At 33.6% G+C, this 63444-nt stretch overlaps 2 protein-coding genes, 2 long non-coding RNA genes and 1 other non-coding gene across 5 annotated transcripts; 1 reads left to right on the top strand and 4 right to left on the bottom strand.

The window, feature by feature from the left end:
* Nucleotides 1–31396: 31396 nt before the first annotated feature.
* LOC120068040 (uncharacterized) lies at nucleotides 31397–34259 on the bottom strand. Its single transcript, XR_005479074.2, has 2 exons — nucleotides 31708–34259; nucleotides 31397–31577 (listed from the first exon to the last, which is right to left on the bottom strand). It is a non-coding gene; the product is annotated as an uncharacterized LOC120068040 (long non-coding RNA).
* A 3801-nt stretch (nucleotides 34260–38060) lies between these two features.
* LOC120070451 (small nucleolar RNA R71) lies at nucleotides 38061–38167 on the bottom strand. Its single transcript, XR_005479947.1, has one exon. It is a non-coding gene; the product is annotated as a small nucleolar RNA R71 (small nucleolar RNA).
* Nucleotides 38168–40148: 1981 nt separating this feature from the next.
* On the bottom strand, nucleotides 40149–44605 carry LOC150038474 (uncharacterized). Its single transcript, XR_016532421.1, has 2 exons — nucleotides 44452–44605; nucleotides 40149–40594 (listed from the first exon to the last, which is right to left on the bottom strand). It is a non-coding gene; the product is annotated as an uncharacterized LOC150038474 (long non-coding RNA).
* Nucleotides 44606–54285: 9680 nt separating this feature from the next.
* Nucleotides 54286–58892, top strand: LOC120084126 (protein trichome birefringence-like 19). The gene is made up of 2 exons (XM_039040027.2): nucleotides 54286–55027; nucleotides 57904–58892. Exons 1-2 carry the CDS (start codon nucleotides 54491–54493, stop codon nucleotides 58711–58713), a joined length of 1347 nt encoding a protein of 448 aa, XP_038895955.1. The 5' UTR covers nucleotides 54286–54490; the 3' UTR covers nucleotides 58714–58892.
* Nucleotides 58893–58902: 10 nt separating this feature from the next.
* LOC120084134 (golgin family A protein) lies at nucleotides 58903–61677 on the bottom strand. The gene is made up of 6 exons (XM_039040036.2): nucleotides 61241–61677; nucleotides 60398–60520; nucleotides 59762–59947; nucleotides 59573–59654; nucleotides 59430–59494; nucleotides 58903–59345 (listed from the first exon to the last, which is right to left on the bottom strand). The coding sequence occupies exons 1-6, from the start codon at nucleotides 61535–61537 to the stop codon at nucleotides 59046–59048; spliced, it is 1053 nt and encodes a 350-aa protein (XP_038895964.1). The 5' UTR covers nucleotides 61538–61677; the 3' UTR covers nucleotides 58903–59045.
* Nucleotides 61678–63444: the final 1767 nt, after the last annotated feature.

Genomic DNA, 63444 nt, shown 5'->3' with positions numbered 1-63444 from the left:
ACGGGGTTGGTGATCGGAGTTGGTCACCAAAGGTGATCATCGAAGTTGGCCGTTGGAGTGGTAGTCGTGTAGAGATGATTGTCAGAGGTGGTCATCGTCGGAGGTGATTACATAGTTTAAAATGTGTCTTTTGTATGTCCATGATAATACATGTAGACATGTGGTGGGGTTTGGGGCATTGACTTGGGTTGACTTAAGTTGAGTTTTTAACCTAACTCAATGTTTAGTCCACCAACTTCATAAGTTAAATGTTAAATAATTCAACTTCATTAACTTCAACAATATTAGCTATTGATGTTTGCACATTTATCGAAGAATTCCATTTTCCTCTCTCTCCAATCTTTCCAATAATTTTACCCATCAACCATCACCCATGGCCAAATCCAGCTACAATTATCATCCACAACCAACTCCGGTGACCACCTCTGAAGCCCAATATCGACAACAACCATTGACGACTAATGTTACCTCATTTTGATTACATGTCTTGGCAACCACCTCAGATGGACAAACTCTGGAACCACCTCTTATAGTCATAGATGGACATAGGGCGGAGCAAGGATGGGAACCATCCCCTTCCTTATCCTATTTTGGTCTCCATCCCGGTCAAATGTCCTATCTAATTTCTAGAGAACTTAGCAATGATTTCTCGTGGGGAATAGGGATTCTCATTCTTTTAGGAATTTTTCTTCTACTTTCAACCAAAAAAATATATAATTCTTTAAATGAAACATTTTCAATACAATTTCTATTTTAATAAAACATTATAAAGTTTCCTAATATATATATTAGGGTTTTATAGACACAAAAAATTAGATGAAGGCAGAGGCGTCATTCTCATTACTGGGTTTTTATTTTTTATTTTTTCTAAATCATATATATAATTAAAAAATATGTGTATGGATGTTTGTAATATACACAAAAATGAGAGGAAGCCAGAGGCCCTATTCTCATTATTGGGTTTTTAATTCTCTCTCACATACATACGTTTATAGATATATATATAATTGGTTGGGGAGGGTGGGGAATTGGGACGAGATTGAGATGGGGAATATAATCCTTGCCCTCATCCCGTTTGGTTGATAAGGAAAAAATTCTCTAGACTCTCAGTTTCATTTTCTGCCTAATTGGAGTTTTCTGACCCCATTTAGGGTATATATATATATATATATATATATATATATTTGAAGGACGAGTTTGAGGAATATAATCTTTGTTCTTATCCTCGTTTAGTTAAAGGAAAGAATTCTCCTCGATTATCCCACTTCCTTGTCCACGTAGTATGGACACCGGTATATTCAAAGGCAAAGATAAAGTAGGCAAGCAAGTATATGATTATATGTGTGTTGCTTGTGTCACTCTTTCTACAAGCTGCTTATTTTTTACTTCACACATATAACAAATATCAAGTTAATTAGTATATTTAAATCTTAAAAACAAAAGTATTCCATAATACTCACCTAAAAATCTTTTGATGAAACCTTAACTACAAAACTCAATGACCTTTTTCAATACAAGAATATGATGGTGGTGCCTTTTTCGATATAAGAATATGATGGTGGTGACTATTTCAACCGTGTTAGGTATCTTTGTATGGAGAATATGTCTATTCTTCAGACAATTCTTGAACTGTCGGAATGAAATTTCAACAAATAATCATAATATCTTTCTTAGATTTCGGATTTATCATTAAATGATTTCTATAAAATTACAAAATGATATAAGAACTCGTGTCAATCCAACCGCATCATTAATTTATTGAATTAAGCAATACATTAAGATTCATTATCTCAATGCAAATAAATTTTTTTCTTTCAGTTTGGATGGAACATGTTTCCTCGAACCATACGTAATTGGGATGTAGTTTTGAACGCGTCTTGATGTAGCTCACCGTTATAGTAGCATGTATACTAACCCATTGATCACGGGCATTGTACTCTATAATTTTTTAGTATGCATCTATCTAATTTGTGTCAGCTCAACCATTGAATCATAGGTAGATTGTTGACTAGATGATGTCCCTTGAACATCTTCCATCCCTAGTCACCATCACTACCAAGCAAAATATGGTCGTGACTATCAGCCATGTCTCACTTGATTTAATAATTGGCTCAGGATTTTAGTAATGATAATCACGTCTCATTTAGTGGTGATGGTAATGTAGGGATGATAGATGTTTTAGAGACACCATCGAGTTAGCGATTTACTTGTGGTCCTACCATAATGATTGTGTTGACAAATTAGTCGAAAGATTATCTAGTACGATGCACATGGTCGATATGTCAATAAATACGCCACTAAAATGGTGAGCTACGTTGAGACACATGTTTGAAAGTACGTCTCGATTACATTAGGTTCATAGAAACACGTTCCATCTGAACTAAAAGAAAAACTTTTCGTTTGCATTGAGGTAACATGTCTTAATTTATTATTTAATTCAATAAGATATGATGAGGTTGGATTACCACATGTTCTTATATTTGTTATTTTTGTAATTTTTAGAAATTATTTATGATTAATCCAAAATCTAATAAGGATATTCTGATTAAAGTTGAAATTTCATTAGGATAGTTCAAGAATTGTTTGAGGAATAAATATATTCAAATACATGCCAAAATGCTTGAAATTTTCACCGCGATCGTATTCTTATATTGAACAAGTTCATTGGGATGCTTTTGTAATTGAGATTTTATTAGAAGTGTGTATTATAGAGCATCTTCGTTTTTAAGAGTTAAATATACTAACCAATTTGATGTGTTATTTATGTGATGTAAATACTAAACAGCTTGCAGAAAGTACGTTGCATGAAACACATGTACAATCATAGAGTTGCTCGCCCACCTCATTTCAAATATGTAGTCTTTAAACAATGTCAATAAAAACATATGACGGTAGTACATGTCAACAAAATATTGTTTTGTTGACAGCAAAAAAGTATATAGTTGACAAATTTTAGAAATAGTAGATGGGTAAAAATGTCGATTGGCAATAAAAAAAAATGTTAACATTACCAGGTTGACAATTTTCCATAGAGTTGGGCCAAAAAATGTCAACATATCATTTGTTGATAGCCAAGAATCGTCATCAAATACTTTTTGTTGACATTTTTTAGTCGTCAATCAAACTTTTTTCTGTTGAGGTTTTTAAATAATTGACAACGGTTCAATTGACTTTTCTATCAGTTAAATAGAGTCTATGTGGACATCTTTCAAGCATCAAGAAAGGTCAAAATTGTAGCAATGACCAATTATTTAATAGGCCAATTAAGTAAGAAGTAATTTTCCTAATTAAACACCATGATGGGGAGGTATTTATATAAAATAAAATTCTAGGAATTGGTCCTCTCTATGTCTCATTAAGTAGTATTTCTCTCCTTCAAGAAGATTTAATTAAGTTTAAAGGAAGACCACGAGAGAAACACAATTCTTTTACTAGATCAATATCATGGATCAAGATTTCCTGTTCTATCTTATGTTATTGTGAAAATCATCTAGTTCAAAGATCTCGACTTTTATTATTTGATTCACTATTAAGGGTTTATTATATAATCACGCACATTAAAATCTTCTATGAGAGTTTCACATTTATCTTCTTCTCAAATTCCCTCTAGATACTCGTCTTTAGTTGCTACGTGTGGTTTTCAACCGTTGAAAATTGCATCTCCATAAGAAATGCTTCGAGTATGAAGATCATTTCTTGAAACATCTGGGGACTTAACGTGAAAAGAAAAGGGGTTGTCTAGGAAGACCTTTCGTTAGTACAGACCATTGTTTTTTTTCCTCCTTGGCAAATAATTTTGGAAGATGCTCTCTAAATAGGAAAGTGGAAAAGTTAGGTGTTTCATGAAATTCAAAGAGGAATGGTCAGTCCTTATGCCTTGGTTGAATGGGAAGTAGACTTCAATTTCCAAACTCCCAATTAAATTTTCGATAAAGATCCATCTCCAATTTTTACTAAACTCCAGAAGGTTATCCAAGATGTAGTGAAATTAGTTGTGTGAATCGATTGCTATTCTTAAGAGTTCGAGGACGGGTTGGTTTTATTATAGTGTAAAGTCTTGGTTTGCTGTTTTTGAGAATGAAAGGAAGTGAAAAGTGGGAAGAAGTATTTGAAATACTTGGATAATATCTATCGTGTTTGGTTAAAGTTGAAATTTATCTCTCTTTGATCTTGGCTGAGACTTTTAAGTGTTGAAGGTTTGATAGAATTCAACGCATTTTTAAGACGCGTCACTTCTTTGGTGAGGCTTTTTCGAGATGATTCTAGTCAATTCCTTCCCTCGGTGCTCTCTTTTCGCTCTTTTATAGACTATTCAATTCAAGTCATGTTAAAGATGTAGTGCTTTGTTTGTTCTTTGTCTTTAGTTAGCTTGTATTCTATTGCTAAGTGTTTGCATTGTATTTGATTTCATCTTTGGTTGGTTACTTCTTTTTTGTCTCCATTATTATATTTTGAGCATTAGTCTCATTTCTTTATTTCAACAAAGAGACTTGTTTTTGTTAAAAAAAATTCTTCTTCCTTAATAAAACAAGGAGGAAAAAGTGTGGTTAAAGAGAGATTCTTGTGATGTTGACTAAGAAATTATTGATCAATCAAAGTAAAAGCACGAGAGAACTTGTTATGGAGAGATATTTAGATAATATCACCTATGGAGGTGATATCATTAAGGTAAAAGTAATTTAAAATTTTTAGGTAAAAAATATTAATTTCTCATAGTGATCTGAGATTAATAGAAATACTTTAAAGTATAGCAAATTAAACAAATTTATTTATAAAAATACTTGCAAGAAAAACGTGGAGTTCTTATTGTAAATAGATTTGATAAAAAATGTTTCAATGAAATTGACTTTTTTTTTTTTTTTTTGGGAAATTCAAACATGTGCTAATTCAAGTTTTGTTTTCTTTTAAAAAAATAACTTTGTTAAAAAAATTAATTGGTATGTTATGCAAATCTTTTTTTTTCTATTTGCAAAATATGATATTTAACATACCTCTACTTAAAAAATAAGAAAAAAAGGAAAAAAAAAAGTCATTATATCTCTTCCCTCTAAAAGTTTGGAAAACGTATTAACGTTAGGTTTCTTGAATGGAAGTTATTTAGACTCGTTCGATAATTATTATGTTTTTTAAAATTAAGTCTATGGATATTATTTCAGTCTCAAATTTCTTCCTTTGCTATCTAATTTTCACCAATAGTTTAAAAAACTAAGCCAAATTTTAAAAACTAAAAAAAGTAGCTTTCAAAAAGTTGTTTTTGTTTTTGGAATTTGACTAAGGATTTAACCATTGTGCTTAAGAAAGATACGAATCATTGTAAGAAATGTAGATGACACAGGCTTAATTTTCAAAAACAAAAACTAAAAATCAAATAGTTACTAAACGGGTTCTTAATTTTTTCTTGTTAGTTCGAATAAAAAATGACTAAGGATGGGGTTCAATGTTATTAAGATCAAGTACTTTGATCTCTTAGGGGGGTGTTTGGTTCACCAACTTCACAAGTAGATGGTAAACAACTCAACTCCACCAAGTTCAACAATGTTAACTATTAGAGTTTTGGGAGGAACTCCATCTTCCTCTTTTTCTGTCTCTCTCTCCAGTATTTTCAATAACTCCATTCACTGGCCGCGGTTGCCAACGGCCATTTTTTACTACCATACCATATATGCTCAACTCCAACAACCAATGTCACACGACTATTGCCGTCTCACATCAATGGCATGCTTAGACGATCACCTCCAACAACCAAACCCTGATGGTGACCACCTCCGTCAACTACCTATGGTGAAGATTGCTTCTGACAATTATCTCCAATAACCACTTCTGACATCTAGCTATGCATAACTACTACCTCTAGCGATCAACTTTTACGATCACCTTCAGTGACCAACTAAGTCGATCATAGACAAAAAAAACAAAAACTTGCCGGCAAATGTGTTCTTTTAATACAAAATTGAAACTATTAGTTCATAGAGATTAATAGTTGACTTATATAGTTGTTTAACATTAATAGAAATAGTTTGGGCATAATAGTCAAACCAAACAAATTTGTGTATAAAAACACTCTTGAGAAAAGCATTTGCATTTTTATTTTAAATAATTTTTATAAAAAGTGTTTAAATGCAAATGAGTCTTGAAAAACATTTTTTTCCCTATGCAATTCAAACAAACTTTAGTTGTCTTGATCATTCCCTTATGTAGCAAATATGAGAATCGATCGTATTCTTAAGACTAACATATATGCTTAATGTATCCTAACCTAAAATTTGACATAAGATGTCATATAAAGCCTTAAACCCTTGATGATCTACATTTTTTTAATAGTTTGCATATTACACTCATACATTTCATTAATTTGAAAGTAAATTGTGATTTTGTTGTTGGTATGAAGCATGAGTATTTGTGTACTTTTAAGTACAATAGGTACACGTAAAAATTGTAAAATATATGTGGAGGTATGAAGCTGCCATCTAAAGTGGGTTGTAAAAATTTGGGAAAATATTTGTGCAAATGAAAGATTAAACAAAAAGTTAAGCAAACAAAAACCACCACAAAAAAAATCATATTTTGTTAGATGAATAAAAAACTGTACCAGATATGCTCGACTTAATTACTCAATTCACCCCAAACACAAACTTTCTAACTCCAAATTAAAGAATTTTGCATCCCAAATACAAATTTCCTAACTCCACAAACATATTAACTCTAAACTTCAGAATCCAACTCAGCGTCACAAATAGTCCCTTAGTTCTTAAACTTGATACTTTAAATACTTAAGGGATGTTTGACGCATAGAGTTGGTTATATTTAGGATTATAATAATCTGTAGAGTTATAATAGTTTGTAGAGTTGAATAGTTTGTGTTTTGGGTGCAAGTTATTTTAGTATAAGTTTAGATAGTTTGTGTTTGGAGTGTAAAATATTTTAGTTTGGGTTTAGAAAGTGTGTGTTTGCGATGCAGATTATTTTAATTTGAATTTAGAGAATTTATGTTTGAGTTGCATATTATTTTAGCCCAAGTTTAGAGCTTTATGTGTTTGGTCGTTGAATTGTCTAAAATAGAGTTCTTTATGGGTTTAAGGTTTAGAGTCATTTTTTTTTTTTTTGGGTATTGTATAGTATTATATTGTATTATACACATGGTGGAAAATTTACATTGGAATTTCAGTAAGAGGGAAATTTCACATTTCAAGGAAATTTTGAGAAAATTTCAAGATTTTTTTTTTTAAATTTTGTTATCCCTGCATTTTGATGAAATTTTGATAAATCTCGATAATATGAGAAAATTTTAATTTTTCTAATTAGTTACGTTAGCTCAGTTCAAGTTTTTTATTTTTTTTATTAAAATAATATATTTTTTAATATATAATGATAAAAATAGGGTAAGATGGAAACTTTTTCTAAGAACAGGTGTTTGGGGGAAACTATTGACAAAATTGGGGTAGTGAAATCGTGTACGGGGTACACGATTGCCATGTGGCAAACTCGTATACCCAGTACATGAGTACTATTTAATCCAGTCAGCACCACGTCGACTGACTGGTTGACCGGTCAGATGCAAATTCGTGGACCCGATCTACGATTTGATTTTCTTTTTCTTTTTTCTTTTTTTAAAAGTAGTGGGGTGGTTGGTTCCGATTCGACAAGAGTCGAATACCTGGTCGAAGGTCCAGTACAGTAGGTAGCAGGCGTTTTCGTTTTGGCTCCCGAGCGAGAACGAGAAATAGGCGATGCACCATCCTTGCTGCTACGTACGTTGACCTTGACTTAACAGATTCATCCAATTGAACCCACACTAAAAGGAGGACCACAAGCTCGGGGCTCGACGAAACGGAAAGTATCAGCATGTTGAAACTTCTTGGGGTTAGCAGTGAAAGAAAGAGCCCGACATTCATTTCTTCATTCATATTCATAGCTTAGTCTACTAAAATCAAAGGGGGACCAGCCTCATCGTGGTAATTAGAGGACATCTTTGATCGTTCACCTCTAATGTGACACGTTCCCTCCCAGTTATATGATCAACGGGATCAGTCGTCCCTCGAGCGGGGCTCTTTTTCTTCCGGGGAGGCAAAGTCGTCCCCTCTACTGATCGAACCCCCTTTCTCTAATAAGTCGGAGGTCTTCGTAAACATATTAAAGGGCTCCCGTCTTCGGCGGGACGTTGACTATTTTTTTTTTTAAATTGTAGATGTACTTTAGAAATGGGTCCACAAATTCCTTCATTATTAAACTTAATTATATATTTAATCTACAATCAAAACATCTTACACTGATATTAAAAAAAAATGTCATGATATTAAAGAAAATTTACAATTAGTCATTTAATTTACAATTTGAAAATGAAAGTTTACATGAAATTTAAAAATGAACCCTCTAACCCTTACCCCTCATGCGGGTTATCTTTGTATCCCTCTAAATTAGGTTCACCTGTTGTCGCTGTCGTCATATGACGAATACGTCTTCGATCGGTGTCAGCAACATTGAGTCGTCTTGTTTGTTGAATAATACCTTCTACGTTGACCAATGTTTGTTGACACATTGAACCCAAGTCTGGTAAGTTGTTCTACACTGAATACTATTGAACATCGTCGATAAAATTATTCTGTACAATAAAAAAATAAATATTAAACAATATTCATATCATATATATGGAAAATGTCTGATTTTAAATCTTTTACCATTTAGTAATAGTAAGTGCTGTCAGGTGTAATAAATCGCCTTGTGATTGAATTATACCAGGAAAAGTAATCGTCTGATACAGCTAGCCCATTTGTTAATTCTCCCTGTGCACAACGATCATGTAGTCCATGCCAGTAGGATAAATATTTCGCATGGATTCGACGCTAGTCTTGGTCGTGCTTACCTCTCAAATCGATCTGGTGTAATGTTGGGAGTGTATAGGACAACGAAGGTATCATTTTTCGCAGACCGAACTGTCACAACACACGATCTAGATGATGCCACTCTACTATATGGAAGTATATAAGAGAGCTAACGGTCAACCAGATGTCTTCACCATTACGACAATAATCATGTAACGATAACCAAATCTGTTGTGTGTATAACGTCCAAATAATCTGACAAAAAATAATAATAATAAATATACATCTAAAATGTTTTAAATATTTATTTATATATACATTTTCTACCTGATTGTGCATCAGCATGCCAAATATTTTTCTATACATGAGCAGCATATTTGCTAACTGTTCAGAGACAGCTAATACACCACTCCATCTAAAATTATAAAAAAAATACAATTAATTTATATTCTTACATAAAATGGTAACGAAATAAATATATAAATGAAATAATATCTGACACTAAGTGGACGATGATCTGGGGCCTATAGTTGGACTTGTGGTGCTATAATTGGAAATTTGTCATAAGCTCATACTTGTAGTAGTATCAGTGGCCCCACTATTTCCAACGCTTGTGCACTGGAAGCCCGACAAAGTTCTCTATACAACCATGCAAGACATGCACCACCCCACGAGTACGTACCAACGTATCAGACAATAGTGGGAGGAACATGAGATGCACTAGAGTATTTGACTTGTCAGAAAACAAAAATCCTCCAATAAGCTGCATGATATATGCTCGTGCATACTTACGTACGCTGATGATGTCGGCATTGGGAAGTAATTCTAGAAACTGGGATGCCAACCAGGGGATACTCAATCTTGATCCTTTTAGATCCTCTGGTAGAACGCCTAAGAGCTCTTCACAAACGTTCTTCCAATCATAGTGTAGTGAACCCGTCAATGGTTGCCCGTCCACTCGTAACCCAAATTGTATGGCAACATCCTGCAATGTAATCGAATATTTCCCACAAGGCAGGTGAAATGTGTGGGTTTCTAGTCTCCAACACACAACTAGAGCAGTAGTAAGATGCCAATCAAGCTGGATAAAACAAATTTGTGCAACCCAAGAAAACCTGCATGGTGAACATAGGGAATAATGCGGTGATCAAATGGGATAGTATGTTGTGCAGTCGGCTCCCTTCTCCGACAACTCAACACTATAGTGGAAGAACTATCCATACTGATTGTGAACGATGCGTATTTTATTGGTCTAATTGTACAGGATTAGAAGGACCAGACTCCATTACCTAAGAAGTTCAAATTACATTACATAATAAAATCCATGAAATAAAAGTTATATAAAAAGTACATAAAAAGATACAATTACATAAAATAAATTCATTACATAAAAAATACAAGTACATAAAATATACAATTACATAAAATGAAACAATTACATAAAAAGTATAAGTACATAAAAGATACAATTACATGAAAAATATAAGTATGTAAAATATACAATTACATGAAAAATATAAGTACATAAAAAATACAAGTACATAAAATATACAATTACATAAAAAATACAAGTAAAAAAAAATACGCCTAATGACCCGAAGACGGAGCACCTAATATATGTTGTGGACAAGTGCGTCTGTTATGTCCTTCTCTCTTGCAAATTATACATCGCACTTTTTGGCTTGCCTCTCTCCAATCCATTTTATTATGAATGTGCGTACTTTTTGGTCGACCTTGTTCTCTTAGTAAGTCCGCATTTGAACGAACTTCTGTAAATGATAATTCTGGCCAATAATCTGGGTGTTGAATTGGATGGAAGCGGCCTTCATAACAACGCTTGAAATTGGACAATTTGTAGCATTCATCAATAAGTGATATGTATGTCATACGCATGTAATTACAAACTGCAATTACATTAGAGCATGGAATCTTGAATGACTGCCACTTATTGCAAGAACATGTTACTTCTTTCAAGCTCAAAATTTGGGTGTGTTGTCCTTTATAGGAGAAATCATATTTATGCCAGTTTGTATTTTGAAAGTGTATCGGGTACACGATTTAAAAACCTATTTTTGACAATACTTTCACTTCTGCCCTATTTTTGTCATTATATATTAAAAAAATATCATTTTTTTAAAAAAAATCAGTTTTATGATTCTAATTAAATAAAATTGTATAATTTCATACACAAATGTCATTTCCGATGAAAGATGAATATTTTTCAATGTGCCACTTTTTCTAATTTCCAACTTTTCTCAATTTTCAACTTTATTTTCAATCCAAAACTTTCATTTTTAAAGAAATCAAATTTGAAAAACCAACAAAAAGAACCTATATTTATTTTTAACCTCATTCAAACTTTTTCCATTCACATAATTTCACTTCAAAATTGAATTCACGCGAGTTTTTTTCCCCTTTACTATCCAAAACTTTCATTTTCACATTTCACCTCAAAATATTCCAAAAAATTATACTTTTTTTTAATTATTTTTCATTGATTTTTATAAATTTATGTATTCGTGTCGATATTTACATCGACATTTATAATATATATCTAAATGATGTCTTACTTTGTAGAAATGATGATTAAAAATGGTTAATTATAGACTAATTAAGCCACGATCAAAGTTTCATTAATTAATTATAATAGTTTCCATCATTTTCATAAAGTTCTCCAAATTCTTCATCGATATTTCCATAAAATCGAGGATATTTCCATTGACATCGATATTTCAAATTTTGATCATACAAGTATTAGTACCTTCAATATTATATTTTGTAAAGAAAAAACTTCAAGTGTACAAAAGCAACCAATTTTTTGTATGTGTATATCTAAGCGTGATAGTTGTCATATATAGGCCGCCACCACGATGATACAAAAAAATTGTCAACTTATATACATGATTAAAAAAAATGATACTAAGATATCATTCAAAAGTAGTTCAAGAAGAATGGTTAATCAAAAGTGTTTTTTTGAAGAGGAGTGATGCAATACTAAAATAGTTTATTATATTATAAGAATGAATGGAGTGTGCAATACTAAAATAGTTTATTATATTATATGGATGAATTAAAATGTATAAATCATTTTAAAAGATTTCTGGGAGGATTTTTTAATCTTATTTTCTAGTTTAATTTTTATGAATGACTTATTTTTTCATATATACAAGTTTTTTTGCTTTAAACTTTGATGAGGCGCATGAAATAAGTTATATCTTAGGACATGTTTGGATTGACTAGAAAAATATATTATTCTTTATAAAAATTGTTTAAAATAAAAATAGTTATGCCTTTGATTACATTTTTAAGTGCTTTATAAACAAGTTTGTTTGGTTTGTTATTTTCAAAGTGTTTCTATTAAAGTTAAATTACTACAAAATAAGACTATTAAACACTATAAATTGATTGCTGGAATGATCATTGAAGTTAGTCGGTTGTCGCTGGAGGTGGATGTCAACGAAATTGAGTGTCGAAAGTGTTCTTTATTAGAGTTGGCTACCTGAGGTAGTTGTTGGAGTTGGTCGTCGATGAGGCGGGTCATTGGAAACATTAGAGAGAAGGAGAGCTAGTTATTTTAACCACTGAACTATAAATAGTGCTACTGCATCAAAACGAGTGTTAAAATAACTTTAATCCCTCATTTTTTTTAACATATGCCCCGAATAGTGAGTTGTATATTTTACCCAACTCAATTCATTCCAAATTGGAACTGCAAACATGTGCTTAGTTTTTATTTTAGTAGTAGTTTCATTCTTGCCATAAGATTTTTATTAATTACTAAAAAATAAAAAACTAATCTGACACCCTTTTTTATAGAAAAAAATATATTTAAAATTTTGTTCAAATAAAAAAAAAATACTTTTAATTATTCCTTTTTTCTTTTTCTCTTTCCCCTTCCTCCCATCCTTTTTCCTCTTCTATCCATGGTTATAATCGCAATGGCTGTCTTTTCTCTTTCTTCTTTCCTTCTTCTCATTCTTTCCTCCTCTTTTCTTTTCAATTCCTCTTTTCTCAACATCTCTCGTTTAAGATCTAAAACATGGGAGGAACTCTCTTCGTAAAAAGAAAAAAAATCAGGAGAAAGCGACGGGCAAAGAAAGAAAGAGGAAATAAGGAGAGGAGAAGGAAAAAAAAAAGGTAGATGGCATCGAGTGACATTGGTAATAGGTGGTGGTTGCAGGCATGGTATTAAATTTTTGTGGATACATCGATATTTTCATCTATATTTTCACGGATTCGTTATGGACATGAACGGTAAATCGATATTTCTATTATTTCATTAATTCTTTTATTTCAAAATAGAAGTTCACATGAAACTAAAAGTTTGAATTACAAGTCACTCAACTTTCCACATGGTGGTTGTCTTTGTGTTCCTCTAGATTAGTTTCACCTTGTTGTCGTTGTTGTCTACGAAGAATACGTCTTCGATTAGTGTCAACAACATTGAGACGTCTTGTCTGCTAAATAATATTTTCTACATTTACTAAGTTTTGGTTACACATTGAACTCAACTTTGGTAAATTGTGTTGTACTAAATACTGGTGTACATCTTGAACAAAATTATTCTATATAATGAAAACAATTAATACTAAATAATGTCCATATCATACATTTGGAAAAAAAAACATAAGATAATAAAACTCTTACCATGCAGTAATAGTTAGCACCATCAGATGTGATAAATCGTCTCGTGTTTGAATCGTACTAGGAAAAGTAGTCATTTGATACAGCTGGCTCATTTGTTATTTCTTTTGTGCACAACGATCATGATGTGCATGCCAGAACGATAGATATTCTGCATGAGCTGGGCGCCAATCTTGGTTGTGCTTACCTCTCAAATCAATCTGGTGTAATGCTGGAAGTGTTTGACACAATGATGGTACCGTTTTTCGTAGACTAAATTGTCTCAACACGAGATCTAATTGATGTCACTCTACGATATGGAAGCATATAAGAAGGCTAATGGTCAACCAAATGTCTTGACCATCACGATAATAATCAAACAGTAATTACCAAATATCTTGCATGTATGACATCCAATTAATATGAAAAAAAAAAAGAATAATTAGACACCCAAAAAAGTATATAATTTTCATTTGTATATTCATTTGTTACTTAATTGTGCATCAATCGATCAAATATTAGTCTGTATACTAGCAACATATTTACTAATTGTTCGCTAAGACTGTAATACCCTCACTTTTATAGGGTTTCTTAAGAGGTAAAGAACAGCTTAAAGTACAAGCTTTAGAAGAAGAAGTTTTGCTAAGTCTCTAAACTATGCTTTAGAAGAAGAAAATTTCGAAGTGTTGGAAGTATAGTAGGTTAAGAGCCCAAAAATTGGCTAAGTATGGAAATAGGCATGGATGAGGTTAGTCTCTAAACTCACTCAGGATTAAGATCGTGTCATCTATGGTCATCCTAGTGAAATGTAAGTCTCAATTATGAATGGTGTTATATAAAGAGACTAATCATTTCGTGGTCCGGTCTTATACAAACTCTCTGTATAGCATACCCTCGCTCGTATGTCTCATCTATATGAATGGTCAGGATCAGATCATTTGTAGCACTTTAGAACACTTGTAACATCTACAAAGTAGGTCGTATCCGTAGTGTCACCAGGATAAGGTATCCCTCCTTTATCCTTATACTACAAACCATTTAGGTTATTACTTAAGGCATGATCCACTTGTATGTCTCCACATACATGCAAGTTACATAAAATAACCTCGGATCTTAGCTGATTGGATTGAGTAAATGCTTAAAATAACACTTATTTTATTAATAACAATATGTTCACAAAGTGTTTATAAACTACTAGACCACCAGGAGAATTAGAACACCAATCCCAATAAGGTGATGGTGACAGCCTTAAGCAAGGTGGGTGAGCCTAGACATGCACTAGTCTAGAGGCATGCGGCCAGGTGAGGCACTGGCGGATGCGCACGAGCAGACCAGTTGACGTAAGGTGTTGCGTAAAGGTGAACGCGTGGTTGCACGAGTATGAGCACAAGGCGTTGGGTGTGCGTTGAGGCATGCGGCTGTGAGATATGCGATGACGAGATCATGCGATTCCAAGACCATGCGATGTCGAGGCTGGTGAGCTATGCGATGCCAAGGTTGTTGGGGTAAACTTTAGGGTTTGCTATAAGGTAGTAGAGTGAGCTATGCATGGATTCTATACGATGCCGAAAGGCAAAAGCCATGAAAAAGGGGGTTAGATGTTGGCTTTAAACTAAGCGATGGGCAAGGGGGAAGCATGAGGGAAAGTGTGACATATGGGGTGGATGTTGAAGAAACCATGCACTCAACCCAAGACATATGGGTTGATCTTGAGCATTATTGGGTATTAAGGAACAAAATGACAGCAAGATAAGTTAGGTGGCTTAACCAAATGAAATCTTGGCCAAACCAAGTAGGAGGTGGATGCATACATGTATAGGATAAAGAAGGAGAATACACCTCAAAGTAGAAGGTGGTATGGAAGTAGGTGGTGGCACATTGAGATGAAGACACTCCAAAAAGTTTACAAGAAGGAGGTGTCATACATTGGGGGTAGTAGATGATGACAAGGATGATTTGGAGAGCCTATAAATACCCGAGGGACCTTCATTCCATGATGCAACTCAGAAATTCTCTAAAAAAGGCTTAAGGGAGAGGAGGGAGACAAACTAGGCATATAGAAAGGTCCACTAGGCGTTGACAAATGTCCCCTAGGCATCCAAAATGTTGTCTGTAAAAGGAAGTGTCTCAAAATAAGGTCGGGAATAATAAGTAATCTAAGCTTCAAATTGAATCTAAAAATTAGGGTTCGAAGAGGGAGCTAGGAGAAACCAGAGAACTTGCAAGGAAAAGAGGGTTCCTACAAACAAACTGTGAGTGGTATTCTTTTAAGGTCTTGAGCATATCTTTAGATTCTATGTTTATATTGTGAATGAGTAGCCATAACGAGAATGAGAATATATGGTCGGGACTGTCACGGGGTCAATAAACCTAGTTCCTAAGCCCGAGGCAGAATCTCACTAGATTGTCAAGGGACCATTAGGCCTAGTTCCTGAGCCTATGAGAGGAATCTCATATGGGATGGTCAGAGGTTTGACGAGCCTAGCTTCTGAGCCCATAAGAGAAGGATCTATGTGCACATAGGAGATAGAGCGGATATGATGAGTACTAGCTTTAACTATCTACCGTGTGTGTAGGTAGGATAGAGAATTGACTCATTTGAGGTTGAGGTTTGAGTATTAACCTCGTAATGTGATATGTTTTTATTATATGAGTTGAAAGAGACTCTATATGTTGCTTACCACGCACTGGACTTCTTAAACCTCATTCTTTTATTTTATGTTTTTCTTTCTAGGTAGCGAATGATGAAGAGTTCCAAGGTGCTGCTAAGGTCAAGGTCTGCCACACTACAGCCACACTTCCGGATTTAAGTTATTGTTGTAAACATTTGTAGTTAAAAGCCTGTAATTGTTGGGTTAAGTCTGGAGATTGTATAAATGTTATATCAATTGTAATAAAATAAGTTAAGCCATAGGCTGTTATTTATTTACTTAGCTTGAAGTTTAATGAGTGAAATAGGTTCAGATCAGTATCACAAAAGAGTGATATCTGTTGTCCTCATGCCTCCTTTCGAGTCTTAGAGGTGGACTTGGGAAGAAGTGTGACAACTACACCATGTCATTTAAAATTAAAAAACATACAATTAATTTATTTTATTACATAAAATGGTAACAGAATAAATATATAAATAAAATAATACATGGCATTGAGTGGACGATGATTTGGGGCCTGTAACTAAAATTGTGGTACAACAATCTTAAATATATCATAAGCCCATACTTATAGTATTATCAGTGGTTCTGCTATTTTCAAAGCCTATGCATTACTAGCCTGACATAGTTGTCTATAAAGTCATGCAAGACAGGCACCACCCCACGAGTACATACAACATGCTCAAAATTAGCTAGCAGTGGAAGAAATATAAGGTGCACCAAAGTGTTCAGATGTCAGTGAACAAAAATCCTCCAATAAGCTGCATAATATATGTTCGTGCATATCTCTCTATGTTGATGTCGTTGGCATTAGGGGACAACTCTGTAAATCAGAACGCTAACCACAAGATACTCAGTCTTGATTCTTTCAAATCATCTGGTCGAACGCCCAAAAGATTGTCACAAACTTGTTCCCAATCATATTGCAATGAATCCATCACAAATTCTTCGTCCACTCATAATCCAAACAGAATTGTAACATCCTGCAATGTAATTGTGCATTCCCTACAAGGCTATGGAACATGTGAGTTTCTAGTCTCCAATGCTTTACCAACGCAATAATGAGGTGCCAATCAAGGTGGATAAATCCAATATGTGCAGCTCTGAGAAAACCAGTCTATTGTACGCAAGGCATGATACATGGATCAAATGAGATAGTGCGTTGTGCAAATGCCTCCATTCTTGACAGCCCAAAACTGCAATAGAAGAACTATCCTATATCAATTGTGAACGATGGATATTTTGTTGATATAGTTGCACAGGATTAAAAGAACCAATATCTACGATGCACAATCACTAAAAGAATATAAACAAAATTAAATAACGAATTCCAATTACAATAACAAAGTCTACTAAAATAATAAAAAAGTCGATTACAATAACATATATTAATAAAGTCAATTGCATAACAAAGTCCATTACATAAAAAAGTCCATTACCTAATAAAGTCAGTTACATAACAAAATCAATTATATAAAAAATTCATTAATGACCCATAGAGAAAGCATCTAACATATGTTGTGGACAAGTACACTTGTATGTCCTTCTCCCTTGTAATTTGTACATCAATTTTTTGGCTAGCCTCTCGCCAATTCATTTCATTATGGATTTGTGTACTTTTTGGTCGACCATGCTCTCTTAATAAGTTTGCATTTGAATGAATTTTTGTAAATGATAATTCTAGCCAATAATCTACCTATTGTATTGGATGGACGTGACCTTTATAACGTCGCGTGAAATGGGACAATTTGTAGCATTCATTAACAAAAGGTAAGTATATGTCAAATGCAAATAATTACAAATTGCAATTATATAAGAGCATAGAATCTTGAATGACTGTCATTTGTTACAAGAAAAAGTCCCTTCTTTCAAACTCACAACTTATATGTGTTGGCCTTTATAGGGAGAAATCATACTTATGCCAGTTTTTACTTCAAAAGTTTGGGTTTCCTTATCAATAGACGTCACTGTATGTGCATATGCTCGTTTTTCCTATCTCTTGAACTTTCTCATGGCATATTTTGTATATATGTTCCCACGATCGAGTGTTTTGCTTATCTCTTGTCTTTGACGTTCAAAATATAGTATTGTGCAATAGAATGTTAACCTAACCAAAGAAGTAATCGATAACATTCTAGCTCCATTGAAAATCCCATTCATATATTCAGCTGCATTACTATCATCCACTCATAGCGGTACCCATTATCATATAATTATGTCCATTTTTTTAAGTCAATAAATCAGAAAAATATTCAAGGCACTCAGGGTTCAATTGCTTTAATTCTTTCATATTAATTAACTTGCACCTTTACTGTTGATTTCTTGCCTTAAACACTAAATCTTTCAGTTGCTTCGATTTGTATTACGTATTGAAATTACTAGCAACATAATGAAGACAATATTGATGGTACGCTCTAGATTCACTCCAACCAATTTTCTCATTGTTAATTGCAACAAGAATGCTCTTATGTCTATCAGAAATTAAGCAAATTTCATATTGTTCGGTAACATATTCGCGCAATACCGACAAAAACCATGACCAACTGGACGAGTTTTCTCCTTCAACAATAGCAAAAGCAAGGAAAAATTTATGCCCATTTACATTAATAGATAAGGTAGTCAATAATTTTCCCTTATACAATTCGTAGGGATGAGTTCCATCAATATGAATTAATGGCCTACAATATTTGAACCATTCTCTTGAAAGATCAAAGGATTAGAAAACTCGACAAAAAATAGTCATACTTGGTACATCAGATAGAAGAAAATACTGAAGGGTTTGGACTACCTGAAGTGGAAGCACTTGACTATCGTTGTGTTCCAATTTCATTTTACAGAACATGAAATACAAAGGGACGAAAGCCAAGATAAACTAAAATAAATTAAGCATGAATTTCTACTGAGATTTACAAAGATGGGAAAGGGATTAAGGGACTAAACTTGAAGAATCAAAATCTTCACGTTTCCTCTCCTCAACACAAACAGGAACAAAACTCTTCTTGATCTCCCAAACTTGGCAACATGAACAACAACACTTGCCCAAAAAGAATACCACCACAAATTCATTCTTGTTATTCTTAAGGATGATAATCAATAGAGAGTGTGTGGGCTTCTATTGATTAATTTTGGTGAGGAAGGGAAAAAATTTTCTTTTGAGTGAGATTATATAGAGAATTCTTGCAAAGAGATAGATCATGAAGAAGAAACAGTTTAAGCTCCTATACAATCTGTGTATCACGTTTTTATGAGAGAGGTGGATTGAGGGAGTTAATAACTCCCTCCCTTTTTTTTATTTTAATTAATTAATTAATTAATTAATTATATATATATATATATATAATTAAATATTCAACTATATGTTATATTAAATATAATATAACCTATAGTTTATTATTCTCTCCAGTAACCTCTCGTATTAATATGAATCATCTTATATTAATTTTAGCCTATAGTTTTTATATGAATTACATTCATATAATTAATATTTGAATCATATTTAAATATTTATTTTTCTCATTAAAACTTTTTATTATAATATATCATATACATTACATAAATTAAATGGTATCTAATTATTTCCCTTTAATTAGTTTGAACAATTCAAGTTAATCCAAAATTAATTTGATTCTCATTAATTCTTATTGAGCTAACAAAGGAACCTTCTAGATCTATAGATTGAAACTCCAATGATACTTAATTAATTAATTAAACTATTTACCGATGACTCCACTAAAGACCGACAACTACGCTCTTTGCAGTATAGATATATTTCTTTGTCCATTGGATATAACCAATCAATAATTCATTAACCCTTCACAGATTGCTCGTAAGTACAACTGAGTCAAAATTACCGTTTTACACTTGTAATTACATCTAACTCCTTAAGTACCACTGATTCCTGGCACCACATTGTTCAAGCCCCGAAATCAGCCCTTAAGGGAGCAATTTATCTCTAACAATAGGGAAGGAGTAGATTTCTTCTTGTATAACTATACTCCCAGTTCTCCAATCAGATGAATCCCCAAAATGATAGGCTTATTAAGTCGGTGAATCTGGCCACTCTCACCCATACAAATCAAAGGAACGAATATCTCATCAGATAAATCCTCAAGATTGTCATTAAAAAAAGCAGTCTTGACATCCATTTGCTAAATCTCATAGTCATAATATGCGACAACAGACAAGAGTATATGGATAGACTTTAACATGGCAACAGGAGAGAAAGTCTCCTCATAGTCAACTCCCTCAACCTGGGTATAACCCTTTGCCACCAATATAACCTTAAAGGTTTGCACCTTACCATTTGCACTCTTTTTTCTCTTATAGATTTACTTGTAACCTATAGGTTTAACCCGATCAGGTTGATCTACAAGATCCCAGACTGAATTGAAGTACATCGACTCCATTTTGAGACCTATAGCTTTGATCCATTCATCTTTGTCTACATCCTCCATTGCCTGTTTATAGGACAATGGATCCTCAACATCCTCATCAGATACGACGGTTAGGGTTTCTGTTAAACCCATACAAATTGATGTACTAGGCTCTTCAAATGAAGGGATTGAATCCTAATGCGGAAGTGAATAATCGTTCTGTCTTTGAATTGGGATTGAAAAACATCAAAATGATTTTACAGAGACCTCAATTAGGCTAAGCATGGAGATTTTTCAATTAGAAAAATCAGAGATAAAGTAAATAATACCTTTGTAGAACTAAGAAACTCCAAGCTTTTCCCTTCAAGGTCACATATAAATCACAGTGAAAATCCCAAGAGATCTTTTTCCAATACGGACATCACTAATTGGAGTCCTTGTTATTCTTAGGACACAAGGATTGAAGTGTGGGCTTCTGTGAGTTTTGGTAGAGGAAAATTTGAGAGAGAGGGTGAAAGAAAAATCTCTAGAGCAATTAGAGAGAGTCCAATATCTCTGTGTTTCACGCAGAGATCAAGAGAAAGGGGAAGGGAAGGGAGTTACGTTAACTCCCTTCCCACATTGTGCAAAAATAACTCCTCAAACAATAATTTCATGTTTAATATAATTAATATTAAATAATATTATTAATATAATATTTATAATATTGTTAATCTAACTATTAGTAACCATATTATTGTTGGGGTTGATGTCCTAAATCTCGTAGGATCCTATAGTTTGTAAACCTTGTATGAACAAACTTTTATGTGATTAATAATATATGATATTTTTATTCACTTTGTTTATAAAATATGTGATATTTTAGTTGCATTAACCAAAAACCAGTAAACTAACATCCAAGGTTATCGTTGTAACTTAAACATGTATGTGGAGACATACAGGTGGGTCATGTTTAAGTGATAACCTAAATGGTCTGTAGTATATGGATAAAGTTGGGTACCTTATCTTGGTGACACTACGAGTATGGCCCACTTTGTAGGTGTTACAATTGTTGTAAAGTGCTACAAATGATCTAATCCTGATCATTCATGTATTAGACATATGAGTGGGGATATTCTATGCAAAGGAGTTTGTATAAAATTGAACCACGAAATATTTAGTCTCATTATATAATACCGTTCATAACAGAGACTTTCAGTTCACTAGGATGACCAAGGTAACATGACCTTAATCCTATATGAGTTATGAACTCCTGCCCATGAGGGTAGTCCTTTGATTTGTATGGGTGAGAGTGGTCAGATCGCCGACTCAACTAGCCTACCATTTTGGGGATTCGTCTGATTAGGGAGCTCGGAAAACAACTACATAAGATGGAATTCACTACTTTTCCGAAGCAGGGATAAATAGATAAATTGCTCCTTTAAATGTTGATTTTGGGTCTTGAACAATGTGGCACCACACTATCTCCTGGCCCGAGAAGGGTTTAGTCATAGTGGGACTATGATCTATTGTTCATTAGAGGGATCAATGGTACTTAAGAAGTTAGATGCAACTACAGGGACAAAATGGTAATTTTGTCCAATTGTACTTACGAGCAAATTGTGAAGGGTTATCGTACTATTGATTAGTTATATCCAATAGAATAGAAATATATCTGTAGTGCGAAGAGTGTAGCTGTCGGTGAGTGTCTGACGATAACGGATGGTGGATAATGTAATTAAAGACTTTAATTAATTATTCATGTACCATTGGAGCTTCAAGCTACAGTCCATAAAGTCCCCTTGGTAACTCAAAAAGATTTAGTTGAGAATCAGTTTTTTGGTTAATTTGAATGTTCAAATTAATAAGAGGGAATTTAATTATATATGATATAATTTTCATAATGTATTTGATACATTATTATTTTGGAGGAAATAAATATTTGAATGAGATTCAAATATATTTTCTATGAATGTGATTCATGGTTGTTAAATTTAATATAAATATGATTTATATTAAATGCCATAAAATAGAGAAAATGAACTATAGTTTATATTGTATATGATACAATATTAAAACTATAAATCATGTGCTATATTTGATATAACATATAGTTTAATATAAGTAAGATATGATAAGTTGGTTATCAAATTTATTTATATTAATTTTATTATTTGGATAATTATTCCTTTTTTCTCTCCAACCACCTTAGTGGGTGGTTAAGTAGTTTTTTATGGCAAATGGAATAAAATGAAAAAATGATTTTCTTTTCTTCCACACGACATAGACGCACGTTTTGAGAGATATACGATAGACGAGTTCTGTCTTCTTCAATCTTGTTGCTCCTCCAAACTCAAAAACACCCTCCTAACCAAAATAGTCAGGGCCCACAACTCTTGGACTCTCACCCTGAGTATACCGAAGGTTCTTGGTGGTTGTGTCTCTTGTTGGTTCGAGTTTTCTTGAAGAGGATCTTCAAGCTTGTTGCTGTCTTTGGATTCGTGACAGTTTGAGGGTTCTACACGAAGAAATATCCTTCAAAAGTATAATCTCTTGAACTCTTTTTCTTAATAAAAATCATGTTGTAATTTACTATTTAAGAATGTGTATCCTGTATGTTTACTGTAAATTTATTTTTCAATCAAATTGGAATTTGGACGATCTGCTTCCACTTAAGGATCTCTTTAGAATGGGTTTATATGCATTTAAAATCACATTATAATGCAACCTCCTCTTTTAACCTATAGTTTTAATATGAACCAAATTCATATTAAATTTTAATCTATAGTATAAAATTTATCTAAAATATATGAATCTTCTTTAAACATTTTTCTCTCACATAATATATAGTTTTGTATGAGTGAGATGGCCAGATCATCGACTCAATAAGCCTACAATGTTGGGAATTCGTCTGATGGGGAGGTGGGAACACAGCTACACAAGATGAAATTCACTCATTCCCTAATGTTAGGGTAAGTAGATAAATTGCTCTCTTAAGGGTTGAGTCTGGGGCTTGAACAATGTGGTGCCACACCCTCTCTTGGCCCGAGAGGGGTTTGGTCATAGTTGGACTATGACTGATTGTTCATTATAGGGATCAGTGGTACTTAAGGAGTTAGATGTAACTATAGAGGCAAAACGGTAATTTTGGCCCAATTGTACTTACGAACGATTTGTGAAGGATCATCGCACTGTTGACTGGTTATATCCAGTGGACACAGATATATATTTATAGTGCGAAGAGTGCAACTGTCAGTCTTTAGTAGAGTGACTAGCAGTTAATGGATGTTGAATAAAGAAGTTTAATTAATTATTCAACTACCATTGAAGCTTCAATCTAAAGGTTCATAAGGTCCCCTTTGTAGCTCAACAGAGATTATTAAGAATTAATTTGAATTGTTCAAATTAATTAGAAAATTAATTATTGTGATATAATTAATATAATGTATTTTATACATTATAGTATAAAGTTTATTTAGAGAGGAATTAATTTGAATATGATTCAAATATTAATCATATGGATGAGATTCATATAATTGAATTTAGTATAAATGTGATTTATATTAAATACCATGCATTGATGAGAGATTTAAAAACTATATAGGTTATATTATATTATATATGATATAACATTTAGTTATATATATATATAAAATAAATTAGTTATTATATATGTATAATATTGTTATTTAAATTAAAATTATATTTTAATTAAATTTAAATTTAAATTTAAAGGGAGGAAAATAACTTTCCTCTCTTTAATTCTCTCTTGATCTTAAGGTGGTTGGTGGGTTGTTTTAATGGGAGATCATCATCTTCTTCAACCCCCCCCCCCCCCCCCCCCCTTTTTTAGTAGATGATCTCTGAGAAATTTCTCTCTCAAATCTCTCTTCCTCTTACCAAAATATAGTAGAGCCCACATCTCCTGCTAATTCTCAACCCCTACAAAGAATACATGAGGCTCTCTTTTAGTTTTGTCCTCTTAGGATTTTTTTTCTATACACGTGTCTTGGTTCGTGTTTAGTTCGTGACCAGAGAAGAGAAAATTTTGTGAAGAAGGTTTCGGTTCTTCAAGGGTAAGTTTTCTTGAAACCCTAGTTCTATTTCTTCTTCTTTATAGCATGCTATAAAACTATGTTAATGCATAATTTGGTTTTGTAAATTTCAATTATGTGTAAAATTTAAAATTGGGAACGATCCCCACTTCCGCTGTAGAACTTCACCGTTTCTTCAATTGGTATTAGAGCCAAGTTTTTTGTCCCAATTTTTAATTTTCCAGAATTAAATTTACGTTTTATGGTAGGTTTGCATTCTGTAAAATTGTTCATGTGATGAATTTGTATGGAATCTATGATGGTTTGAAATTTTTGGATGTTTTGGGATTGGACCCTTTTAGATTTATCGCTTTATTTTTAAATTGGTTTGTAAGGGTCCTTTGTTTTTGGCATAAATTGTGGTAGAATCTGTAATTTGAAAGCTTTTTGTTGTTCGTGATCATTGCGGTGAGTTTCTGGAGAAAACAAGGCCCAAATTGGAGAAGGATCGATGAAATTCGCAACTGTACAGTGGCTACTGTACTGAAGCATTGCAACATTGTGCCCTAGCGTTGCAATACTGTAAAGGACAAAACAGAAAAATATTCTGTAGTGTTGCAATGCTGGGTCATAGGGTTGCAACGCTCTGAGACGGAATTTTTTTTGTTTGTGTGCAGTTCGTTTCGTGGTTCAGCTGGTTCGCGTTCGATTCGCTTGGTTCGAGGGCTATTCGAGTGTTGGGCAGTCCGATTCGTGCGATTCAAGACCTGGTTCACCTGTTTAAACTTGTTTGGCTATTAATTATGTATAGTTAGTTGTTTTTTAATTAATTAAATTGATATAAGTATTATATTAATTTAACTAATTGCTTAGGAGTCCAATCAGGTCCATAATTGTTGTTAAATTATGCATTTGATGTATGATTTATTATTTTAATATATGTCATAATGTATGTCATATAGTAAAATCCCACCATAGGTTATGCATTATTCATGCATCATATGTATCATAAATGTTATAATATATAGTTGCATGATTTAATTTTATAGTATGCTCATGTATCATTTAATATAAGTGTTATAATATATACTTGCATGCATTAATAACATAGTCATGCATCATTTATGTTATAAGTGTTATAATATATAGTTGGATGTATGTATGAATGCATGTTTTTAATTATTTTATACTTTAGTATATAAATGTTATGTATGCATACAAATGAAATGGAATTGCATGAAGCATGACACTATTTTAGGTTATCTTATAATTGTAATAATTTACCTAAGTATGCTTTCACATGCAATGATTGGTTTTAATTTATTTCTTTTTTATATAATTTTTATAATTAAATAAAATTAGATATTAAAATCAATAATTTAGAATGACATGCAAACTTAGGTTCAAATAATTTTTAAAATAGTTCTAAAACATGATTCACATAGACCTAAGATTACATTTCTAATGAGATTAGAAATGAGTTTAATCTTTTAATCAATTTAATAGGATTAAATTAGTTTTAATTAAGAGATTAAATTTAGCAAATGTATCTATAAGGGACCTTTTATCTAAGGCTAGTTCTATCTAGGTTGAGGTATTTGAGTTGACGGAGACAATACACCCCTACCTGAGAACTAACCTGAAAATGTCAATTAGATAGATTTGCTACAAGCATGCAATCATTGATTAAAGTTTATTAAAGTGTTTAATAAATATTAATCAAATTTGTTTAACTATCCAAAGTAATTGTTACTTTTGGGCAAATTTGAACAGTCACTTAGTAGAAATAAGTAGTCGTATTTTCCTAAGTTAAAGAACCTTAGGTAAAACACTTAATAGGAGGAAATGGTGGTATATGACACTTCATTTTTTCTTTTCACCCTTCTCCCTATAAGTTCACATCGTGAGATCTATACTCGGCCTCGAGACACCTTTGCTTGTATCCCCCTATGAGTGATGTTTGTATAGGTCAATACCAAGGTGAATAGAGAGAATGTTTATAGTATGTGGGAACGGGACATGTATCAACATATCCCTCGGTCTCTCTCATTAGTTTATAGTAAATTTTCATGGTTGGCCTCGAGGCACATTTGCTTGTCTCCCCCTACGGATGACATTTACATGACTCTTTACTCAAACTCCAGAAATGGATAGAATTGCTTTAGTTTTTGCCCTAATTGATTTTTCTTTACTGTTGGCTCATCGGGGCGGAACTTTAGAATCTAAAACGAGGGGTTACATTTACAAAAAAAAAAAATGTTCAGCTAGTTAACACTTTCTTGACCGAACAATGGTGACTAATAGTTATAATAACAAGAGTTGTTCTGTATATTGGTTGAGATTGTCTCATTTCAGTGAAGGGGTACCTAATCACCCTATGGTGGCTTTTCCCCTGCCTCACTGAAACATCATGGTAAAATAGATGTCACATACGGTGCATTAAAATTAATTTTCTAAGTTTGATTGGTTTTTCCAAGTGGATAATACTTAAAGACTAATATAAATAAATTGTATGATTTAGCAAATTTCATTATGACATCTGCAATACTAAATTTACTTGTTATCGACAAACTTACCGGAGAAAATTACGCTACATGGAAAAACACAATCAACATAATATTAATCATTGATGATTTGAGATTTGTCCTAGTGGAGTATTGTCCTTTTGTTCCTACTTAAAATTCTCCTCGAAACATTTGAGAGTCATATAAGCATTGGATATGGGCAAATGAGAAGACCCGAGTGTATATCTTGGCAAACCTTTCTGAAGTCTTGGCCAAGAAGTATAGGCCCGTGATCATTGGTCGTGAGATCATGGAGTCCCTGCGAGAAATGTTCAGACAACCGTCTGCACAACTAGGGCATGACGCTCTGAAAAACTTCTTCATTGCCTGTATGCAAGAGGAGACATCTGTTAGAGAACACGTAATCAACATGATGATCCACTTTAACGTGGTAGAGATGAATGGATCTGTAATTGATGAGGCCCGTCAGGTTAGATTTATCCTAGAATCTTTACCTTAAAGTTTCCTGTAGTTCTATAGCAATGTTGTTATGAACAGGATTGACTACAACCTAACCACCTTGCTCAATGAGCTATAAACTTTCCAATCCTTGATGAAATCCAAGAAATAGAAGGGTGAGGCAAACGTTGCCTTGTCCTCTAAGAAGTTCTACAGAGGATCATCCTCTAGAACTAAGTTTGTGCCGTTTTCTTCCGACACCAAAAAGTGGAAAAAAAAGAAAGATAGAAAAGGGAAAGTTAACCCACCAGTTGCTGCCCAAAAGGGTAAGAAGGCCAAGGCTACAAAGGGAGTCTGTTTCCATTACAACTATAAAGGACACTGGAAGAAGAATTGTCCCAAATACTTGGCAGAAAAGTAGAAGGCCAAGCAAGGTAAATATGATTTACTTGTTTTGGAGACTTGTTTAGTGGAGAATGATGATTCAACCTGGATAATAGATTCAGCCACCACTAACCATGTTTGCTTTTCATTTCAGGGAATTAGATACTGGCAACAAGTGGAGGTTGGAGAGATGACAATGCATGTTGGAATTAGGCACATCATTTCAACTACGGTAGTGGAAAGACTCCGACTTTGTTTACATAACTTGTATATTATATTAGATAATGTATATGTGGTTCCAAGTTTTAAAAGGAAAGTTATTTCTGTAAAGTGCTTATTAGAACAAAATATTCAGTTTCATTTGATGTAAGTGTTTATTTACAAAAATGGTGTATATATTTGTTTTGCAAATCTCAAAGATACTCTTTATGTGCTAAGACCGTTAGCAATTAAAGCCCTCCTAAATACCGAATTGTTTAAAACTACGGTAACTCTCAATATAATTGAAAGACTTGTCAAGAATGGACTTCTAAATGAGTTAGAAAAAAGTTCTTTACCTATGTATGAGTTATGCCTTGAAGGCAAAATGACTAAAAAATCTTTTACTGAAGAAGATCACAAGGCCAAAGAACCCTTAGAACTTATACATTCAAACCTCTGTGGTCCGATGAATATTAAGGCTGTTGAGGTTTGTGCCCTAAAGTCTCGTGTCCAGTAGTTTGTAAACAACTTTGTACGAACACTTGTGATGTATAATATAAATGATATTTACTTCACTACTTGACTTTGCACATTTATATTTTACTACAAACCAATAAACATAAAATCTCTGGTTATCTGTATGTGACTCAAGCATGTATGTGGTGACATACAAGTAGATCATGTCTTGATAGGTAACCAAAATGGTTTGTAGTATGTGGATATAGGAGAGAAACCTTTTCTTGGTAATGCTACGGATGCAGCCCGGTTTGTGGAATGGTTACAAATGTTGTGACTTGTCACAGATGATCTGATCCTGATCATTCGTGTAGGGGACATGCGAGCGGGGGCGTCCTATACAAAGAGTTTGTATAAGACCTGACCACGAAGTGTTAATGTCTCGTTATATAACACCGTTCATAATTGAAACTTCACTTCACTGGGATGACAATAGGTAACATGACCTTAATCCTGAGTGAGTTGGGAACTTCTGCCATTGAGGGCGGTCCTTTGATTTGCATGGGTGCGAGTGGCCAGAACACCGACTCAAACTTACCATTTTAGGGATTCGTTTGATTTGAGAGCTGAGAACTCAGCTACACAAGATGGAATTCACTCCTTCCCTGAGTCAGGGTTAAGTAGATAGATAGCTCTCTTAAGGGCTGATTCCAAGGCTTGAACGATGTGGCGCCACACACCTTCTCATGGTCTGAGAGGTGTTCACACATAGTAGAACTATGTTGTATTGTTCATTAGAGGGATCAGTGGTCCTTAAGGAGGAAGATGTAATTACAGAGGCAAAACGGTAAATTGGTCTGCTGTAATTACGAGCATCTGTGAAGGGTCTTCGTACTGATGATTTGTTATATCCAATGGACATAGAAATACATCTATGGCAAGAAGAGTTCAACTGTCAGTCTTTAGTGGAATGCCTGCCAGTTAACGGATGATGGATATCGTGATTAAAAAGTTTACGCAGCTATTTACGTATCATTGGAGCTTCGAGCCATAGGTCCATAAGGTCCCTTGGTAGTTTGGATACAAGTTGAGAGTCAGTTTTTGGGTCAATTTGAAATGTTCAAATTGACAAGAGGGAGTTCGATTGTATATGATATAATTGAACGAGTTAATTAAATATGATATAATTAACTTTATGTATGAGATACATTAATTTGGAGGAAATTGGATATAAATATGATTTATATCTAGTAGAGGAAAAAATATTATAATTAATATTTGATATTAATTTATAAGTTATGAATGTGATAAGATCATATTAATTGGACGGTTATAAAGAAAATGGGAAGGCACCTCTTCGTTTAAAATAACGGATGAGTGCATTATAAATAGCAGACGGTATGTTGATCTCAGGGTGCGTGGATATTATAAAAAAGATAGTGTCATCGTTTAGAAAATCAGTGCCTATACAATAGGTCTACAGGATCGCTTACATATATGATATTGCTAAGCGATCACATACCAATTACACCATCGCGCGCTATTATCTAAACGATCGTTTACCTTTTTACTAAGCGATCGTTTAGCTCCCGGTATTTACTAAACGATCGTATAGACAATCGCTTAGTTTTTCCTACGCGATCATTTTGGACGGTCACTCACCCTTTTCCAACACGATCGTATAGATGATCGTTTACCTTTTCCTACACAATCGTTTAGACGAACGCTTACTTTTACTATACGATCATACATTTTACCTAAACGATCGAGTATATTGTCTATGCGATAAACGACCGTATCTCTCACTTGCTTGATCGTTGTGTACGGTCGCTCTTCCTTTTTCCCTCTACCAAATTCGAACAAAGCCCACACTTTGGATTCTCACTCCAAGAATACTAAAGGCTCTAAGTGGTGTTGTCTTCTCCGATTCCTTCTGTTCGAGTGGTGACTGTTCGAGGTAGACGGTTGGGCTTCAGACTTGAGAAATCTTCATCTGGTATGATTTATTGATCTCTTTAGCATTATGAAAGTATGTTTGAATATATATACGGTAATTCTATCACAATGAATTGGAAAGATCCGCTTCCGTTCGTGGGTACTCTTGAATAAGAGTTTCTTCAAAGGCAAGAGGAGGGTTTGAATATTTTATCACCTTTACTAATGATTAGTCTAGGTATGGGTATGTTTATTTAATGCAACATAAGTCTGAAGCCCTTGAAAAGTTCAAGGAGTACAAGGTTAAAGTTGAAAACGCATTAAATAAAACCATTAAAACATTTCATTCTGATCGAGGTGGAGAGTATATGGATCTAAAATTCCAATACCATTTGATAGAACATGGAATTGTATCCCAACTCTCAACACCTGGTACACCTCAGCAGAATGATGTATCATAAAGGAGAAATCGAACCCTATTGGACATGGTTCGGTCTATGATAAGTTATGCTTTCCTACCTGACTCGTTTTAGGGTTATGCAATATAAATTGTAGCTTACATTTTACGCTCATTTTAGGATCTATGATTGCCTAGCACATGTGTTTGAGGCAAATCCTAAGAAATTGAAACCTTGTTCAAAATTATGAGTATTTGTAGGTTACCCTAAAGAAACGAGAGGTGGTTACTTCTACGATCCTAATGATAATAAGGTGTTTGTGTTGAAAAAAGCTAACCTTTTTAGAAGAGGACCACATAAGGGAACATAAGCCATGTAGTAAGATTGTGTTGAATGAAATCTTCTTCTTCCAAAATGGACTTTGTTTTCTCCAAAAAGACACCAGGAATAGCACGAGCGACTCAAAACTTTAAATTACAAATTTTATCGCAAAAATTATGCCCCACAACATGGGTCCTTACAAATAAAATTGTAAAAACAAAACAATAAACTAAATGCCCAATCCCGAAAACCATCCATAATTGCAAAACCACATTCATTAACAATCATCACATGAATTATACAGAATGCTAAATCCCACCAGAAACTGTAAAATTAATTCTGAAATTTTGAAAAAAAAAATTGGGCAAAAAACCTCGCTCTGATACCAACTGAAGGAATCATTGTAGGTCCTTGAGCGGAAAACGAGATGGGACCCAAACCTAAAATTGACGAAATATAAATTTTACAGCAAACAACATACAGATTATGTATTTAAGAGATAATTACAACATGCTTAATTTTTTTTTTTTTTTTTTAAAAAAGAGTAAATTTGGTTTCAGAAACCCTTACCTTGAAGACTAATCTTCAATTGAGAAAATCCCTCGAACTGATGGAGGACACCACCATGATGAAACCTCCATATTCTTTGGGTGAGAATCCAGAAGTTTGTGTGTGCTTTGGCTATTTTGGAAGGGGGAATTTTAGAGAGAATAGAGGAGGAGGATGATAGTGATGAAGCTAGAACTTACAGCAAGCTTCTGTAGTTTTTCCTTCAATAAGAAGAAGATCAAACAACCCCCTTGCAAAAACAAAAACTTCCCACTAACATAGTAGAGAAAAAAAGGAGAGGGAGTTATTACTCCCTCCCTAAAATTATTTTTCAAATAAATTAAAATAATTTATTTTAATAAATAATTTAATATATATTTATATGATAACTACCTTACCATATATAACCTATAGTTTCTATATTGTATTAAACACTATAACCTATAGTTTCTATTCTCTCACCAACGATATTTAATATAAATCCAATTTATATTAAATATAATTATATGAATCCAAATCACATCATTAATATTTGAATCATATTCAAATATCTATTTCCTCTCGTATATACATTATATTATAATGTATCAAATACATTATAGTAACTATTGTTGGGGTTGATGCCCTAAACTCTCGTTGGGTCCTGTAGTTTGTAAACACTGTATTGAACAAACGCTTGTGATGTAATAATATATGATATTTTCTTCACTATTGTCTATGAAATAATAGATGTTTAAATTGCTTTACCACAAACCAATAAACTAAGATCCCTGGTTTTCATTGTAACATACAGGTGGATCATGTCTTAAGTGATAACCTAAATGGTCTGTAGTATATGGATAAAAGAGGGAAACTTTATTCTGGTAACATTACGGATGCGGCTCGCTTTGTAGAATAGTTACAAGTGTTGAGACTTGCTATAGATGGTCTAATCCTGATCATTCATGTAGAGACAAGTGAGCGGGGGCGTCCTATACAAAGGAGTTTGTATAAGACCAGACCACGAAGTGTTATAGTCTCGTTATGTAACGTCGTTCATGACAGAGACTTCACTTCACTAAGATAATCATAGGTAACATGACCTCAATCTTGAGTGAGTTGGTAACTCCTGCCTTTGAGGGCAGTCTTTTGATTTGCATGGGTACAAGTGGCCAGATTGCCAACTCAAACTTACCACTTTGGAGATTCGTCTGATTTGGGAGCTGGAAACTCAGCTACACAAGATGGAATTCACTTCTTCTCCAAAGTAGAGGTAAGTAGATAAATTGCTCCCTTAAGGGCTAATTCTGAGGCTTGAACGATGTGGCACCACACACCTTCCATGGCCCGAGAGGTGTCCACACATAGTTAGACTATGTTGTATTGTTCATTAGAGGGATCCATGGTACTTAAGTAGTTAGATGTAACTATAGGGGCAAAACGGTAAATTGGCTCAACTGTACTTACGAGCATCTGTGAAGGGTTATCGTACTATTGATTGGTTATATCTGATGGACACAAAAATATACCTGTGGTGAGAAGAGTGCAGTCGTCGGTTTTTAGTGGAATGTTTGGCAGTTAACGGATGGTGGATCTCGTGGCTAAAGAGTTTAGTCAGCTATTCACGTACTATTGGAGCTTCGAGCCACATGTCCATAAGGTTCCCTTGGTAGCTCCATGGATTCGAGTTAAGAATCAATTTTTGGGTCAGTTTGAAGTGTTCAAATTGACAAGAGAGAGTTCGATTATATACGATATGACTGAACTGGTCAATTATATATGATATGGTTAACATGATGTATGAGATACAATAATTGGAGGAAAATGATATAAATATGATTTATATCTAGTGGAGGAGAAAAGGACTATCGTTTATATGTTGCATATGATGTGACATTAAATTATAGGTTATAGTTATCATATGATTATATTTATTTCTAATTAAACAATTATAAGATAATTGTTGGTAGTTTTTTCTCCATAACTGAATGAGATAGTGGGAGGTTGCAATCAGCTTTCATAATTGAAGGATAAAATGAAAATGGTTTTCATTTTGCAAAAAAAATCTGATAATTGCTCCTTGATTTAGTACACTACCTATCGTCTAGTAAAAGAGAGCCTACACGATAGCTCAAGTTGTCCTAAACGATCGTGAACACGCGCAGATTACCTAAACGATCGCATAGACTTTTCTAAACGATTGCGTGCCCGAGCAATTTTACTAAACGATCGCTAAATGATCAGGCCTTTTTTATTGAACGATCGTGCACCTTTTGCTAAACGATCAAGCACCCATCTATACAATAGACTTCAGATATCTCCCACTTGCTTGGTCATGGTAAACGATCGTTCCTTCCTCCTTCCCTCTACCAATTCCAACAGACCCCACACTTCCTGGATTCTCACTCTGAGAATACCGAGGTTTTCGAGTGGTTATGTTCTCCCTGCTATCTGTTCGTGAGAAGTCCGTTCAGTGGTAGACCACAGCGAGATTTGGTGGACGATAGACTTGACAATCTCAGCAAGAATTGCTGACTTGACGAGAGCGAGATTTAAAGTAAATAAAAGTTCTTCAACCGGTATGTCTCTCGTTCCTTTGCATTTAAGTTTCAAAGCATGTTGTAATTTATTGTTAAATGCATAACTTGTATGTTGGATTATGAATACAGTATTTCTATCATAATGAATTTCGAACGGTCTTGCTTCCACTCAGAGTTACTCTTTGATAAGAGTTCCTTCAATTGATATCATATATAATTAGATTAAATTAATTCCTCCAATTAATTTGAACAATTCAAACTAATCTAAAAATTGATTCTCGTCAACTCCCATTAAGCTACAGAGGGGACCTCATTGACCTATAGCTTGAAGCTCCAACGTATGTGAATAATTAATTAAACTTTTTAATTAAAATATTCACCATCCGTTAATTATCGGGCACTCCACTAAAGCCCGATAGCTGCACTCTTCGCACTACAAATATATTTCTATGTGTATTGGATATAACCAATCAACAGTACGATGACCCTTCACAAATTGCTCGTAAGTACAACTAAGCCAAAATTACTATTTTGCCCCTATAGTAACATCTAACTCTTTAAGTACCATTGATTCCTTTAATGAACAATAAACCATAGTCCAACTATGACCAAACTTCTCTCAGCCAGGAGAGGGTGTGACGCCACATTGTTCATGCCCCGAAGTCAGCCCTTAAAGGAGAAATTTATCTACTTACCTCGACATTGTGGAAGAAGTGAATTCCTTATTGTGTAGTTGTGTTCCCAACTCCCCAATCAGACGAATCCCCAAAATGGTAGGTTTGTTAAGTCGGCAATCTGGCCACTCTCACCCATGAAAATCAAAAGACTACCTTCATAGGTAAGAGTTCACAACTCACTCAGGATTAAGGTAGTCATTATGGTGAAATGTAAGTCTCTATTATGAACGACGTTATATAATAGAACTAAACATTTCGTGGTCCAGTCTTATACAAACTCCTTTGTATAGAATATCCCCACTCACATGTCTCTACATGAATGATCAAGATCAGATCATTTGTAGCACTTTACAACAATTGTAACATTTACAAAGAGGACCATACTCGTAATGTCACCCAGATAAGGTATCCAGCCTTATCCATGTACTATATACCATTTAGGTTATCACTTAAACATGATCCACCCGTATGTCTTTACATACATGTTTAAACCAAGATAAGCTTGGATGTTAGTTTATTGGTTTGTGGGTTTAATGCAACTAAATGTCAAATAAAACATCACATATTTTACTAGATTAATAATATGTTTGTACAATAAAATAACAAATTATAGGACCCTACGAGATTTAGGGCATCAACCCCAATAGTATTGATCCTTCACAGATTTCTCGTAAGTACAGCTATGTCAAAATTATCGTTTTACCGATGTAGTTATTTCTAACTCCTTAAGTTCCACTAATCCCTCTAATAAACAATTAGCTATAGTCCAATTATAAGTGGACCCCTCTCAAGCCAGAAGACGGTGTGGCGCCACATTGTTTAAGCCTCGAAATCAGTCCTTAAGAGAGCAATCTATCTACTTATCCTAACGATAGGAAATGAGTGAATTCCTTCTTGTGTAGTGATAATGGGCAGAAATGCACGTTATTACAACGCAAAGTTATAAAGCAATGCAGGATTGCGATGGTAAAAATATACAATATTGCATCCAAAAGCATTAAGTTCATAACATTGCGATCGCATGCGTACATCGCATTAAAACAACTAACTTATGTATTTTATGCAGGAAAATGTGTTGACGCAAGGCGGAAACGCGATCCAAAGAAATTAACGTCCGAGCGCATTAAGAGATTACGACCGCAAGGCTATGCGATCATTTGCGCTCGCAAAAATCTGCTCAAGAAGGTGGCTGCATAGAGCCAACGTATCAAGGTGGGCGCATCTGGGTGAAATCTTAATAAATCATGAGGGGACAGAAAGCTGATGACGGCCGATTCCGAATTAAGTTGACAAGCCGTTAACGACATATTGTAGCAAGTACACTCAACTTTTCGGTGACAATTATTCGGCGCATCAGATAGAGAATTAATGTCATCCCATCAATGCAATCATAAGAGAGAAAAAACTTTTTACCCTGAAGCTCTATAAATACCGAAGGCCACCTTCAGTGAAGGAGTTCACTCAGTTTACAGAATTCACCATATAAATAGAAGTTAGCCTTGTTCATAGTTCTTTTACTTAAAAGGCGGAAGCGAGTGAAGGGAGATTACACTGAGAGATCGTCCCAGTGAACTCGAAAGAGTGTCGGGGAGCGTCAAAATCAAAGAGAGGGCCAACTCTTACGGAAGCAAGAACACCTTTTGGGCAGAATAGAGATAACATAATATAAAAGCCTTGGGAAGCAAGATATTGCTACCAGGCTCTCTACCCTTATTTTCCGTTGTCATTTTGTACTCTGAACCTATTTATAAAAACGGAAATTGCATCTTTATATCTGTCCACTCTCTTTACATTACGCATGAGTAGCTAAATCTATCGAATGGGTTGAGAAGCACTTAGCTAGCATAATCTGAGATCTTCATTCTATGCGATTATCTTGTATTATGTATGCGTCATTCGTCCATTAGAGATACTCGGGAGGGTAGTCTAAGGATAGAATCAAGGCTTGGAAAAGTCAAATTAGAATCTAGGCTCGGGAGAGTCATATTAGAACCGCATAATCAAGATATAGAAGCTTAGGAATAAGTTCTGTTTGCTATTAGCGCATCACATGCACCCTCGAGATAGGATATGATTGTATGCGGTCGCCTTGTCCTTGTGTGCATCTTTCGTCATCGCATAGGCAAGAAGTAGAGACTTAGGAATAAGCTCTATAGACTTTATCACATTCATCCTAAAATTAGGAGCTCCTGCATTTGCATTGGAAAATGAACTATTGTCGCATGAGCGTAGCATGATCGAATAGCTTGAACGCATTCTCAGGAAACGCTAGCTAAAGACCTTCTCAACCCGTTCCTCCGCATACCCAGTGTATCTATCGCATAATTACTCTTTTTCCAAATCCGCTGCATACATTTTATACCTTAAACAACAGACCAACCAGACCATTGATTTAATTGTTACCGCAAAGTGATCTCTTCCTTAGTCCCTATGTTCGACCCTGGGCTTACCAGGCCACTCAGTAGGATTTATACTTGGGTCTTACTGAGAAAACTTGCATGCACAACGCATATTCCACCATCGTATTCCACATCATTATTTCATCGCATAAAATAACACATCAAGTTTTTGGCGCCGTTGTTGGGGACTTCGACAATACATTGTACTAACGGTAATTTTTTCTGATTTTCTTTACAGCTTTCAATCTTTGGCTAATTATGACCTGAAGATTGGAAGAACGTTTCGACGAAGATTGAGAACCAACCACTAATAACAAGACAGAACTCCAAGAATGGCGGAACAACCGAAAGAGAGGGCCGCATTCGCAAATAATATAATGACCAACCCCATCCTCCTGGTGAATGACCGCAATAGACCCATTCGGGACTATGCGTCGCCCAACCTATATGATTTCTCCCCAGGAATCATGAGGCCAGCTCTGGACGGATCGAGGTTTGAAATGAAACCAGTTATGTTGCAAATGATTCAAACGACCGGACAATTTGGTGTAAGGCGTGGCGAGGATCTACACACCCATCTTCGGAGTTTTATTGAAATTTGCAACACTTTTGTGTTCTCAAATATCTCTGCCGAGGAGATTCGACTAACGTTATTCCTATTTTCCTTATACGATCAAGCAAGAAAATGGGCCTATTCTCTCAAACCAAGGAAGATAACATCGTGGGAACAAGTAGTGGAAAAGTTCATGAAGAAATACTTCCCTCCAACGGAAAATGCAAGAAGGAGGAAGTTAATTACGAATTTTGAACAGGAAATTGATGAATCGCTCAGTGATGCCTGGGCGAGGTTTAAGAGGCTGGTAAGAGATTGCCCGCATAATGGCTTACTAGATTGTTTACAGATGGAGATTTTCTACCACAGACTGAACCCCGCATCACAGACGGCTGCCAATGCGGCAGCAGCTGGAGGTCTGCTGGATAAAACATATGATGAGGCGAAAAATATACTTGATCGCATTTCAAAAAATCACGAGGACTGGAGAGAAAGCAATCAAAGATTAAGAATTAAAGATAGTGATGTGAACAACGAGGCCATCGCATCCCTACAAACCCAAATGAATGCGATGATGAGTTTGATACAAGGCATCACAATTAATAGCACGGGAACGCAAAAAAGGCAGGTCAACGCAATTGTTCAAACGACCATAAGTTGTGTCATCTATGGAGAAGCACATCAGATGGAAGAATGCCCAAGGAATCCGCAGTCAATTTGCTTTATAAAGAATAACCCTTTCTCTAATATGTATAATCTCGGTTGGAGAGACCACCCTAACTTCGCGTGGAAAAATCAGCAACACAATTTTCAACTAGTGGCACCACCAGGATTTTTCCCGTGAACAACCAGTTCGCAAGCACCACAATCTTCATCCTTAGAGAGATTACTGAAGCAATATATTGAGAAGAATGAATCGGTGCTTCAGAATCAGGCGACGTGCATCCGAAATCTTGAAATTCAACTAGGACAGATCGCAGACGAACTCAAAAATAGACCGCAAGGACGTTGCCGAGCTCAACTAAGATCCCTCGCAACTCTGGGGATACAGGAAAGAAACAATTCTTAGCAGTCTCTTTGCTAAGCAAAAAAATGACAGCAGAAGTAGGGGAGGAACCCAGCACGACCAACTTGAATGCGGTGACAACCGAGGACCCATTGACATATGATTTAGAAGAGCCGAAAAGATGAACCCAGAATTTGCGTCCACCTTCAAGCCTCTAGAACACGAGATAGAAGAAGTCCAGCTACCACCATTCCTGCAAATATTGAAAAAGAAATAGAATGATGAAGAAAAGATCGCTACAGTGGCAGTAACGCAAAATGCTATGATCCCACCAAAATTGTGCGACCCAGGAAGCTTCACGATCCCATGCTCAATTGAAGGGGTCTATATTGGTCAAGCACTATGCGATCTTGGGGCGAGTATAAATGTAATGCCGCTATCAATCTTTAAACGATTGAATATAGGCAAACTCATGCCCACGATGGAGACTCACCTACTCACAGACAGATCTTGAATAGATCCTGAGGGAGAGTTGAAAGATGTCGCAATCTCAATTGACAAATTCATCTTGCCGGCAAACTTCATCATTCTGGACTATAAAGCGGACGAAGATGCGCCTATCATATTGGGACGACCATTCCTCTTGATCGATTGCGCTCAAATTGACGTGCACAAAGGGGAGATCGTGATGAATGTCAATAGGGAAAGGCTTCGGATTAAGGCAGTCAAGATCCCAGAAGACCGAGAAAAGAAGAGAAAGCCGCCTTAGACGTAAAAAGCCCATATTGAAATAAGGAGTCCCTGCGCTACTATGAAACTCAACTCATTAGGGACGTAACTCTTTTGGAATATCCTTCTTCCTATCAATGACTCATGATCTTTCGATTACCTTGATTTTATCCGTTATCTTATATTTTTCTTTTTGCATAAAAAAATTTTTAAAAAAATGGGGAATGTGATCGTGTTGAATGATCGTAGTAAATGATTTTATTAACTTTGTTTTTTTATTTGACCCTCTCAATTTTTCTTTGCAACGATCGAGGTGAACAATTGCGGAGACGCTACACAAAATACGCAGCTACTTTATTTCGTCACCACAATCAAAGAAAAGTAGTTCGCCACAAAGCAGGATGCGTCCACAAATAATGCGGGCGACAGAGCAAATTTGGGGGTTGTATCTCTCTTTGACTTTGTCTATTCCAAAATTTTCACTATCGCATTGCATTTTAACTTTAAAAATTTTATCATCGCATCCTCTTTAGTCGGCGCAATCATTTAACACTGATCAATCATTATTTCTCCTTGCCATTTATGACTTCAATGATGAAACGCATGCTTCTATTTTTTCGTATATACTAGAGTCAAACTTAATTTTAGGACAATCAACTCATGAAATATTTCTAGAAGTTAGTGGTCTACTAGCTTTCTTTCAAACTGACCTTTTACGAAACTTTCTAAGAGCATCGCATGACTTCTTTCAATTTTTCAGCAATGGGGACATTGTTGCGTTTAAATTTGGGGGTGTGGTATTCATTTTTCAACCTTGCTATTTTTAGTTTCTATAAAAAAAAAAATGTTGCGATCGAATCCTACTCGTAGTTGGACGTCCGCATGACACACGTGGAGGCAAGCAAAAACAAAGGTAGGAATCGTGATCACCGCATAAATAAAATGATCGCAACTCTGCTGCCAAATAAGCGTGAGTTTAGACTGAGAAAGAGCGTCTTGCTCGTAGTTGGATGTCCGCATGACACCTGTGGGGGAAAACAAAACGAAGGTTAGGCACTTGGATCAGCGCAAGGTCATAGAAAAAAAATGTGTCTAAAATACGCAAGGATAAAAATCATTTGAAAACATCCTAGTTGGAAAAGTTTTTTTATGAAATAAATCATGCGATGCCCTTGAAATCTAGTAAAGTCTTTTTGAAAGTTAAACTTGCGGTCCCTAAATTTTAGAAATATTTTAAGAAGCCTGGATAAAAATTAAGGAGATTTTGGTACATAGGATTTGGAATAAGGCATCCTTGAGAAATCTAAGAAAGAGAATGCGGTCGACTTTCTAAAGAAAATCTTTAGTTTATGCTTGAGGACAAGCATTGTTTAAACTTGGGGGTGTGATAACGGGCAAAAATGCACGTTATTACAGCGCAAAGTTATAAAACAATGCAGGATTGCGATGGTAAAAATATACAATATTGCGTCCAAAAGCATTAAGTTCACAACATTGCGATCGCATGCGTCCATCGCCTTAAAACAGCTAACTTATGTATTTTATCCAGGAAAATACGTTGTCGCAATGCAGAAATGCGATCCAAAGAAATTAACGTTCAAGCGCATTAAGAGATTGCGACCGCAAGGCTATGCGTTCGTTTGCGCTCGCGAAAATCTGCTAAAAAAAGTGGCTGCATAGAGCCGGCGCATCAAGGTGGGCACATCTGGGTGAAAGCTTAATAAATCACGATGGGACAGAAAGCTGATGACGATCGATTCTGAATTAAGTTGACAAACCGTTAACGACATACTGTAGCAAGTACACTCAACTTTTCGGTGACAATTATTCGGCGCATCAGATAGAGAATTAATATCATCCCATCAGTGTAATCATAATAGAGAAAAAACCTTTTACCATGAAGCTCTATAAATATCGAAGGACACCTTCAGTGAAGGAGTTTGCTTAGTTTACAAAATTCACCATATAGATAGAAGTTAGCCTTGTTCATAGTTTTTCTTTTACTTAGAAGGTGGAAGCGAGTGAAGGGAGATTACACAGAGAGATCGTCCCAGTAAACTCGGAAGAGTGCCGGGGAGTGTCGAAATCAGAGAAAGGGTCAACTCTTGCGAAAGCAAGAACATCTTTTGGGCAGAATAGAGATAACACAATATAAAATCCTTGGGAAGTAAGATATTGCTACCAAGCTCTCTATCCTTATTTTTCATTGTTATTTTGTACTCTGAACCTATTTATAAAAATAGAAATTACAACTTTATATTTGTCCACTCTCTTTACATTACGAATGAGTAGCTAAATCTGTCAAATGGGTTGAGAAGCACTTAGCTAGCATAACCTGAGATCTTTATTCTATGCGATTATCTTGTATTATGTATGTGTCATTCGTCCATTAGAGATACTCGGGAGGGTAGTCTAAAGATAGAATCTAGGCTTGGAAAAGTCAGATTAGAATCTAGGCTCGAGAGAGTCAGATTAGAACCGCATAATCAAGAGATAGAAGCTTAGGAATAAGTTCTGTTTGCTATTAACGCATCGCATGTACCCTAGAGATAGGATATGATTGTATGTGGTCACCTTGTCCTTGTGTGCATCTTCGTCATCGCATTGGCAAGAAGTAGAGACTTAGGAATAAGCTCTATAGACATTATCGTATTCATCCTAAAATTAGGAGCTCCTGCATTTGCATTGGAAAATGAACTGTTGTCGCATGAGTGTAGCATGATCGTATAACTTGAACGCATTTTCAGGAAATGCTAGCTAAAGACCTTCTCAACCCATTCCTCCGCATACTCAGTGTATCTATCGCATAATTAATCTTTTCTCAAATCCGCCGCATATATTTTATACCTTAAACAACGAACCAACCAAACCATTGATTTAATTTTTACCGCAAAGTGATCTAAAATTACCATCGCATACAGTCTTCCTTAGTCCCTGTGTTCGACCCTAGGCTTATCAGGCAACTCAGTAGGATTTATACTTGGGTCTTACTGAGAAAACTTGCATGCACAACGCATACTCCACCATCGCATTCCACATCATTATTTCATTGCATGAAATAACGCATCATGTAGCTTTGTGTTCTTAGCTACCTAATCGGACGAATCCCTAAAATGGTAGGCTTATTGAGTCCACGAATCTAGTCACTCTCATCCATACAAATTAAAGGAACGCTTTAATAGGCAGGAGTTCACAACTCACTTAGGATTCAGGTCAAGTCACTTATGGTCATCATAATAAAATGTAAGTCTCTTCTAGCAATGGTGTTATAAAGAAAGACTATTCATTTTGTGGTTCGGTCTTATATAAACACTTTGTATAGGATAGCCCCGCTTATATGTCTCCACATGAATGATCAGGATCAGATTGCGGGTCGTCTCCGTAGTGTCATCAGGATAGGGTACCCAGTTTTATCTATCTACTACAGACTGTTCAGGATATCACTTAAACATGATCCACCTGTATGTCTCTACATACATGTTTAAGTTACATCTAATAACTTTGGATCTTAGTTTATTGGTTTTTTGGTTAAAGCAACTAAATGTCAAATAAAATACAACTTATTTTATTAGATAAATAATAAGTTTGTACAAATACAATTATAAACTTCAAGGCCACGATATTTAGGGTATCAACCCCAAAAAATACCAATTTGATCGTGTTCCGGGATTGTAATGCACAACAACACTCAACCAATACAAAACCTCCAAATATGATTTCTCCCAATCACCAAACAAAGCAATCAATGCTTTTCTTTTTGCTTGCCATATAGATATATAATTAACATTATGCCCATATTGTTTTTTAGTTGCTTCTTGGAGTAAGGCCACAGGAGCCACAGGAACCCCAGGATCAGCTCTCACCATATTTTGAATTCTAATACTCATAAAAGTCAAATCAAGCTGTGAATGATCCTGTGTCAATTTTGAGTACAAACATGAGTGCTCCCCATAAGGTTTAGTAGTTTCAAACATCCCATGAGTTTTACGTCGACAAGCACATATCCTCCAATCACAACCATCCTTCCACTGTTTGCATCTCACATACTAAATATCTTGGTTCGATTCTACTACAAAAATCTGATAGTGTTTTTCACGCATTATCTTTTTGTGGCCAACTGTAGGTCTTCTTTAGTGTCAAATAAAATTTCTTTTTGTATTAAACTAGAATTATCTACACATCTACTTATTTCCTCCAATGTCGACCGTTGTTGACAGATTGAATTAGCAATGTCCCAATCTATTTGGGTAAACATCTCTGATGGTACCAACTCATTTTCATGTTTTATACTTTCTTCGTTTCCAAATAATTCATCAAGTTCTACATCAATATCACTGTCCTCAGTATTTGTGGGTTTAAGAATGACTAAATCTTTATGACGCAACAACATATTTAATCAAATGTTTACAACTGTTATAATAGACAAAATATTAGTCTAACATAATAGGTTACAATCCAACATCAGTCCAAACTCAAACAAATAAACTCCAACGAATTGATGAAAGTTTTTCTTCTTAAAAAAAACAATAAACCTACAACCCAAGTCCAAACTCAAATTCAAGATCAGTCCAAATCTTTTCTTTTTAAAAAAACAAACTACAACCCAATCTCAATGCAATATCAGTCCAAATTACAATATTAAACTAAAAAACACAATCCAAAATTTCAAGTCCAAACTCAAACAATCCCAAAACAAAATTTCAAATCCAATCTAACGGTAGAAAAATACTAAATCTTAGACAAAATAAAATTTGCATACTAGATATTCCAAATTTTCAACAAAACTAGTTTAAAACTCTAGATTTTCATCTATACATTTAAACAACATACTAGATCTATGAATATTCAAGGCACAATATCATATACTGAAGAAAAAAATTACCTAGGGTCGACGACGGCGACACAACAGTGGTGGCAGGGGGGAACGGTGGACGACGGAAGAGCACGATGGACGGTGGTGCACGACTGGCGGTGAGTTGAGAAAGAAAGGAAGAAAGAAAGTAGGAGATTGAGGAAGAAAGTAATCGGTAGGTGGTGGGAAAGGGTTTTGGGACCACTAATTTGTGTACTCGGTATACGAGTATGGAAGTCGTGGTCCACGACTTCCTGGTCCACTAACTCGTGGTCCACGACTTCCTGGTCAACGTAACATGTCAGACTTGTAGCAGTCATCTAGTGGTAGGTCAGCGTCAGGTTAGCAATTGGTCACGTGATGTGGAGGGAAATCGTGGACCCTGTCCACAATTTAGCTTTAAATCATGGACCAGGTACACATGTATGTGCTTACTCAGTACTCGTGGACCTGGTCTACAATTTTAATATCCTATTTTGTCAATTCTTTCCATTCAACCTTGTTTTTATCAATAAATTTAAAATAACATTATTTTTTTAAAAATTCTATTGTTGTAATTTAACTTAAATGATTTATCTACAATTAAATTTTTATATCTGAATATTTGAATCTCTAATATTTGAGTTGACAATCACTTGATGAATCATGTCTTGATCGGCACAAATCAATTTATTAATTTATTAGTATCCATATTTACATTCAAGGGCATTTTATGGCAGTAAAAAGAACAAAAATCACGTGCATAACTTTTTATTGTCGCTATTTACACCGGTTAAGATTGAATATATATATATATATTCCAATATGCTTAAAATTAAAAAGAAAAAGAAAACAATTCCTAGGGAAAATCATGCTCCACAACTCATCACCGACAGTTCAAAAACTATTTTTAACTTTTTGTATTTAACAAAATAGTTTTATTAGTTTACTAAAGTGACTAAGCCCAAAATTAAATCTTAATTAAATACATAGTTAAAAATCCAAATTATTTATTCTCTTTAATTTTATTTTTTAAAAAATATAATAATACTACAAACTTTCTTTGCTAAATGGTTAAATATATTCACCCATATTTATAATAAAGTTAAATTGAAAATAAAAAGAAATTGCTTTATTTAATTATGTTAGATGAAAAGAATATTGATTGGCCTACCAAGTTGGACTTGTGTAGGCCTAGCTTGTGAGGATTATTAATCTTCCTATCTACTCTTGTCTTTTAGTACATTCTTTCTTTTTTTATAATACATTTAATCTCTCTCTTTTTGATGTGGTTGGAGTTCTCTCTCTCCAAACAAATTATTGTAATATAATTATCACTTTAATAATTGTTAAATAATGTTAAAAGATAAAATTAATATCCAATTAATCACGGATGAAAGAGGGAAAACTCTCCCTTCATAATATAATTTAGAAGTAAAATACTTTTCGGTCTCGTCATTGTGAATCTTGTTTTTATCTGATTTCTAAATTTTAGAAGGTTCTCATTTTACTCTTTAATTTTGAATTTTGTTTCAATTTCGCTCTTCGAATATTCATTAAAATATTTATTTTTATTAATTGGTTTTAGTGTCTATTAGTTAAAATTAATCAAAATGAAATTACTTTATAATAAGTTTTATCACTATGAAATTTAATTTTTTTTAAAAATTCATGTCATAAGTTTTATTAATTAGTTCATTTGAAGTTAACTTCAAATATCAAAGTGAGCATTAATAAATACTTGAGGATAATAAAATATTCAAACTTTGTGTTTATAGTGAAATAAAGTGAAACAGTTGAATATTGAAACATAAACAAATGAATTTAATTATATAGATTAAATTCATAGTTAAAAAGTTTCAAATTAGATTGAAACTTCAAATTGGATGATGTTTCATGTACAAATTTTGCATATATAAAAGTTAAATTTGTAGTTTCTTCAATTTGGACGTGTTATGTTTGATTTTGATTAAGTAACAACTCAATTGAATTAAATTTGACAAATATTTTAATTTTTGTATTTATTTGATTTTATTTTGTATTTTGGAGAATTGATAAGTTGCTAGCCTATAGGTAGCAACTTGTTTCTCCATTTGTAGCATCTCACTTCAAATTAAAAAAAAAAAAAAAATCTTTCATTTCTTTCTTTATTTTCATCTTGAGTTGAGTTGAGAACAAGTATCCAAGAGTTCTGCTATATCCAAATAGTTCAAGGTTGCAGTTCTACTGGAGTTAGTCATTGTATTCTGTTGTGACAATCGTTTTAGCATGCTTGCAACATGTGTAGAGCAAATAATTGTCTTCAGGACACGCTTATCAAAAGTGTGCCTCAAGTACCTATTGACGTCTCCATAATATTTTGAGGTTTTCAAGGATTATTTAAGAGGCTGGAATATAATCATAATTATTGGGAATCAGAGATATCAAGGGTGAAATAGAAAATGAGATCATGAAGCGTAAAAATGATGGGAAAGAGGGTTGGGTTGAAAACAGGGTGAAATAGAAAATGAGATCATGAAGCGTAAAAATGATGGGAAAGAGGGTTGGGTTGAAAACTGTGTGTTACACCCTCTCCTGAGCTTTCTCTTTTGTCTGCAAGGAGACGTGAGGATGAAAAATATCACCATTTTGTGATATCTACTGCCCATCTTAAACCTGTTTTACTAACAACCCTATAGTCGAGTATAAAATAACATCAACTCTCTGGCTAAAATTATTTTATCACAATCCAAGTAATGTTTATACAACTTAATTCCTAGGTTACAAAACTCATAAAGAGCATACTTAAATCCTGAAACATGGTCGTAGTATGGCAGACAAACCTTGACCTTAGCAGTATCCTAGAACTCCACTCTTGTGCTACTTGGGGGAAAGGGGAACAAAACATTTGGAAAACATGAGCTGGGAAGCCTAGTGAGTGATATGTTTTTATACAAAGATAGGTTTTGCTTTTGAAATTCATTTTGAAAACGTTTTCATAGACAATCAGTCATAAAACAATATCAAAATATAAAAATGTAAATATCACAGTCTATTAACTAAGACAACAATAGCATGATCATAAGTTTTCCAAAGTAAACCATTTCAACCAAATACAAGTTACGAGAAAACAATCCCAGTACCCAATACAACCCGCCGAATGTGCACATGTCGACAAATCCCACTAGACGTATTCGGGTATGCTAACAATCCCAGCCAAATCATACTAATCATCCTAGTCATATGTCCACAAGATATGCTTACATTTCCAGGGTAAAATTCCCATTTCCAATGGTTGAAATCCCATTTTGAAAGAAAAATTCCAACAAAATCAATATAAAACATGATTTCAAGCAAATCAAGGATTAAAACATTGTAAAATAATGAAACCTAGTTCTTAAAATCCAAGAAATCACATTTTTAAGATCATTCCAAATTTTCTAAATCATACATGCATATATATATAATACCATATACGTATATAGATTCAACCAAAACATCTAAAAATAAACAATTCTCAGTTTACTAGTAGAGTTTTCCCCTTCATCCAAGTCTTTCGGTTTACTAGTTCCTCCTCGAATCTCGGGCCTGCACTAGCCCAATATTAGCTTAGAACCTCATTTTTAGGACTAGAGTAACCTTAGGATATCTTATTGGCCCTAAACTTAGCTTACCAACTTCAACAGACATGAAACTAGGCCTTTGGACACCACCAGACAATAGTGGATGCAGGGTTGATCTTCTACAAGTCAGTTGGACGCCTAGCCCTTCTTCCTCAATGCCTGTAGTGCTTCATGTGTTGGGATTGGTGTCCTAAATTTAGTGTATCTTGTGGTTTATAGTTTTGTTAACACAAATTATTTATCTAATAAAATCAGAGGTATTTTATTTGACATTTAGACAATATTAATTCAATCCAATAAACTAAGATCCAAAGTTATATGATCTCACTTGAACAGTATGTGGTTGACATACAAGTGGTTCATGTTCAAGTAATAACCTAAAGGTCTATAGTAAATGGATGAAGGTTGGGTGCCTTATCTTGATAACATTGTAAATACGACCCACTTTGTAACTATTACATGAGATGTAAGTGTTACAAAAAATATGAACCATATTATTCATGTAAAGACATGTGAGTGTGGGTATCCTGTATAAAGGAGTTTATACATAGATCGGACCACAAAATAATTAGTTTCTCTTTATAACACCATTACTTGAAGAAACTAATATTTCACTAGGAAGACCATACGAGACTTGACCTTAATTCCAAGTGAGTTATGAACTCTTATTTTTTATGACAATCCTTTGATCTGTATGGGTGAGAGTAGCCATAATATCCGACTCAATAAGCCTACCATTTTGGATTTTTCTGATTGGGGAGCTGGGAACACAACTACACAAGATAGAATTCACTCCTTTCAATTCCTTAGGAAAGTAGATAAATTACTCCCTTAATAGCCAGTTTCAGATCTTGAACAATGAGGCCTCAACCTCTCACTGGCCTGAGAGATGTTAGTTTATAGTTGGACTATAAACTGTTTGTTCATTAGAGGAATCAGTGGTACTTAAGAAGCTAGATGTAACTGTAGGGGTAAAACGGTATTTTAAATCAGCTGTAGTTATGAGCATTTGTGAAGGGTCATCACTTTATTGATTGGTTATATCCATGGACACAAAAATATATCTATAGTATGAAGAGTGCAGCTAAAGATGTCCACGGGATGGGGTAGGGACGGGGAAGTCCCCGTCCCCACCCCCCTATTCCATTCCCCGTCCCTGCGAAATTTTCCGCGAGGAATGGGGAAGGGATTCCGCGGGATCAAGTTCCCCGCAGGGAAAAATTCCTTGCCTTTATTTTTCTCTAATATTTTTCTTAATTTCAGTTAAATATTTTTTTTTACAATTCTTTAAACATTTTCAATGGAATTTTCATTTAAATGAAATATTATCAATTTTACTAATTAAAACAATAATACACATGCAATTTAAAAAAATATAACTAAAATGCTAAAATCTCATAATTTGTAAAAATTAAAATTCAATATTTAAAGCATACTAACTTAAATATTACAACATCTAAAAAATTAAAGTAATAAAAATCTTGAACTTAAATAATTAAAATATCCATAATTATCTTAATAAAGTCTATAATATATATATATATATATATATATATATATATATATATATATTCCCTGACCCCAACCCCGATCCCGTATTAAAAATTTATAATTTATATACAAAGTCGGGACGGGGCGGGTAAACGGAGTGGGACCAGGGTCGGGGTCGGGGTCAGAGAATATATTTCCCGTCTCCGGCCCGAACTGTAAATGAGGAAAAAAAATTCCCCACTCCCTCCCCCATTCCCCGTGTATTCGGGGATTCCCTGCCCCGTTCGAGGTGGGTCCCCGCAGGACCCCGACCCTACGGATTTTTTGGACATCTTCAAGTGCAGCTATCGGTCTTTAGTAGAGTGATCGGTAGTTAATGAATATTGATTAATTGGATTAAAGGAGTTCAATCAATTAATCGCATATCGTTGGAGCTTCTAATTTGTAGGTCCACAAGGTCTCCTTATTAGTTCACTAAAGGATAGTAATGAGGAATGATTTAAATTGTTCAAATCAAATGAGAAAATTTTATATTAATGAGATTAATATATAATGGTTAATTATAGATATGATCTATAATCCAAATTATATAAGAGAGGTATATTTGAATAAGATTCAAATATTAGATTCATATGAATTGTATTCATAAAGAGATGTACACATATAAATGTGTGATATTTATATGCTAATTAACTCCATAATAAATATGATTTAATATAATAATTTAATTGATTCATTAATGGTTAATCAATTGATTAAGAAATAATGGAGATTGGAGGTTGGTATAAATAATGATATTTATGATAATTAATTAAATGTATATTAAATAGGACTTAATATATGGTTATTTAATTAATATGTCAATTAATTAAATAATGGTTATTTAATTAATTAACACTAAAGGTATAAAGAAAAATTTTTGAAGAAGAGGTTAACCCTTGTCCATATAAATATATCCTTACAGTCCATTTACGGTAAGGGGTTTTATTACATAAAACCTAGCCTCTGAGCCTTTACATTCTCTCTAAAAATTCTCTACCATTTTTCCTCTTCAAAAGTTTTTGGAAACCACTCTTCCAAGTGTATTGTATCTAGTTGAGGCGTAATCAATTTGCTAGTGTGTATTCCATTTATATATATTTTTTCTCTCAACAAATTAAACTCAAAACTACATTTTAAAAATTTAAGAATCAAATAAAAATTAACTCAAAACTCAAGAATAAAGTATAACATTTTGAAACCTAACAATTAAATAGAAACTAGTTAGACTCACCATCGACCAAAAACTATTTGTCCTTATAATTTGTAGTTGGGTACTTAGTTACTAACAAAGTTTAAGTGAGAATATGAGATTCCTACCCATTTCTTTTGAGAAGAGTTATCGTTTGGTGATTTGTTTATATTACTAAATAATGTTTTTTATATAGCAAAGATATGTCATATCTAAAATAATAGTGAGGAAAAGTTTTTATTCATTATTATGTAACAAATTTAATATTAATTTTATTTTAAGTTGTTGAAAAGTATGCATCTTGCACATGGCTACACAAAATTCAAAATCCACTTTTACTCCATATAACATGTTATATAGGTCGAAAATTTGCGTATCTTATGTTATTTGAGTTATCCATTGTCGATGATTAATTTAAAATTTTGAATTCTTATTGTTCTCTTTTTGTTGGATTTTTATTAGGTCAACTTTTCTAAGTAATATATGTTTTTGTTTCCTAAATTTTGGTTTGATTCTAAGTTGCAAAATATTACATATTTAGTTCTTAAGTTTTGAGTTTAATTTCAATTTAATTTTACATTTCAAAATTTTACAATTTTATCCATGAAGTTTGAGTTTTGTTTTAATTTGGTCCCTAGGTTACAAGATTTAAACTTCTAATCTTGATTTTTCACTAAATACTCACTTCTGGTCTTTAATGTTAATATCTATTAATTAATTTAAAAAAATTAAAAAAATTATAGTTAATTAAGTTCACTATTTTTTTTTACCAGTATTAAAATTTCATTTCGTTTCATAATTATTTTAAATTAATTAAAGACATTAACGCCAAAGAATGAAAGTGGGTATTTAGTAAAAATCAATGTTAAAAATGTAAATCTTGAAATTTATTGACCAAATTGAAACAAAACTCAAACATTAAGGGTAAAATTGTAACATTTTGAAACATATGAACTAAATTGAAATCAAACTCATAACTTAAGGGTTAAAAGTGTAACATTTTAATAAAACTTACAACGAAATAGTAACTAAACCCAAAACTTAGGATCAAAAAATATTTTTCTCAATTTTTTAATAGTTCTTCAAACAACATCTTAAAACAAGATATCAAAGCAAGTATAGCTCAACTGACATACGAATATATCGACAATCAAGAGGTCGTCTATGATCCGGATTCCCTTTATTCTTATTATAAAACTTCTTAAAACAAGTAAAATCAGAAAAAATCTCTAAGTTGAAAGATCCAAATTAGATGAAACTAAAAGATCAAATCATAAATTATTCAATATCATCAATTTGCCGCACCATTAATCCATATGCAATTACAAGTGTTCGATCTAATATAGACTTTAGAACTATATCTATGAAGAAGTCTCCATCTTTAAAAACTCTCCAACAATAATTCACCACAAACTTCTAACTCAAGTTATATCTCCACACCATTAACTTCATTGAACCCACTCAAAACCACCTATCTCCATCATCCTAAATAATTAAATATATACTAAACTTTAGGATTGTAATAGATTTAAACCCTAAATTAATAATTATATCAATTTAAATTCTGAACTTTCGTAAGTATATAAATTTACACCTTTCTTCACATCTTGTTTTTGATAAATACATCATGTGAGATGTTATAGTTTTATTAATTAAACCTTCAAACTCTTGTAAGTGTTTCATTTTAAGCTTTCGATATATATATATATATTTATATTTTATATTTGAAAGAATATAAATATGTGTAAAAACGATTTTTCAAATGTAATCTTAATGAAAAACCTACATTGATTCACTTAGTTTATAGCAATTTAGAAGTTTTAAATGAAACAATTATATGTTTTGCATGATATCTTCGATCTAAATTTAAAGGAGTGTGCATTGATATACTTATGAAAGTTGAAGGTTTTAATTGATACAACCTCCAAAGTTGTAGGTTTTAATTGATATAACCTCCAAAGTTATAAGGTGTAAATTATTTTTTTCCTAAAATAAATACCCACAAAATCAAACCTAGAATTAGAATTTTTTTATAAAAAAAAAAAAAAATCAAGAATTTTCTCTAGAAAAGTTCTTAAAAAGTCTTTATTTAGAATGTGGCTGAGTGGTGGGATTTGAATCTTGAAACTATATGTTTTAACCAATAGTAGATCTTAAAAATTACACACACTTAAAATAAACTCTAATGGTGAAAAGATCCAAAAAGTTTCGCAAACTTTGACATAAATTTGAACTAAATTCCTAGTTTAACAAAGATTAAATTACAAGTTTACTCCATGAACTTTTAGATTTGTGTTTATTTCGTCCACAAATATTTTTTTATGTCTATTAGGTCCTTGAAATATTCAAAATATCTACTCTATATAAATTTAAATTTAATGTCAAATAGCTAAACTTTCTCTTTTGTGAATATTAGATCCATGAAATTATAAAAAAGAAAAATAAAAAAATAAGAATCTACACAAAGTTGAAAATTTATAAAACTATTGAACACAAAATTAAAAGTTTAAGAACTTATTAAACATTACTTTAAAGTTTTAAAGACCTATTTGAAATTAATGTAAAAATTATATGAACAAAGTTTGCAAATCAAATAGATACATATTTTAAAGTTTAGTGACTAAATTAAAGAAATAGATTTAAGTATTTAACTTTGGTCGTTGTATTTTTTGTTTTCATTTATTTTGGTCTCCATACTTTCAAAAGGTTAATTTTAGCCCTTATACTTTCAACTTTTGTTCATTTTGGTCTCTATACTTTTAAAATGTTCATTTTGGTCCTTATACTTTCAACTTTGATTCTTTTTGGTTCTTGTATTTTTAAAAAGTGATAATTTTGGTTATTTCATTTTCATTTTCATTACATTTTTAAGGGATCAAACTGAATATTTTATTTTAATTCTTAGATAGGTTATCGAGCAAAAGAAGTTGTCAGGACGTTTCGGATGCGATTTGAGCTTAAATGGAGCAATTAGCAAGCAACGGGAGGCAAAACAATGCATTCGAGCAAGGGGAGGAACGACGTTGCTTAAACGTTATGACATTTGTGTCCTGTGCCATTCATAGAGACAGTCTGCTAGGCAAGCATTACAGTGCTATCTTGTAGTGCCACATCGCTCTCCATTTGATACGTGAGCATGAAGAGACACTCCTTCCAATTTACTCTCCAAGGCACTTCATGAGTGGGCCTTCAACATCACAGCGTTTTGGTATGTTTTGGTTGTTGAGAAAATTGGTGTAAGCTAAAGATTGGAAAATTAAGAGAAATATGAGAGTACATATGAAAAAGAATGAGGATATTTATATAATTTATTTAAAAATTCGTTCTTTTCCAACATAAAAAAAACTTCAAATAAATTGATCGGGCCATTTTTTTTTTACCTAAAATGTAAAATTTAGGGACATTTTTTATAATTTAATCAAATAATATATAAATTAAAGAAATATTTAGAATTCGAAGCATTAAGAAAAATGATGTGAAATTTATTAATTAAAATAATATATCATCTAATGACGAATCAAATTACGGTAGATATTAGGGAAGTACCGACCTTCCAGTTGTAAGAACACATTTAATTTGTTTTTCCATGACTCCCATAAATTATGGTAGTACTTCCATTTCACTAATCTAGACTTTAGTCCTTTCTCACTCCCACTTTTTTCTCTCTTTTTTTTTTATTTTAATTTTTTATAAATTTTCTCTCTCATTATATTAATTATCAAATTTCTTTTTTTTTTTTGGTTTTCTCTTCATCTTTCTCTCTCCAATGATGCTCCAAGGCCAAGCAACCACCACCGACCTCCGCCCCTGCAAAAATGGCCAATACAGAACCCTAATGGCCATTCTCGGCGGAGCGTTAGCTCTATTGATCCTCACTACCATCCCTCTCACTTTCCCTCTCCTCAATTACTCCCTTCTCCTCCTCAAAACCTCTCTCGAATCCCCTGCAGCAGCCGCTTCCGCCGCCTTCCGCCCCCAAATCTTCGCCTCCGGTAATCTCTCCATTCTCTCCGCCCTCCCCTGTGATCTCGCCATCGGCGATTGGATCCCTAATTCCAACCCTAACGCCGCTCTCCCCTACACTAATGACACCTGCTGGGCGATCCACGACCATCTGAACTGCTTTAAGTACGGCCGACCCGATGCCGGATTCCTCCGATGGCGGTGGCGGCCGGAGGGGTGCGAGCTGCCGGCGTTTAATCCGGCGCAGTTTCTGGAGCTGATGAGGCATAAGGCGTTCGCGTTTGTGGGGGATAATATTGCCAGGAATCATGTTCAGTCTCTCATCTGCCTCCTCTCTAAGGTAACTTTTTTTTACCCTCTTTTACTTTCCTTAAAAAAATTTTTGTTACGTCAACATCTTTACCTGTTCAAGTGTGAACACAAATACTAAATATTTTTTAACATTAGAAATCGGAAAAACTAGTCATCTTCGGTTACCTTCTAATAAAAATGTATCACGTGCCATTTTTATTTTTTAAATGACTTTTTTTATTAAAAAATTATGACATAAAATTAGTTGCCGCCATTTATCTTAATTTAGAAGTTGAAATTCTCATAAAATTTACAGTTTATATTTTTTTTACTTAAAAGAAAAAGATTAGTGTAAAGATTTAATTTCATAAATCTTGTGTAAGGTTTTGATGGATTGATAATGAGTTTTGATACTTTTTACCTTTTTGAAAATTGTGAATGGTTGGTGGTGGAATTTCTTTATTTTGATTTCACATTTTTTGAAGTGTTGGTAATATAAAAAAATATAAAAAAGAAGGGTTTTTTAATTAAATTTAATTAGAATCTTTTTATTTTAATGCTTAAATTACCTTTTTTTCTTCTTGTATTTGTTTATAAATTTTTTTGTATTGTATTTTAAACCTTAGTTTAATTGGATCCCTTACTCTGGAAATTTTTGTTGGTATTCCTTTTTTAGATTTTTTTTTTTTTTTCAAAAGGTTTCATGGTACTAGGGAGAAGTAATAGGAATTCAATGTAATAATAAATCATTTATGAATATTTAAAAATACCTCTTTATGGCATATTTTGTTTTAGAATCTTGGGAGTGTGGGGTAAGTCACATTGGAGAATCTAAACTTTTTTTCCTTTTTAACTTTTAATTATAGAGAATTTTAAAAAATAGAAAAGTAAGAAAAATTATTTACACAAAATAACAAAATTTTCATCTTCTTTAATTGAGGTTTGATAGATCTATCCGTAATAGAAATTGATAGAAATTTATCATTGATAGACGCAGATAAAAATATAGCAGTGTTTATTAGTGTTTTTTTTTTCTTTTACTCTTTTTGTAATAGTTTGATATTTTTTATCTATAAAAATTTTCCTTTAATTATTTTTAATTTTATATAAAAAGCAAACATCTGTGTTGTTTGATAATAATTTTTATGGATTTTTTATCCGAAATTTTCTATAGATAGCAAATGCAACTTGAAATTCACTTCTTTGTAATAAAGTATTAATAAAAAGCAAATTTATTATTAATTTAGAAAATAAGAAACCATAACAAAATACAAATTCCAAATTTTGTTAATAAATAGGCCCTAGATTGCTATTTTCTTACTAAACCAATAGATCTTGTATAGGTTAGGTTATGAGAGATCAACAACCTTATGTGAAAAATTATGAATCAATGCAATATATTTATCGGTTAAACTATAAGTTTGGTCTCTAACTTTAGTTTTGGTTGATAAAATATATTAAATATTTAAAAGTTCTAGTGGGTGTATTAAACTTTAAAATCTGTCTAATAAATCTATAATTTTTATTTAATTACTTTTAAAATTTTCAATTTTGTATCAAATAAATATGAGATGTTTTTTAAGATTTGAGGATTTGCTAGACGTTAAATTAATAGTTTAAATTTTTTCTTTTTTTTTTTTTTTTTTTTTTTTTTTACATGATAGAAAAATTCAGTTAGTCCCTTGAACACCTCTTCCCTTTTATTATTATTTTCTAAAGAAAACCCCTCAAACACACCATGTGATATTGATCTAGATAAGGCATTTAATATTATGAGAATCTTTACAGAGATCAATGACATAGGGATTCCACTAAATTTCCTAGTTAATCAAATCTTTATTTATAAATAAAAACATGTTTGTTGTTCTTAGTGAGTATTGTTTAGTACTTTTTAGAGAGGTAACAATTTTTAAGGATTAAAGACTATGCAACTATAATTTATGGATTTAAAACACTGTCAATAAAAATAAGGAGAAATTAGTAATTTAGCACCATTGATATTAAATCAAGGATCAAAATGAGCATGATTTAACTAGCATAAATAATGTATTATCAATTTCGATGCCAGAAGTTCAATTTTCTTCTCTACTATATATATAAAAAAAAAAATACTAAATCAACTTCAGTTTATAGTTGTACTTGTTATTGAAATTATATAAAAAAATAAAAAAAAATCGTATAATAGAGGTTGGAAGATTCAAATCACATATGCTATGAGTTATGCTTTCTTTGACACGGAAAAAAAAATTAGTTTGTACTAAGACACCCTTGATCATGTTTGAAGGATGAGGACTTAATGTTTTGAAAATCAACTTTTTACTTTTAGTTTGAATACTATTAAAAATGGGGTTTTTTTAAAATGATTTTAAATCTTAAGTTAAATATAAAATGTCATTGATTTGATAGGATCATCTCTATTTTATCCATAAATTTCAAAAGTTTTAAGTTCGTCAATTCTTATCCTAATTTTTTTTAGGAGATATTCAAACTACAGACCTTTAGATCATATACATTAGTTAAAATTTTGTTAAAATTTTTCTAAAAAAAATTTATTAAAATTATTTAAACTAACGAAATTACATAAATGCTCTTGTTTTCGCGTACATTTTAAAATCTTCAATTAATAAGAAACCTTAGGATATTTCTTTTCTCTTTTCTGATGTGTGTTGAGGTCAAGATTGTTACCTCATTGTTCAAGTTAAACCAACTTAATGGTTTTCAAAAACAAATCATATGAAAGAAATAGGTAAAAGAAAACGAAAGGGGGATAAACTTATCATTCAAACATGTTTCATTAGATTTTGTTCTGAAAAAGCAGAAAACTACTTCAGAACAGCTAGCTTCTAAAGAGTCATAAAGCAATCAAACTTCCCTTTTAGTGAAATTTACTTCATTCTTTACACCTCTTTCTTCGTTGATTTTCAGCTGGAGTATCCAATAGATGTTTCACCCAGCCGAGACGAACACTTCAAGAAATGGAAATACATGTCCTATAACTTCACAATGGCTTTTTTGTGGACAACCCATCTAGTAAAATCAAAAGAATCAACAACAGGAGGCGTCTTCAATCTATATTTGGATGAGTTTGATGAAGCATGGACTTCCCAAATAGCTGGATTCGATTACGTGATGATCTCGTCCGGCCAATGGTTTCTCCACCCTATGTTTTTCTACGAAAATGGCAAAGTCATCGGCTGCCATGACTGCTTCCTCAACAACGTAACCGAGTTGGGAATCTACCATGGCTACAGAAAGGCCTTCAGAACAGCCTTCAAAGCCATTCTCAGCTCAGACAGCTACAAGGGAATCACTTACTTGAGGACTTTTTCACCTGCACACTTTGAAAATGGGCTATGGAATCAAGGTGGGAACTGTTTGAGAACAGAGCCATTTAAGAGCAAAGATTCAGCATTAGAAGGTATGAATTTAGAGCTTTATATGACTCAAATGGAGGAGTTTAGAAGAGCTGAAAGAGAAGGAAGAAAGAATGGGTTTAAGTTGAGGTTGCTAGATACAACACAAGCAATGTGGCTAAGACCTGATGGCCATCCAAGTAAATATGGTCATTGGCCACAAGGGAATGTGAGTTTGTATAATGATTGTGTTCATTGGTGCTTGCCTGGTCCTATTGATATTTGGAGTGATTTCTTGCTTCACATGCTGAAAATGGAAGGCATCAGATCAGCTCAAGAGAGAGTTCAGTTTGCTCATCAAACAGAGTTGAATCAAAGATGAAGTTTCTTACACTATATTTTGTTTTGTCATGTTTGATTTGCTTTTGGTTTTGATTCTTTATTGTTATTATTTCTTTTCTTTTTACATTCACAGATCTTCATCTGTATTACTCCACCTAGTAAATGAAAGAATGAAATGCCAATAAACACAATCAACACAAGTTTGCATCTATTCATCAATTGCTTTGTCTTGGAGAATCCAAAAGGGTGATTTGTTTATATATTTGATTCACTGTATAGTGTTCTATTCGAAAATAGCGTACGTTCGATATCAAGTTTCTATATATCTAAACAATTTTACTACATACAGAAAATACTGATGAATATGGCTGTTCAGAATGAAATTTTGATGAAAACCACGATGTGTAGAGCTAAAATGTAGAGCACGAAAGCAGATCGGAGTAGCATTAGTCTCTGTTGATTCTCACTCCGACCACCGGTGCGACAAGGAAGTCTGTGGTGTGAGTCAGATAAGTGGTCTGAAAAATTCTTGTCAGACATGCTTCTTCCAAACCGATTCCGAGCAATTTTAGCCTCAGAGCTGCTACTTTGAAGCCTCCTTAATGATGCATTTAGTTTTTCCAGCTCCATCTCCTTCAAATGAATGTCACTTGCCAAACCTTCAGCTTGTGCCTAAAAACATAGGAAATACTTGAAAATTGATTTTGTTATCCGAATCGAGGTTTAAGCATCCGACTCCAGAAAAGTAAGATTCACCTGTTTTACAGCTAGCTGCTCGATGAGACTATGGAGTTGCTTGTCCAACATTTTCTCTCTCTGAACTGCAAATGTCTTTGATATCAAGTCTTTGAAAAAGGAATAAAGTGAACAATGTTAACATGATGACGAATTAAAAATACCTGGTGAAGGCTGTTTTAGAGATTTGTCCTGAATTTCTACCCACCTTTTCTCTAACTCTTTAACTGTATCTTCCATTGAACTCTAGAAGAATAACAAAATTTTCTCAGCAATGACTGTTAGGCAATGTGGAGAAGAGGGATGAAAGTAAAAGAAAAAAGACAATATTTAATCAAAATAAGGTAGCAGACCAGCTCTTGTTTCTTGATATCTAATTTTTCTAGCAAGGCAGACTTTGATACTTCCATATCTTGTTCTGCTTCAACTTTAGAAGGTTTGGATGTCAATTCTCCAAAGTTGATGGATTCATCATTTTCCAGAGCAGCTTGTGCTTTTTCTAGCTCGATTTCCAGATTCTTGGTGGTTTCTTCCAACTCCTGTAGTATAAATTAACAAAAAAATAAAAAAAAAAAATGTGCATGGCTTGAAATTATCCAACAATTTGAGGAGTTTTTAATGTCAAGTCAGTAATACCATGGAAATGCAATTAAACCCTTCCATAATGCAGAATTAATATATCCATCTGTAGGAGAACTCAAAGGAAATAAAATGAATATTTATGATCACAGAAAACCGATGTGATGCTTAATTTTGGTTTTTGAAAATTAAGCTCATAAAGACTATTTCATCCTAAGTTTCTATGTTATATACTTCTTTAGAATCTTACTAGGAATTCACGTGTTTCTTTAACAAATATGAACACCATAATTGAAAAATTGGGTGGAAACCCACATAAATTTCAAAAACCAAAAGCTAAAAATGAAATTGTTATCAAACGGAGCCTTAGAAACAGCAATGGAAACAAAATTGGGATCTTTAACCATTACCTCTAACTTGCTCATAAGCAAATCTGCTTCCTGCCTCTTTTCCTGTATTTTGTTTTCACAATTTGATATGGCCTTTCCATATGCAACATTTTCTTCCTGTAGTGATATCACTCTCAATTGGACCTGGCAATCAGAATCATACCAACTATCAGAAGCAATAGCAAGAACATTTCTAGGGTATTACTAACTCATTTCTCCTGCCATCAGTTTAAAGCAAGAATTCTTCCTTATGCATGGTACAGAAAGCTTAATATTTGTTTCCATAAACTGCCAGCATTCTCTAAATACCAGTTTTAACTCATAGAGATGCACAAACTAGTCCAAACCTCATACCTTCGGCAAAAGTTATCATCAAATCTTTTTACATTGTTTGATCTAATCAATTTCACTTTGTGAATTCAGATTCTGCATGAATCCTTTCTCAACCCTCGGAACCTCTCACCAAAAAGTAGAATAGGGGTTAAGCAATAATCAGCATTCATCTCCGCTTGAAGCTGCAGGCCATGCATCGGATCTGAGACTCGCTCATCCAGTTCACAGTCTACCAGATTATTTCTTAACTTGAAAAATAGGAATCCAATACATACTCGAGCTAAGAATAAAACAATTTTGTAATGATCCCGGAACAGAACAATAACAGATATCTAACAATGCAACATCTAACGTGAACAATTGAATTTTCCGGAAAAATAAACTACTTAGACTTGTCGACAACAATCACAAACGTGAGTCAAAGTCCGAGATCGTTAAACCTTTAATTCGATGAGTTCAAAGTAATATTTAGAATCTATAAATAACAAATTTGATAAGATGAGAACTACAAAGGAATCGCAGAAGCCTAACCTGTTCGCGAGTGGAAGAATGGGCGTTCAATTGAAGAGTAAGATCGGCCGTGGACGCAAGGGAGTGGGCATGAAGGTGGGGAAGCCGTTGGGAGATGTCGGGAGGAGGCAATCGAAGGCGCAGATCGCGGACCGAGCGACTGAGAGAAGCTGCTTTCTGATTCAATTCTCGAACGTAATTCTGCTGCTCTGGAGTAAATATTATGGGAATCGAAGTGATCTGTTCGTCGTCGTGGTTCGCACCGCCGCCGCCGCCGCCGCCCACGACGTCCGCTGCCCATGCGAGCAAACCGGCCATTTTTACCTGATCCTATCCGTCGCTCGTTGCTATTATTGCAAGTTTGGAGCCTAATCTAATGGGTTACTTTCCCAAATTAAGGGAGAAAATTGGGGTAGATAGCTAAATTCTAATTATCCTTTTGAAATATGTTTAATGTTATTTTGTTTGGCCCATTTAAGGTGTCTTCAATGTTCAGAAATGGGCAGATATGACAAAATATTTAAATTAGAATTTTCATTTCTTTTCGATCCAATTTGATTAGCGACCACATTACATAATTTTATAAGTATGATATTTCAAGTGTACCAACACTATATTAAATATCAAATATTAGTATATCAAACATCAATTAGTAAATACTTGAAGTATGACATGCGTATATGGATTATATATTTAACATCAATCTACATTACAAGTGTATATCAACACTATATCTGACAACAATCAACATTCAATTAGTAATTTATTTAAAATTAAAGCATGCATGTTCCATTTTATATGCATGATATTCTAAGTGTATCAGTAGTACATCATATATAAGACATGAGTATATTAGACATCAATTAGTAAATACTTAAAATAAGACATAAGTGTATCGGTGTATATATATTTAACATCAATCAATATTGTATGTGTATCAATAGTGTATATCTAACAACAAGCAATATTAAATCAATAACTTATTTTGAATTTAAAGCATGCATGTTTCATTTTATAAGCATGATACTCCAAGTGTATTAGTAGTATATCAAATATAAGATATGAGTGTATCAGACATTAGTTAGTCAACTTTCAAGTCTATCAAAGTATATCAATAGTACATCATATCAAACAACTCTCAAATATAATAGATATCAAACAACTTACAAGTGTTGGGTTTTATGCTCTAAAACTCATGATTTGTAAATAATAAGCTTATTTTGATAAATTAAATAAAGTTGTTATTGAAGTTTGATTCAATAAAGTTGTATTGAATATATAAATTGCTTATTTCGTTTTAGAAATAAATCCAATAAACTAAAAGATCCATGACTATTACATCAGTACTTGAATTTTATGTGGAGACATAAGAATGAATCATGTTCGAGTAAACAATCTAAATGATCTATAGTATATGAATAAGGTTGGGTGTCTTACTTTGGTAACACTATCGGATGCGGCCCACTCTGTAGTTGTTACAAGGAGTTGTAAAGTGCTATAGAAAAAGTGATCTTGATTCATACATATAGTGACATGAGGAGTTGGGGTGTCTTGTGCAATAAGTTTGCACAAGATCGGGCTAAGAAATAAGTCACTCTTACTTTATAACATTGTTTATTATTTAAGATTGACTATTTCAAAATGACGGCCTAGGTAACTTGACCTCCTTAATCCTGAGCTAACTATGAACTCCTGTTTATTTCTGGATTATTCTTAGATTTAAATGGGTGAGAGTTGGCTCAACAACGCCAGCTCAATAAGCTTCCCATTTCAAGGGTAAGACCGAGTAGATAGCTGAGGACATAGGGTGCAAGACAGAATTCACTTCTACTCATTTTTAGAGATAGTAGAGAGGTTGTTCCCTTAAGTGCTAACTCGGGGTCTTGAACAAGAGGCCCCACCCTCTCATTGGCCCGAGAGGGACTCGGTTTGATGATCGGATCACAAACCAATTGTTCATTAGAGGATCAGTGGGATTTAAGGAATAAGAGGTAATCTCGGGGGTAAAACAACCTTTTGATCCAGTCGTTATTATGAACAACCTGTGAAGGGTTAATTTACTAATCATGGTTATATCGAGTAGACACAATATATCTACCGTGAGGGGAGTGCAACTCTAGATTTTAGTGGAGTGACCCAGTAGTTAATGAATGGAGGTTAATTTGGTATAAATAGTTTAACTAATTAATCTCGGATCATTGGAGCCCATGATATGTAGGTCCATT

Source organism: Benincasa hispida, chromosome 1 (assembly GCF_027475165.1).
Source record: "Benincasa hispida cultivar pf3 chromosome 1, pf3_genome.v1.1, whole genome shotgun sequence".
In the NCBI taxonomy this organism is placed as follows: Eukaryota; Viridiplantae; Streptophyta; class Magnoliopsida; order Cucurbitales; family Cucurbitaceae; genus Benincasa; species Benincasa hispida.
The sequence above is the reverse complement of the archived record's forward strand: the minus strand, read 5'-3'. Positions and strand labels throughout refer to the sequence as shown.

Coding starts and splice junctions, on each gene's coding strand:
- LOC120084126 (XM_039040027.2), top strand. CDS start 54,491: ATGATGCTCCAAGGCCAAGCAACCACCACCGACCTCCGCCCCTGCAAA. Junction 55,028..57,903: donor TCATCTGCCTCCTCTCTAAG/GTAACTTTTTTT, acceptor GTTGATTTTCAG/CTGGAGTATCCAATAGATGT.
- LOC120084134 (XM_039040036.2), bottom strand. CDS start 61,537: ATGGCCGGTTTGCTCGCATGGGCAGCGGACGTCGTGGGCGGCGGCGGC. Junction 59,655..59,761: donor ATATCAAGAAACAAGAGCTG/GTCTGCTACCTT, acceptor TTATTCTTCTAG/AGTTCAATGGAAGATACAGT. Junction 59,346..59,429: donor AGCAGCTAGCTGTAAAACAG/GTGAATCTTACT, acceptor CTATGTTTTTAG/GCACAAGCTGAAGGTTTGGC.